Here is a 72,089-nt window from a genome sequence, read left to right on the forward strand (position 1 = left end):
CCCTCACAGCTCAATCGAAATTCTCCAAGCAGGAACTCCTCAACCTCATATTCGATCCAGATCGGGACCTCAAGATCCAAAAGAACCCAATCAAACGAGACTCAATTATCAAGGCCATAGACACCCTTTCTGCTTTGGGCAGCGATACAGTGAACACCGATACTTTACTCTTATCCACATGGAGATTACTCTGGACCACTGAGAAAGAGTAGCTCTTAATTTGAAGGAAAATGCCCACTTGTTTGGTACCTAAGCCGGTGACGTTTTGCAAGTCACCGATGTCATTGTTTTTTTATTTTCTTGGATTTTTTGTTCACACTTAAAGAAAAAAAAAAAAAAAACCAAAGGCTCACAAAAAAAAAAAAAAAATTCCAATGACTCAAAAATACTAACCTTTAACCCAAGCCCTAAATGGATTTGGGATTGTCAAAAAGAAGGCATGGGCAATTGAAGCAATAGAAGAATATCTAGGGTTGAACGGTACTACAAGCAAGAGATGGTAGATTTTATTTGCGAACTTCAAAACAGTGAGAGATGGTGGATGATGGATTTTATTTGAAAATTTTGAAACGGTGAGAGATGGTGGATATTATTTGGGAATTTTGAAACGGCAAGAGATGGTGGATTTTGTTTGGAAATTTTGAAATGATGAGGTCTATGTGAAACAATGGTGCACGCGGGACAGGAAATGATATTTTAAAGCGGGAAGGTTGAAGGAAATTTGTTTGAAGTTGCAATTTTCTCATGTGTGATATGGAAGTATCTAAGTCATTCATTGGATAAGTTGAAATCCAATGGCTGGGTATTTCCTCATATTTTTAGGCTACACCATTTTGGTCAAGACTGTCCTGACCATAAAATGATTCTATATATATATATATATATATACACATGTATATAATATGTTTTAAGTATAAAATATAATAATCCCACTTTCAATATCAAAAAAATAAGAAGTTAAAAACATGTTTATTTTCATCTAACTTTATTAAGGATGCACAATCGATTAGTTATGTTATTCTTAAGGAGACTACAGAAAGTCAATATTTTTGGCAAAAACAATTATTTCTCTTACTATTGAAGGTATATTACCAAGAAACCTATGTTAACATGTATAACCTGATAAACAAGTTTTGACAATTTTAAATTTATATAAACATTAATTCCAAAAATCAAACTATCTCTTCTTTTTTTAATTATTTATTTAAAATACTTTTATTTTAAATTTTAAAGTTCTAAATTTTAAAATTGTTTCGTAAAAATGGTTTGAAATAAAAATTTGAGATATTTGTACCTTATAAATAAGTTTTGACAATTTAAAACTCACATAAACATTAATTTCAAGAGTCTAATTACCTTGAAGTGACATGTCTTTACTTGAGCAATAATACTAGGCTTACCAAATGTTTATTAAATTTATTTATGAAATAATGTAGTAATATTTAATTAATTTTTTTCAATTCACTTATCTATTTTTTTATTTTTTATTTTTTATTTTTTTTGCTGTCCCTTAGGGCCCTCACCCAATGACTCGAACCCATGCTCTATTGGCAGGGGTAGTAGCTCTCTACCAACGGAATTCCCTTATCTATTTAAGAATTCATTTTTTTATATTTATATTATATGAATATGACAACAAATAATATTTTAACATATTTTATTTGATAAATAAATTTAGTGAATATTTTGATATCTATAGCGTTACTATTACTTGATTTAAAATACTTAATGTTGTAGGCACCAAATTGTTTACTAAAATATTTACGAAATGATATGTTATTAATATATTATCGATGAAATATTAATATAACATAAATATAGATAAGTAAATAATAAAAAAAATCCAATTAAATGTTATCACATGATTTACCACATTATTTAATAAAAAAATTTGGATTTAAAAAATAAAAATAAAATAAAAGAATCTTACATGCAATTGTTGGACCAAAAAACTAATCAAACGAAGCTCATGTAAATAATGTTGTAAGACACTATACTTCGTGTTTATTAGATACGAAATATTTGGCCTACTTGGTAAATTTACGGATAGTACACATATAACAAGCATACATACATATTTTTAAAAAAATTACGCATACATACATATTTTTGAAAAAAAATTTGTTGTTCATACGATTTCATATATACGGAAAATATATAATTTTTGGAAAGGAAAAGTTTAAAATTATATTAAACATATAGCCGTAGTATACAAGTTACACGTATTTTTGGAAAAATTATAATTTCGATTATTTTTTTTTCTCTTTTACAACATAAAAACATGTATGCAAAAATATTTTTTTTATTTTTTTTATTTTTTTCATTTAATCATTTTTTTACTTTTTAAATACATCAAATGATTATTATCTTACTAATATTTATATTTTTATCATATATATAAAAAAAAACTAATTTTAATATGTATTAAATATCCATATTTTTCATTTCGTATTTTATAAATTATAATTTATATAATGTATTATATAAATATTTATCAAATTAATGAACGTTCCATTTTTGTATTTTTTGGCCGAATTTTATTTTATTATTATTATTATTTATTTTTTTTTTTTTTTGCATTTTCAAATAAACAAAATAATTAATACGTGTACATAACGATACATATTTTTGTCATTTCCATATTTAACTATCTATGATATTTGGACATTGTCCCGGTGATTAGGTCCAGCTGCTGTACTTGATTATCTATTAAGACATGCAATTAGATTGAACAAACAACAGGGGTATAGAAAGTACATCATCTAACACATAAGCAAACAATCATGCCTTTCAATAATTATATATTAGTATTTGAGAAATCTCTGTAAACAAGCGTTTTGATGTTTGGTTTCGGGATTCATCAACTCCAAAGACTGAATCTACTCAGAATCTGAATCCGTAAATGGCATCTGATAAGCATCTTTTGGTTCGCTGTTGGTGATGGAAGAAGGACGAGGTTCATTATTTGACACGGTTCTTATTCGATCTCTCTTCCGCAGCCTATTTGCATCCTGTAATGATAATGTATATGCAACAGGTTACTAACTTTGAGTATACATCAGATAATATGCTATTTGGGAAGGTTTAGGTATGCAAGGATCACAAATAAGATTGTTGAATTCATGAATTCATTAAAATAATAATAATAATAAATAATAATAATAATAATAATAAGGGAAAGAGGATAAAAAATTTGACGACATTTAAGAATGTAGCCATACGATAACTTTCGGTGCCTGCGCTTAATCTTAAACATGAATATAACAACCATGTTTTCTGCTCTACCCCATAAAACACCCCAAAAAAAAAAAAAAAAATTTCTTACTACCCCCTCTAAACTATATTTTTCCATTAAATCGGTCCACTTATTTAATTTGTTAGCTATTATCACGTGAAATTAGTCATGCAAAAAACCTATAGGAGTTGCTTGAGTTGAGCATAGCTACTCTCTAAACAATCAAATGTTTCATATTTTAATTAATCATTTCATTTTCAGCAACATCAATTATCAACCTTCTCATAAAACATATCGTGTATCCGAAGAAGTGTTGCAAATTTGCAATTTGCAACACACCTAGGGTTTACTAGCTATTTTTTTTTTTTTTTTTTTTTTTTTTTTGGTTTGAAATGATATGTCATGTAATGAATAACACTGACACTAACAACCATATGCCAGAGGATGACCATATTTACCCCAGTATTGGGTTGACTCGGTGGATTAGATTGAAGAGTTGGTGTTATGATCTTTTGATCACGAAAAGCACACAAACCAACACAAAAACAAAAAGAAGGAAAAAGTATGAAAATTTAAATAAAAAAAAGATGTATTATTTACTATGAAATTTATACACAAACAAAGTTTTTTAAAATTCTCTTTCACAGTTTCAATAAACTTGTGTTGTTTCTAATATGTGTTATTTAATACAAGACTGAAATTAAGCATTTATAATGCTTTCTAATATTTAAAACCCTAATGGACATAGGCCTTTAGGAGAAAAGGCTGGACCCCCACGGTTGGTTGACTCCTATGGAGCCAGATGGTACCAAAAGACATCAATGCTTCCCCAGAAGCAAGATGGGGCCAATGCTTGGATCTCCAATGTGGTCAGAGATTCTTATCATAATGCCATTAAAACGCTGCTTCACTGCAGATGGTGTAGTAATGCTTTGCAAACTTTTGATCCAAATCGGGTCCGCATCCTCAGGAACTAAGTCGGGAGTTTTTGTTCTCTACATTAGAATGAGAAGGTGAGAAAGGTCATAATCATATCCCGACTGGTTCCTAAAACCATACAAATTTAAAGCCCAGACAAGTGACCGCACTAGACCGCTAAAGGGACTTAAGAAAGGAAGTACATACAAAAGCAAGCTCCAAAAAACTTGTCTACAAAATATGCCCAAGCATACAAGCAAGTAGTTTACATAATGGGGAAGATCTCTGGAGTCACCATCCTTGATTATTTGAGATATCCATTTAATAATCTGCAGGAAGCAAAAAATAACAATAATAATAATAATAATACTAATAAATTTATAAAAAAATAAAAATAAAAATAAAAAGGTGAGGCAGCCCGGCTGTACAAGGAAAAGGTGTGGAAAACAATGCACCAAGCTTCTTTATTTTTTAGGAAAAACTAATGACGCACTGCTATGGAAATTACATCCCAGTTCCAAATGTTGGAAATATTGAAATTTGGCTATAATCTTCTTCTCTATCTTTCCATCTTATATTTCTAAAATGAATTACTGATTATTTATTGTAATATCCGTTCTCAAAACTAATTATAAATTCAAGATTGCTACTTCCATTACCCAAGGATTAAAATTTTGTCAAAGTTAAAGAACTGTACGTGCAACATTCAAAAAATTTGAAATTAATGAGTAGAAGAAAGATATGTAATATTATAATTCTTGGAAAACAGAGGAAGATCTTTGTATTTCACTAATAAGGATTGTAATTTTAGTTGAGAAGAAATAATGTAAACACATTATTCAAGGCCGCTAACTAAAGCACTCTGGAAGATTAGGAAAAACTCAGAAGATAAGAGTTTGTACCTCTGGAGATTCAGCTGAACCATTGTACCTTGCCACAAGCTGTGCTGCAGAATCCAGTTCCTGTTCTTGTAAGCTTCGGATTCTCTTTGGTAGAATTCCTTTTGTAACGCACAATAAATAATCGAGCTCCATCAGTCATATCTCTCCTTGGTCCACAGATTACGTAGCTGGTCTGTATTTTCCTTTGTTTTTATTTTTATAAATTTCTTTTCGGATTTACAGGATTTGGGAATTTTTTTTTTGTTTTTTATTTTTTTGGAGTTTCTATTTTAGATGATTTTAAATTTGATTGTATCTGCGCGAATAGTCTGCTCTAGAGATTATGATCTTGTTTTATTGCTTTTACAAAAAAGTTATCAATTAAATTTGAGATTAGACAAACAGAAATTATCAATTAAGTTGAAGAAGAAACTTCTACAAGAGAAGCAACAAAGCTAAAAATGAATCCCCTTCACCAAACCAAAGTTTTAGTAATGCTTTCTGGGTTGAATTACCAGCAAGATGACTCCAGAAGAAGAGATATTTTCAAGCTGCAGCTCTAACTAACCATGGAGGAAAGCCAAAGACTGAAATAAGAAACGTTACGAATAAATATTTTTAATTAAAATTTTACTTTTTCAATAGAAAAATGGTGAGCTGGATAATGTATTTAATAAGGCAAATGTCTTCACGAGGTGGTAAGTGATTGAACAGATGGCAACAAATTAGTGGGAAAGATATGATCTGATGTGGTAGCACTGACTCATGCAAGATTTTCTCCACCCGTGGCAGTAGCACTGGCTTCCCACATAACTATGTTTTTTTTTTTTTTTTTTTTTTTTTTTGTTGTGGCTGAAACACATAACTATGTTTTGTATCCCCAAAAGTATAAATTCAAGGAAATATTACCAAAAAATAAAAATAAAAATAAAAGTACAAATTGAAGGAGTATTAAATAGATAAACCTCAAAAAGGAATAGGAGAAAGACATTTGAACTTTTATATATAGGCTAATAGATCTCTTATTAGAAATACCAAATAAAGAAGGTCGATGTAACGAATGCTTAATTATTACACACTGATAAAGGTTGGATTTGATGATGGTACTACTTGGCACATAAGCCGACATAGGCATCTTTTAAATGGCAATCCCGTAGACATATATAATAAATAAATATATAATTTTACAATAATAAATGTTTATATCCTTCATATCATCAAACAATATATTATAGGATATATCTCAAATAATATACTATTTAATATTAGGGCTTAAAACAAAAAACACGCACACAATTTGTTATATAAATATTATATAGCTAATATCTTGTTAAGCCATAAGGAGATAAATTGTAACACCCCGTCCCAAAGTACAACGGAAGTTTTTCAATTTTGATCGAGGTTGACCATTGACCGTTGACTTTGATCGTTGACCGAAGAGGTCAAAAGTTGACTTTTTGATTTGGATGGAATTGTAGGTTGACTGAGGTACCGTTACGAAGTACACGTTGGCACGCGTTCGTAGACTAGTAGCACGTTGAAAACGGAGATGCGGTTTGAAAGTTATGAGCAAAACAAGTTGAGGTCCAAACTGTCCAAGGGATGCCGGAGTTGATTTTTTATTCATGCAAAGTTGAGCTTTGACTCATGCATGGTTGTGAAGTACTCGTCGATATGAGTCCGTAGACTAGCGGCACGTCCGATTTGGACATGTGGGTTGAAAGTTATGGACCTGTAGAGTTTTTCAAATACTGTATTATTTTAATTATTTTTAAACGTGTAACGATGTGCCACGTGTGACTTAATAAATATGACCATGTGTCACCATGTTGAGATGTCACATGTCAATTGTGTTTAATATCATATTATTTTATTGTTATTTTATGTAATAATATTATTTTTAATATTATTTAATTATTTTTAATTTATTTCTTTTTATTTCTTTTTCTTTTTCTTTTCTTTTTTCTTTTTTTTCTTTTCCCCCACCCACGTGGGAAAACACCCGAGCCTCTTCTTCTTCTTCTTCTTTCTTCTTCTTTCTTCTTCTTTTCCTTTCCTTCCTCCCTCTCGGCCTCACCGTTTTTGTTCTCACCGGCCACCGGAAGGATCCACGCACCGGCCGACATGAAAGTCCGTGGCTGGGTGACACCGGCGGCCAAATCTTCTGCCGAATGGTCAGTGGACGCGCCGGGATCGGCCTCCAACGCAAGCGGCCGGTGTGTCGCTGGTTTGCCGGTTTTTCGGCAGCCACCGGTCGTGCAACCGGTCCTTTCCCACTAATTTGGACCCTCTGATTCCGATTCTGAGCTCCAATTAACTCAACTCCTGTTGATTTGCAAGATACGAAGGGATCAAAATCGGCCGAAGCTTTCCGGCCAAATTTCGGCCACCGCTGGTCGAATTGAACTCAATGGAGGTCGGTAATGTGATCCTCATCTCACAAGCTTTCCATAGACATATAATTTGTCAATTTTGGTTAACGTTTGTGTTAGACCCCCGGGGTACCGGGTATTATTTACCCGAATAAAATACTAATTTATTTGAGATGTGTAATGTTGTTGTTCTAGGAGCACGGGTGAGTCATGGAATTGATCCCATGGAGGATCTTAGGTTAATTGCGTGCTCCAGGTGAGTGACCCACCTTTAAAAATGTTTTGGGGTAATTAATTATATATATTTGGTGTTTAATTGATATCTGCAATTATGCTCATGTGGTGAAATTTAATTATAATTATGGAAAAATATTATTTTATAAGTATGTGTATGTTTATTGGTGCTAAATGGAATTTTTGGGTTATTAAGAAATCCCTGATTTTTATTATTGTGATTTAATTGTATTTATTACACATGAGCAAGCTATTTTCGTAAATTAATTGTGTCTGGATTTTTATATTATTTTTTGGGCATAATTGGTTTAAATATTTTAAGGAAATTATTTGTTTAATTGGTGGTTTAAATTTTATAATTATGTCGGTGGAATATTATTTGTTGGACCTCGTGTTACGAGAAAAATTATTTTTATATTGTTATCGATGGTTTCGTACCGTGTATGTTAAAGGAAAATATGGGGGATGGTAAATATGAAAACTGGTATATTTTCCACGGTAATTTTTCGAAAATCGGTACGGTAATAATTAAATTAATAATTATTTTAGACACACTCATATAGTATTGGTGTTCCGGTGTATATGTGGTTAGCGCACAAGTATTATGTCTCCCGTGAGTTGCCATTGGACCGAGGGCAGGCAAGTCTTATATATTGCGCATCAGCCACCCCCCTCCTTGGCCGGGATGACGGTTTCAGCAGCGGTACTGTCGGGACGCCGAAGTGCCGTATGCAAGTTTCTCTCTTTAATCTCCCGCCAGTCGGTGCTCGGGACGCTGGGTATCGAAGGGCATCACTGGTATATGGTATGATGCGTCAAGTATAAACTTTCGGATAGAAATTTCAAACCCCAAAGTGTTCAAAAAATTACTTATTATATTTTATTTATATTTGGGGTATTTATATCTTGTTTATTAAATTAATTGATCCCTTGGTTTTCGGGAAATACGAATATCGGGTTTTGTGAAAATGTTTTAAAAGGGGAACATTTCCAAAAGAGTGAATAGTGAGGGTTTTGAGAGAAAATATTACTTCAATTGTTATTATTATTTATTTATTTAATTGTTGATATTAATTAAATTTCTTTATTTGTTATGTTATTAATATAAAAGGTGTTCAGTAGATAGGGTCATTCACTGAGATGATTAGCATCTCATGTTTTTAAATTTCGTTCCCCTAGGTCCAGGTTGGGAGACGTTGATCGTCCGGGGCGAGCCCGACGTCCCAGTTCATTGCCGAGAGTCTTCTTCCCTCTTTCCTCTCCATCTTGTATTGCTTCCTTATCTGTCATTGTATTAATTCCACATTTATTGTATAATGCTCTGTATATTGTATTGGACGTGTAGTTATTATTTATGCATTGAGTTGCTGTTATTCTTTGAAGTGCTGTAAATTTGTGGAATCAATTTGTAGTATTGTGGGAGGAATAAGGGGATGAATTTTAGAAGTGTGTTTTCAGTGCAGGAAATTTTTGGTTAGTCCTACCCTTAGGGGAGGTGCTGTAGGATTTTCTGTTGGAAGGTTCGGTGGTATTTTCCTGGAATCAAGGCTTGTCTAGGGTTTCAAGGAGAAATCTTGGACGGGTCCTGACATAAATTGTATGCAAAAGGCTTATTATATATATATATATATATATATTTATATATATATCGTAAAATCCATGAGCTAGGCTTTTCTATTGAAAATCCAACTGAAAGAGACCGTGGGAGCTTCTTTGGTAGCCTTAGAGAGACCTATTTCTTCCAACCTTGTAATCCTCTGAACTAACCCACAAACATAATCATGAGCTTCTCGCCCTTCACTAGAAAGCCTAGTGGGCTTCTCAACTTTCCATTTACTCACCAAATGCTCCAACATGGCTTTATGTTCGGACAAATTAAACACCCCCGTGCGTGTGACAACTTGGGTCAAATGCTTGCAGAGATGATCATCACACCCATCATATATTAAATGAGAAGGCATCTCGATTCTCCTTCTCATCATATATGCTAAGGCAATGAGCATCCCATTCGGATCTAGCTCGAAAAGCTTCCCGGCCATTTTGGTATAAGCACTTTCATGGCGCTTCTCGTCGGCAGCAATAGTCCCACATATTTGGGCAAGAGTTGCATCTCCATGCTGCCTGGCCAGCCAGGCTGTGTTTCCATGAATTATAGCCGTTTGCCTTTCTTGGAAGGACATGTATATGGTCCATAGGTATGGATTATTTACCATGCCCACATCCTATATATAGGTAGACAATTTTAAAATTTAGCAATTATGTATAATATAATATAATTCCATTCTAACAGGGCAACAGAATCTCAGATATGTTGTCCGACCACATCCAAAATATGTTTTGGGATGCAGCGTTGGGTAAAGTGTATGTGTGTGTGTGTATGTGTGTGCGCGCGCGTGTGTGTGCGCTTGTGCTTGTGCGCCCATGTGTGTGTGTCTGTGTGTGCGTGTGTGTGTGTGTGTGTGTGTTGAGGGATCATAGTATCAGCTAATTAGTGCAAGACATCGAATTTTGATGAGATTTTTTGCAGGGATGCTTAGAAAAATGGGTACAACATTATGGAATTGGATTTATAATTTTTTGAGCAACATATATTTTTTAAAAAATTTTCTAGCGAAAAAAAAAAAGAAAAATTCGTGTGTGTGTGTGTGTGTGTTGAGGGATCATAGTATCAGCTAATTAGTGCATGAAATATGAAAATAATTTTATTGTTACGTTATAAGCAAGCTTACAAAGAGGTATATAAACTGTAATACTTACCAGTCCAGCAGCAATAAGATATTGAATGGTAGTCTCAACTTGCTTCATATCAACTCGACCAGAGAGATAGAGATACTTGTTAAGGAGATCACCATGCCTGTTTTCTTCAGCACTCAAGCCTCTTGCCCAAATAGCCCAAGGAGTTTCATCAACCCCGGTCTTGTCATGGAATATCTCCATTCCATTTATGCGTGAATGGTAGCTCGGTGGTGCTTCTTCAGTGATCATATTCCTAATAAGGACCACAAAGTATTCGTCAGGTATTTCCTTAGTTCTTTCTTGAAGTTGTCTTGAGTTGGTCATGGAAGCCATCTGATGAAGCGTCTGGAAGGAAATCTTGAGGTTGCCAACATTCCTTGGCTGGTTTCAACAATGGTAAAATATTTTCCCTAGCCTAACCTTCCATGGACTTGAAAATTTCATCGAAATTTTCCTTTGGTGGAGCTAGAGCTACAAGATCATTTCTCTTTGGACCTCGAGGACTTATGTTGGTTAAGGTCTTTCTCAATTTCTGCCTCCCTATAAAACATAATATATTCAACCAAATTAGCAACATACTTAATCAACTAATTATATATACCGCTAATTACATGCACAATGAAAAATATGCTTGTTTTTCTTGTGCACATTGCCACTATCATGAGCTAATGAAGAATGTACTCGTATGCCCCTACAAAACCCCCGAGGATAGATACACTTCGAGATTCTAGGTTTGGACATCTTCCTCCCCTCCACAGTAATTTTGACCCAAAAAAATAAAAATAAAAAAAGTAGAATATTTGCTTTGATGCACTGACAATTTTATTTTTTTTTCAAACTTAAATCTAAAATCTTGGAATTTGTGGAATCTTTAGCATTTGCTTATATAAAGATAGATAATAGATAAAATATTGTATTTATATATAGATGATTAAATTTCATTAGAGTATCCTAGTAGATTTTTTATCAATATTTTATTTATCAACTATTAGATTTTTTCGATAACTAAAATTTAAAGATATATTTAAAATTTATATAAGTTTATACATTATTTACTTTAAGATCTTAAAATTTTAATATTTTATTAAACTTATATAAAATTTTAAATATATTTTTAAAATCTCAATTTTTAAAAAAATTGAAAAAGATGTAAAAACTAATTAGTGAAATCATGATAGAAAATCCATTATGACAATTTAATGATAGACTGACTATATATATATATATATATATCTCGCATAGACACTATATATATATATATATGACATAGATTAGATATAAATGAATATGATTAAGACAGATACGAGATGAAAGAAAGTATACTTGGTGCTAAAGTGAAGAGCGGAGGACATGAAGAACTTTGGAGATGGGATTATTGATGTGACGATTGGTTGCGGAGAAAAAGTTGGCCATTTATTAAGAGATTGACTCATAGCTAGTTTGACACTCATTCCTTTGCCTTAATCAATGGAATAATCTTTCTCTTTTGGTTTTGGATGGAACCGACACGCCTTCACTCTACATATATATAGAAGTAATCGAGTACAAGTTTATTTTATTTTATATATTTATTTTTAAAGATATTAAAGATAGGGGTCTTTGTCACAGCGACTTAGCTAGATATACAACATGGACACCCATTTCTTAATTTTCACAGTATGTCCATTCATAATTGCTTGCTATTTGAAATAAATTTAAATAATAAATGGAAATAAATAAAAAGATTAAAAGTTTCATTTTGTTAAATCAAATATATAAAATGGTTTTTTTTTTCTTTTAAATAACTAATAGTTTGACATCTAAAAACACCTAAAACGACACATGTCAAAATTTTCCTAGACAGATTTGAGTGAAACAAAAATGAAGGATGATAAACAATATATATAGTGAAAATTTTCAACAAAATAAAAACGTACTTATGCCAAAAATAATAATAATAATAAATAAATAAAATAAAATAAAATTACAAAAAGGGGAGCTAAAATTATATTTGCCCACTTGTAAAAAAGATGAGCGTGGCATGTTATTTGAAATACCCACTAAGATGTTGGCGTGTATGAATAATTTGCTTTTCTGGAATTATTGTGTGAGTTCTAACCAACCGATCTGACAATAATTTATTTTCTAGAACTCGTTACTAATTACCCTGTCAAAATACCAACAAAGGTGCTTGATTTCTTTTATTTTTCTATTTTATTTATTTTTATTTCTTTCATATCTATTGAGAGTAGGGGATTATTCAAACTTAGACCTTAGTCCGAAAAAATGATGGCAGGACAACTTTTTTTTTTTTTTTTTATTCTCAATTTTTTCTTGTATACAACATTCCTTAAATGTAATATATGTAAGTAGACGTATAACTTATTATATCATATATATATATATATATATATAGGAAAATTCTATTATGCTAATCGGTCTACATGCGGATCACACCTAAGCCAACGTTTTTTGGTTTTTTAGAAAAAAATATTGGCTTTTCCAAAAAGCATCGGCTTAGATGTGGTCCACAGCATAGAACTACTATATATATAGATATATATATATATATATATCAATTAGTTTCTTATCATAATATTTTTATGAAAAAATCAAAATTTTTATTTTTAGTCATTGAGCTTGTTTTAAGGACTAAGATTTAAAATGTTTGGTTGTCTAAGATTTAAAAATGTCAGGTTGTTTAAGTGAGTTGGGATGATGTATTAAAATCAGGAGGACAAATTGAATCTTATTTGTGCTCATTTAAATCTAAAAAATAATTTACATATCAACTTTTCAAATAATCCAACAGCTAAATAGTGAAATTTTGATAAAAAAAATCATGAGGATGTGTTAATATAAGAATTCTCTTTTTACATATTGACGGTGTAATTAATGACATATTGCATAGATGCACATTGTGTAAAAGAAAAGTCAATCAAAATTAAGTTGTTGTTATTAACTTCAATAATTAGGTTATTACAACGTTAATTATATATGCCTTTTTAAATTTTAGCAGCAATACAAAGATTAATAAAAAAGATCCTGATGATTTTATATAAAAGTTTTATCAAGTTAGAATATCTTAATTTCTTATTAAATATAGACACAAAGTTGGAGGATAGGTGTGTATCCTTATATATATATATATATATAATGTTTTAAGTGAAAAAAATAAGAATCCCACCTCCAATATAAAAAATAATAATAAGAAGTTTAAAAAATGTACAATCGATTAGCTAGGTTATTGTTAAGGAGACTACAGAAAGTCAACTTTTTTGGTGAAAACATTAACTTCTCTTACTATTGAAGGTATATAACCAAGAAACCAACATTAACATGTATAACCTGATAAATAAGTTTTGACAATTTTAAATTTATATAAACATTAATTCCAAGAATCAAACTATATATCTCTTTTCTTTCTTTATTTTTTAAAATACTTTGAATTTTAAAGTTCTAAATTTTGAAATAGTTTTATAAAAATGGTTTGAAACAAAACTTGTGGAAATTATAAAAATTTGGGACATTTGTACCTTACAAACAAGTTTTTACTATTTAAAATTTGTATAAACATTAATTTCAAGAGTCTAATTACCTTTACTTGATTTAAAAATACTTAGTGCTATAGGCACCAAATTATTTACAAAACACATTACAAAATGACATACTTTTACTGATATGAATCTAGAACGATCTGCTCCTAAATCCGTATTATATTAGTCTGGATCTAATTATGTTCAAGTTTTAATGATGACTTCAACCCCTAACCAACCTGTGACTAGAAACCTTGGTATATCGAAAACTCCACAATAGGTGATGGAAGTCCTATTAATAAATCAAACTAAAACACTTACTTTCTAATGGTATTTTAAGTGTTCAAAGAGAACAAAGAGAATTCAATCTCACAAATTAATTTTTGTATAAAATTCAAACTTGATTCTTATTGAAAAATAAGCCTTTAAATAGGCTACAAAGTCACAAAATAAAACCCTAAAATCAAAAGGGAAAACTGGCCATACAAAGTGGTTTCCTATGGTGGCCGAAATTCTCACTCCTTTCCTAATTTAATTTGGATTAATTAATTTATTTATTTTGAATTAGGAATTAATTAATTTACAATAAAAATAATAAAATAATATTTTTCCAGCAAATGAATAAAGAAAAACCAAAAAGTAATGGTAATTTCCTAAAACAAAAAGTAGAATCAAATTAGGAAACTAAAATACTAGCTTTTTGACTAAGTTGACTTTGACCACTCTTTGACCAATTGAAGCTCCAAATCAGCTTCAATATGCTTTTTAAGATGCCAAATAAGCTGACCATGAAGTCCCACACGTTTCCCTTGCTTGGAAGAAAGAGAAAAAGCCAACTCAGCAAAATATAGTAAAGTCAGCAAGAAAACAGCAAAAAACCGGCCAAATTCCTGCTTATGTGCACACCCCTCTTTTGAATGGTTTTGAAGCTGCCTTTACTTGATTCCTTATCCTCTTAGACATATGTATTGAATCCATGAAGCATTGGAACCAATTCATGCTGCCTAGACTCCAAAAAAGTACCAAAACTGTTACCTGGGCCCGTATTGACTACCACCACTTGTATGCTCAAACAGGTCTTAGCTCTTTGAGAATAGACATGCCCTGTTGAGAATGGAATATGCCCTGGATAAAGGCAGCAAGGTGATCCCTAAACCTCTTAGCTTAAGCTCTAGTGATTGGCCCTATCTTCATCCGTATCGGGTCGATACCTAGCGGGTTGTCTGTTGTGGGGGCTAGGGTGGATTCGCATTCGCATCATTCCCCTCCTCTTGAAAAGGATTTGCCCTCAAATCAAAGTCATCACCTGCAATAAAAGGATACAAATTAGCAACATTGAATGTAGCACTAACATTATACTCACCCTGTAAATCAAATTTGTAGGCATTGTCATTTATCTGCTCCAAAACTTGAAAAGGTTCATCTCCTCTAGGCATCAATTTTGATTTCCATTGTTCGAGAAAACTCTCCTTCCTCAATCCCCACGTTCAAAGACAACCTGTTTTCAGCCTTGGTTAGCATTTCTTGCATATTGCTTAATCCTCCGTTCAATATTTGCCTTAGTCTTCTCATGAATCTGCTTTACAAAATCAAATTTTTGTTTGTTATCTAGATTAGCACGTTCACTTAAAGGTAAAGGTGTTAGATCTAATAGAGTCAAAGGATTAAAACCATAAACAATGTCAAAAGGAGTAAATTTAGTTGTTGAATGTAAAGACCTATTATAAGAAAATTCAACATATGACAAACAATCTTCCCAAGTTCTCAAATTTTTACTAATTAATGCTCTCAACAATGCATACAAAGTCCTATTTCTACTTAGGTTTGTCCATTAGTTTTTGGATGATAAGTAGTTGAAAACAACAGGTTAGTACCTAACTTGGCCCACAAAGTTTTCCAAAAATAACTTAAGAACTTAGCAACCCTGTCTGAAACAACAGTCCTAGCCATTCCATGTAACCTCACAATTTCTTTGAAAAATAAATTAGCAACATTAGATGCATCATCAGTTTTATTACATGCAATCAAATGTGCCATCTTAGAAAATCTATCCACAACAAAAAAAATTGAATCCTTACCTATCCTTGACCTAGGCAAATCAAGAATAAAATCCATAGACAAATCTACCCAAGGATGAGAAGGAATTGGCAAAGGATGGTATAGTCTATGCGGCTTCAACGTGGACTTGGTCTTTCAGCATTTCAAGCACCTTTCATATATTCTCTCAACATCTCTCTTCATGTTAAGCCAATAAAAATGTTCTTGCAGAAAGGATAAAATTTTAAAAACACCAAAGGGTCCCATTAAATCACCCCCATGACCTTTCCGAACTAATAACTCCCTAATGCTACAATTAGGCACACAAAGTTTGTTTTCCTTAAACAAATGCCCTCAAATATGTAAAATTTATTAAATCCATGTTTCAAACAGATTCTAAATATTTCTCCAAAGTCATTATCATCCTCATAAAGTTCCTTTAATTGTTCAAAACTAAGCAATCTAGAATCTAAGGTAGAAAAGAGAACATACCTTCGTGATAATGCATCGGCAACCACATTTTCCTTTCTTTCTCTCTCTCCCTCTCTCTCTCTCTCTCTCTCTCTTAGCCATAACATACTTTTCCTCACTCACAGGTTTCTTGCTATAGCTCTTGGGTTTCTCATTTTTTTTCATTCCAATTTCGGCCTTCTCTTGGTTTTTCCACTCAAGTTGGGTTTTAGAACACTTACCTGGTTGGTCTTACGCGGCTTGGACTCCTTGGATGGGTGTTGTTGCCAAGGGGGCCATACTATTCCTTGAGTTGTTCGCCTATCCTCCTTTGTTGTATTTGAATTTGATCTTTGTACACCTCTTTAGGAGTTAATGCCTGCATCTTGACCTTTTTACCTTTAAATCTAAAAACAATACTATTCTCTCTACCATAATGAATAGCATCTCTATCAAATTGCCAAGGCCTACCAAGTAAAATATGTCCCGCATGCATAGGCACAACATCACACAAAACCACATCCACATATTTATCAATGATGAATTTTACTTTTGCTTATTTATTTACTTTCATCTCACCACTATCATTTAGCCATTGTAATCTATATGGTTCTAGATGTTTAATAGTTTTTAAGCCTAATTTATCAACCACAATGTTACAACAACTTCCATTATCAATAATCATGCTACAAATCTTACCTTGGATCTCACAGTGGGTGTGGAAGATGTTCTCTCTTTGAAATTCATCTTCATCTTTGTATGCAGCCGGCACTATAACATCTCACATCGGTTGGAAAGGGGAACGAAGCATGGCTTATAAGCGTGTGGATACCTTTCCCTTCAAGAGGCCTTTTAAAACCATGAGGGGGCCTACGGCCTGGAATACCCCAAAGCGGACAATATCTTGATGCGGGTGGACTGGGCCGTTACAGTGGTATCAGAGCCAGTACCCTGATCGGTGTGCCAGCGAGGACACTGGGCCCCAAGGGGGGAGGATTGTAACATCCCACATCGGTTGGAAAGGGGAACGAAGCATGGCTTATAAGCGTGTGGATACCTTTCCCTTCAAGAGGCCTTTTAAAACCGTGAGGGGGGCTACGGCCTGAAATACCCCAAAACGGACAATATTTTGATGCGGGTGGACTGGGCCGTTACAGGCACTCTCCTAGAAACCAAGCTTAATTCAACATGGGAAGCATTCAAAGTTTTGGTTTCACCTTCAAGCTCTTCCTCCTCCTCCTCTTGCTCGGTTTCACACTTACTTTCTTTACTTTCTGACTTTAACTCACCATTGCCTTTTAACACCATGATCCTTCTTTTCGGGCATTGGCTAGTGATGTGTCCTCATCCTTAGCACTTAAAACAAATAATTTCTCTTGATCTTGAAGGTTTAGGATCATATTTTACCTCATTTTTATGTGCTTGGACAGATTCGGCCTTAAGTTCTTTTCTTGGCCGATTTGTGCTTTCTTCTCCCACCTTCAGCTTTGGCTTGCTTCCATAGGTTGGATTGTTTCGTCAGCCACTTGGAATTGATCTTCCGCTAATGGAAACTCCTCCAAACCGTGAGCCTACACCACTCCTCTTGAATTGATGCTTCAATTTAATAGCCACATGTAACATCTCCTCCAATTCCACATATTGTTGCAATTCTAGTTGGTTGGCTATCTCACGATTCAAGCCACCAAGGAATCTTGCCATGGTTGCTTCTCTATCCGCATTCATGTTTAACCTCATCATAAGCATCTCCATCTCCTTTAATAATCCTCTACGGACCTACTTCCTTGAGATAGGGATTGAAGCCTTTGATGCAGCAACCTATGATAATGTGATGGTACAAATCGCTTCCTCATGACTCCTTTCATTTGTCATCATGTAGTGATCAAGTCATCGCCAACTCTCCTTCAGGTGTTTTGCTCATTGGTCCACCATTGCAATGCATAATGATCAAACTCCATTACTGCCAACTTCACCTTCTTGGCCTCTGAATAATTATGACAATCAAAAATCATCTCTATTCTCTCCTCGCATTCCAAATATGCCTCCGGATCACTTTTTCCCATGAAAGGTGGAATGTTTACCTTGATATTCCCTATATCATCATCTTCATTCCTTGCTTGTCTCCCACAGATTGGCCTTTCTTAAGATTCAAAAATTTCATCAAACCCCTCATCCAAGTCATCTCCAAAGTTGCTTCCCCGAATTCCTCTCTTGGTCACCCTTGGCCTCCTCAACCTCGACCTCGACCTCGTCCTCCATGAGCATCTAACCTTATATTCGACAATCCTTGGGATGTTTCTAACCTGTCTATCATTTGATTTAAACGGTCAAATTGAGTATTCATCCACTGTAGTTGCTCCAAGACAACCCTCATGTCCGTTTGCTCACCATTCCCTGAAGCTCGGGAATCGCCATGGAATGCTACGGACTCTTCTTCATTAATTCGTAAAGGTGGATCTCCTCTTCTCACCCTTGAATCTGCCATGTTAGTATAAATAATACAAAAATAAAATAAGACCTCACCAAATTCACTCCCTCATGTGTTTCACTCAAACAAGGTCTCGATACTCATGTTTTCACACTAGTTTTTGGTTTTTACCCTTTTTTAAGCTCACACACTCTTGTCTTTTTCCACTCAATGAATTATCTCAAAGTTCTAATTAAAACACCCCCAAAACATCAATTAGATCACAAGTATGTTTTAATTAAACTTATCAACAAAACAGCAGCAAAAAGTAAGCAATACCGATGAATTTAACAAATCCTAGTTTTCGGCTTTTCTAGGCAAAATAAGGCAAATCAATGAGAAAATTTTGAATTTTTAAGGACTGGACCAGATGGTAAGAGATTAAGGATTCAAGAATAAAATTTAGGAAAGAAATTTCAAACTTAAACAAGAATCAAATCGAATAAAAATATAGAATAGTGTTGGTTGTTGTTCTTGTAATTCAAGTTTTGTATCAATTCCTTTATCTAATTTTATCCAAATAATTTAAGCACCCAAAATCCAAATATCCAGCAGCAAAAATAATTCTCCAACAACTCCAAATATGTAACAAAGAGTCAACAATGCAGCAGTTCAAAGAAATTTCCAGCAAACACCAAATTCAACAAACCGAAAGTTTTTTTTTTTATTCGACTTTTCCTTCTTTTATTTTTTTTTAACTCAAAGAACATAAAATAACTACATTAGATCAGCACCAAAATTTGCAATTCCACACCAAAAATCCACCAAACTCGTGGCCTCCAACAAAGACAAAGTGCAGTTTTTTTTTTTTTTTTTATATGTTGCCGCAAACCCTTCTTCTTCTTTTTTTTTTTTTTTTTGAATATATGAATGCAAATATTTAAGACTAAAACAGCAAATAAAATTTAACAAGAACCAAAATTAACAAGAATAATAATGAAAGATAACCAACAAACTAGGAAACAAAAATACGATAAAACTAGGAAATCCTAATTCAACTAGGAATGAATATTTTTTTTTTTTTTTTAAGATACAAAACATGTATGGGATGGATGCAACCTTAGCCTAATGCTAAAATTTCAGAATAAAACAACAACAAACAAATCAAATAAAAATAGATCAAACCTGAACAAAATTTGACTTTGATACCAAATGATACGAAACTAGGACGACATACTCCTAAAACTGTATTATATTAGCCTGGATCTAATTATGTTCAAGTTTTAGTGGTCACTTCAATCCCTAACTGTCAGGACCCATCCAAAATTCCTCACTGGAACCCTAGACAACCCCTGATCCCAGGGAAACCCTACCAGACCGTCCAATGGAAAATCCGACAGAACCTCCTCTAAGGGTTGGACTTACCACAATTTCCTGCACTGAAAAAACACTTCTATATTCCTCCCACAATACTACAAGTTGATTCCACAAATTTACAGCACTCCAAAAGAATAACAATAACTCAGTACATAAATAATACATAAATGTCCGAGACAGTATACAGAGCTTCATGAAGTACTACTAAGTATAGAATACAACATGGATGAAAGAAATATTACAATTTCAATAAATGAAGAAGAGGGTACTTCTCGAACTAAGACAGTGATCAAGATCAAGTCCGCTCCGGATGAATACCGACACAACCTGGTACCTAGAGGAACGGAATTTAAAAATATGAGATGCTAATCATCTCAGTGAGTGACCCTATGTACTATACAATTATAATACCACGATAATTAAGTAGATAAATAATAATTAATTGGAAATAATAATTTCTCTCAAAACCCTTACAATTCTCTCAGTTGGAAAAGTTTCCCTTTTAAAACATTTTCACAAAACCCTTTATTCGTAATCCCCGAAAACCAAGACATCAATTTATCCACTAAATATCAAATAAAATATAATAAGTCAAGCATCCAAAATTTATAATTAAAAGAATTTAATTTATTGAATAATTAAGTAAAGGGAAAATTAAACCAATTTAAAATCCCCATTCAAATAAATACCAAAAACAGTATTAATTATATTCTTAATTCCAATACAATTTCAAAATATTTATTTTAAAATCCCAGTTCTGAAACCCAGTGTTCCAAGGTACCACCAGACAGGAGGTTATAGAGAGAAACCGGCATACGGTCGCTTGGCATCCCACAGCGCCGCTGCAAACAGGTGTCCCGGCCATGGAGGGGCGGCCTACCCTCATCCGACGGCAAACACAGGACAACCCCACAAAATCACCTACGCGTTACTCACACCCACCTGCGCGCTAATCACATCCGTGTGCACACTAACCATATCACATATAAACAGAACAACAGTACGTGTATAGTGCATCTAAAAATCATAAAATCCACATATTTATTTTATATCTCAAAATCTCAAATTGTCCATAACATAATGGGTTTATTCCATCCAATTAAACCCGTAAATTTCCCACAATTCCTTTTATAATCATCGTCATAAATTCATCGCATAAATACCGAAATTTTCAAATCCACCAGCTCTCAAATCCACCAAATTAAATATTCAAATTTTTCCAATAGTATAAATATTTTTGAAATATAATAAATTAAATCACATAACATTCCATGGGCATACTTATAAAAAATTGAAGTCACCAACATAAACAAATATTTTCCTTGAAATATTTGAAAATCAAATCATGCCCAAAATAATGTTAAAACCACAAGAATTTCATATATAATTGAATTCCACAATTCTCAATACCATAAAATAATTTTCACAAGGCATAAATTTATATGATGCATATTTTCTTTAATCAAAATAAATCCACCAATAATTTCCACAATAAATCAATTAAACATTTGACACATAGAATATAAATTTCAAATATTCAATTCACACCAAATATTCACAAATTTAATTCCCGAAATTAATTTGAAGGTGGGTCACTCACCTTAAGCACGTATTTCAATCAAGATCCTCCGCAGGATCGATTCCACTACTCACACGTGTACCTAAAACATCCACAATATACCAAACCAAAAATATTAATATTTTAATTAGGTAACTCCCAAATGGGTACCAGGGGAGCGAACACAAACGACAACCAAAGTTGACGAGTAATATACCGAATCGAAGCTTGAGCGACGAGGATTACAAATCCGGTTTTACTTCCCGGATATCGGACCGGTGGTGGCCGGAATCTCGTCGGAAAGCTTTCAGGATTCAACTCTTCGATCCTCTCAATCCGTCGCGAATTGCCGAAAAAGGACCCCGGATTTGGATTCAGGGGGCCGGAATCAGTAGAGAGGGACCGGCGGTGCAATTGGGTACTCGCCGGAACAATGATTTTCGGTGAGCCGCCGCGGTCACCGGCAACCGTCGCCTGCGGCGGCGCGTGCGGTGGCCGATGGCTGAGATTTTTGGGGCTTTTGTAGATCAAGGGGAGAGGGTTCCAACGGGACCGGCGATGAGGCAAATGGAGGCCGGACGGCGAAGAAATCGGGGTTTGAAGGTTTTCGGCGCCTCGCCGGAAAAATGCTCCGATCCCGGTGCGTCGGAGGTCCGGTGGCCGTGAAATTTGGTGCGCTGGCCGGAAATGAGGAAGTGGTGAGGGGTGGCTGGCGCGTGTGGCCTGAAAATGGCCGAAAATGGGTCAAACGGCGGTGGCCGGCGGTGGAGGGGAAAATCGCCATCGAGCTTCGCCGGCTCGATCTGGGCACGTCCGGCGACCGACGGTCCTAAGATTTTAGGGTTTGGCCAGAAATGGGGAGGGGGTCCCATCTGGCCGGCGCGTGCAGCAAGGATCGGCCGGAAAATGTGACGATTCCGGCGGTCGGTAGTTTTTCTCTCTCCCTCTCTCTCTCCTCTCTCTCTTTCTCTCTCTTTCCTGTCATTTTTGCCAAATAAAAGCCACCATGGATGATACTGTTCACCCACGTGGACCAATCAGGTGTCGACACGTGGCATTACTGTGCACTTAAGCCAGATATAATAAAATATTACGGTACCGACAAACTTCATACGCCTATAACTTTTTAACCAGATGTCCGATTTAAGCGTGCTGCTAGTCTATGAACTTGTATCAACAAGTACTTTACAACCATACAAAAGTCAAAGAAAAATTATACAACGATAAAAAGTCAACTCCCAGCACCTTTTGGACAGTTTGCACCACGACTTGTTTTGCCCATAACTTTCAAACCGTAGCTCCGTTTTCGACGTGCTACTAGTCTACGAACTCGGGACATCATGCACTTCGCCATGAAACCCTGGTCAACTTAAAATTTCAACTGGAATAAAAAGTCAACTTTTGACCCACTCGGTCAATGATCAACCTCGGTCAACGTGCACGAATTCCGATGTGGTTTGGGACAAGGTGTTACACTAACCAACCTGTGATTAGAAACCTTGGGATATCAAAGATGCTACAATAGGTGATGGAATTCCTATTGAAAAGTCAAACTAAAACACTCACTCTCTAATGGTATTTTAGGTGTTCAAAGAGAATTTAATCTCACAAATTAATTTCTGTATAAAATTCAAGCTTGATTCTTATTGAAAAATAAGCGTTTAAATAGGCTATAAAGTCACAAAATAAAACCCTAAAATCAAAAGGGAAAACTGACCATACAAAGTGGTTTCCTATGGTGGCCGAAGTTCTCATTCCTTTCCTAATCTAATTTGGATTAATTAATTCCTTTATTTTGAATTAGAAATTAATTAATTTACAATGAAAATAATAAAATAATAACTTTCTTAAACTTATTTTTCCAGCAAATGAATAAATAAAAACTAAAAAGTAATGGTAATTTTCTAAAACAAAAAGTAGAATCAAATTAGGAAATTAAAATACTAGCTTTTGACTAAGTTGATTTTGACCACTCTTTGACCAATTGGAGCTCCAAATTAGTTTCAATATGCTTTTTAGGATGCCAAATAATCTGACCATGAAGCCTCACACATTTCCCTTGCTTGGAAGAAAGAGAAAAAGCCAACTTAGCAAAATATAGTAAAACCAGCAAGAAAACAGCAAAAATCCAGCCAAATTCCTCCTTATGCACACACCCCTCTTTTGAATGGTTTTGAAGCTGCCTTAACTTAATTCCATATCCTCCTAGAGATACGTATTGAATCCATGAAGCATTGGAACCAATTCATGTTGCCCGGACTCCTAAAAAGTATCGAAACCATTACCCGAGCCCGTATCGGCTTCCACCACTTGTATGCTCAAAACAGGTCTTGATTCTTCGGGAATAGACATGCCCTCTTGAGAATGGATTATGCCCTGGATAAAGGCAGCAAGGTGATCCCTAAACCTCTTAGCTTGAGCTCTAGTGATTGGTCTGGTCTTCATCTGTATCGGGTCCCCCAGCGGGTTCGGGTGGATTTGCATTCGCATCATTTACTTGATCAAAATGCTAGTTTACCAAATGTTCACTAAATTTATTTACAAAATGATGTGACAGCATTTAATTTTTTTTTAATTCACTTATCTATTTAAGGGTTTACCTTTTTATAATTAGGCTATATAAATATGATAACTAATAATATTTTAACATATTTTATTTGGTAAATAAATTTAGTGAACATTTTATTACCTATAGCATTATTATTACTTGATTTAAAATACAATGAGTTATAGGTATTAAATTTTTTATCAAACACCTTTACAAAATGACATGCTATTAATATATTATCAATAAAATATTAATATAATATAAATATGGATAAATAAATAGAAAACAAATCTGATTTAAATTTTAATACTTGATTTACCATATTATTTGATTAACAAATTTGATAGCATTATTAATTGTGAATTGAAAAAAGCATTTGGACTTAAAAAATAAAAAATCTTACATGCAATTGTTGGACAGAAAAATCTAATCAAACGAACCTCATGTAAATAATGTTGTAGGACCTATACTTCATGTGTTGATTAGATACGCGATATATGGCCTAATTAGTAAATTAGTAAATTTACCAATAGTGCGTGTATAATGTGCATACCTACATATTTTTTAAAAAACTTAATGTTTTTCATTTTGATTTCATTTGCATGGAAAAATATGCAATTGTGGAAGAGAAATGTTTAAAATATGTATTAAGTGTATAGCCATAATATACAAGAAAAAGAAAAAAAAAAGGGTATTTTTTTAAAAAATTAACAATTTAACTTATTTTTTTCTCTTTTACAACAACATAAAAAAATGTATAAAAAAAGATTTATTTTATTTTTTTAGTTTATTCTTTTAATTATTTACTATTTTTGATCTTTTAAAATACATCAAATGATTGATATTTTACCATATATATTAAAAAAAACTAATTTTAATATATATTAAATATCCATATTTTTCAGCCGATTTTTTTTTTTTTTTTTGCGTTTTTAATTAAATAAAATAATTAATACATGTATATAACATGTACATATTTATATCCAAAACCAAAATCTAAAATCTTGGAATTTGTGGAATCTTGAGCATTTGCTTATATAAAGATAGATAATAGATAAAATATTATATTTATATATAGATGATTAAATTTCATTAATACATGTACATAACATTTACATATTTACATCCAAAACCAAAATCTAAAATCTTGGAATTTGTGGAATCTTTAGCATTTGCTTATATAAAGATAGATAATAGATAAAATATTATATTTATATATAGATAATTAAATTTCATCATAACATACTAATAGATTTTTTATTAATATTTTATTTATCAGCTATTAGATCTTTTTAATGATTAAAATTTAAAGATATATTTGAAATTTATATGAATTTATACATTATTTACTTTAAAATTCTAAAATTTTAATATTTTACTAAACTTATATAAAATTTTAAATATATTTTTAAATTTCAACTTTTAAAAAAATTGAAAATGATGTAAAAACTAATTAGTGAAATCATGATAGAAAATCCATTATGAAAATCTAATGACAAACTGACTTTATACATATATATATATATATATATATATATGGCATAGAGACTATATATATATATATATATATAAATGGCATACATTAGAAATAAATGAATATGATTAAGAGAGATATGAGATGAAAGAAAGTATACTTGGTGCTAAAGTGAAGAGCAGAGGACATGAAGAACTTTGGAGATGGGATTATTGATTTGGCGATTGGTTGCGGAGAAAAAGTTGGCCATTTATTATGAGATTGACTCATAGCTAGGTTGACACTCATTCTTTTGCCTTAATCAATCGAACAATCTTTATTTTTTGGTTTTGGATTGAACGTCTACATATATATAGAAGTAATCAAGTAGAGGTTTATTTTATTTTATTTTATTTATTTGTTTTTAAAGATAGTAAAGATAGGGATCTTTGTCAGATGGAGCTAGCTAGATATAACATGGCTACCCATTTCTTAATTTTCACAGTATGTCCATTCATAATCGATTGCTATTTGAAATAAATTTAAATAATAAATGGATTATTACAAATAAATAAACAGATTAAAAGTTTCAATTTGTTAAATCAAATATATAAAATGTTTTTTTTTTTTTTTTGGTCTTTTAAATAACTAAGAGCTTGACTTCTAAAAACACCTAAAACGACACATGTCAAAGTTTTCCTAGACTGATTTATGTGAAACAAAAATGAATAATGATAAACTATACATGTATAGTGAAAATTTTCAACAAAATTAAAAAGTATTTATGCCAAAAAAAAAAAAAATCCAAAAAGGGGGGCTAAAATTATATTTGCCCAATTGTTAAAAAAGATAAGCGTAGCATGTTATTTGCAATGCCAACTAAGATGTTGGTGTATATTAATTGCTTTTATGGAATTAAATTGTATATTGTGTGAGTTCTAACTAACCGATCTGACAATAATTTATTTTCTAGAACTCATTACTAATTACCCTGTCAAAATACCAACTAAGGTGGTTGATTTCTTTTATTTTTCTATTTTTTTTTTTTAATTTCTTTCATATGCATTGAGAGTAGGGGATTATTCAAACTTAGACCTTAGTCCCAAAAAATGATGGCAGGACAACTTTTTTTTTCAATTTTTTATTCTCAATTTTTTCTTGCATACAACATTCCTTAAATGTAATATATGTAAGTAGGTATAGCTATTAATTAGAGTAACCAGCGTTGTAACAGCACTGGTAGACATATATCTTATTATATCATATATATATATATATATATATGTATCAATTAGTTTCCTCAGAATATTTTTATGAAAAAATCAATATTTTTATTTTTAGTCTTTGAGCTTGTTTTAAGGACTAAGATTTTAAAATGTTTGGTTGTCTAAAATCAAGAGGACAAATTGAATCTTATTTATGCTCGTTTAAATCTAAAAAATAATTTACATATCAACTTTTGAAATAATCCAAATGCTAAATAGTGAAATTTTGATAAGAAAATCATGAATACGTCTTAATATAAGAATTCTCCTTTTACATATTGACGGTGTAATTAATGACATATTGCATATATGGATGTTGTGTAAAAGAAAAGCCACTCAAAATTAAGTTGTTGTTATTAACTTTAATAATTAGGTTATTAAAATGTTAATTATATATGCCTTTTTAAATTTTAGCTGCAATACAAAGATTAATATAAAAAATCCTGATGATTTTATATAAAAGCTTTATCAAGTTAGAATGTCTTAATTTTTTATTAAAATACAGACAAAATTGGAGGATAAGTGTATATCCTTATTTTAAAAAATTAGAATATTTTGATGTGAAATATATATATATATATATATAATATGTTTTAAGTGAAAAAAAAAAATTAAGAATCCCACCTCCAATATAAAAAATAATAATAAGAAGAAGTTTAAAAAATGTTTATTTTCATCCAACTTTATTAATTATGTACAATCGATTAGCTAGGTTATTGTTAAGAAGACTACAGAAAGTCAACTTTATTGGTGAAAACATTAATTTCTCTTACTATTGAAGGTATATATAACCAAGAAACCTACATTAACATGTATAACCTTATAAACAAGTTTTGACAATTTTAAATTTATATAAACATTAATTCAAAAATCAAACTATCTCTTTTCTTTCTTTATCTTTTAAAATACTTTTACTTTGAATTTTAAAGTTCTAATTTTGAAATAGTTTTATAAAAATGGTTTGAAACAAAAATTTTGGAAATTATAAAAATTTGGGACATTTATACTTTACAAACATGTTTTGACTATTTAAAATTTGCATAAACATTAATTTCAAGAGTCTAATTACCTTTACTTGATTTAAAAATCCTTCATGCTATAGGCACCAAATTATTTACAAACACATTTACAAAATGACATACTTTTGCTTGATCAGTATGCTAGTTTATCAAATGTTCACTAAATTTATATACACAATGATGTGATAGCATTTAATTTTTTTTTTTTTAATTCACTTATCCATTTAAGGTTTACTTTTTTATATTTAGACTATATAAATATGATAATCAATAATATTTTAATATATTTTATCTGGTAAATAAATTTAATAAACATTTTGTTACCTATAGCATTATTATTACTCAATTTAAAACACTCTGTGCTATAGGTACTAAAGTTTTTACTAAACACATTTACAAAATGACATGCTATTATATATTATCAATAAAATATTAATATAACATAAATATAGATAAGTAAATAGAAAACAAATCCGATTAAATTTTAATACTTGATTGACTACATTATTTGATTAACAAATTTGATAAATATTGACATTATTGTGAATTGAAAAAAGCATTTGGACTTAAAAAATAAAATAAAAAATCTTACATGCAATTGTTGGACAGAAAAATCTAATCAAACGAACCTCATGTAAATAATGTTGTAGGACCTACACTTCATGTTTATATCATGAGTGTTGATTAGATACGCGATATTTGGCCTAATTAGTAAATTAGTAATACCAATAGTGCGTGTATAATGTGCATGCCTACATATTTTTTAAAAAAATTAATATTTTTCATTTTGATTTCATTTGCATGGAAAAATATGCAATTTGTGGAAGAGAAATGTTTAAAATATGTATTAAGTATATAGCCATAATATACAAGTACCAACAACAAAAAAGGAAAAAAAATAAAAAAAAAGGAAGGTATTTTGAAAAAATTAATAATTTCAATTATTTTTTTCTCTTTTGCAACAACATAAAAAAGTGTATAAAAATAGATTTATTTTTTTTTTATTATTCTTTCAATTATTTACTATTTTTGATCTCTTAAAATACATCAAATGATTAATATTTTATCATATTAAAATACATCAAACTAATTTTAATATATATTAAATATCCATATTTTTCGTTCCATTTACATATTTTTCAGCCGATTTTTCTTTTTTCTTTTTTTTCGCATTTTTAAATAAACAGAATAATTAATACATGCACATAACATTTACATATTTATATGATTCCATATTTAACTAACTATGATATTTGAACATTGTACTGGTGATTAGGTACCGCTGCTGTACTTGATTCTCTACAAAGACATGCAATTAGATTGAACAACCAACAGGGATATAGAAAGTACATTATCTAACACATTATAAGCAAACAATCATGCCTTTCAATAATATTACCCCAAAAAAAAAAAAAAAATCATGCCTTCCAATAATTATATATTAGTATTTGTGAAATCTCTATAAACAAGCGTTTTTGATGTTTGGTTTCTGGATTCATCAACTCCAAAAACTGAATCTGCTACTCAGAATCTGAATCCGTAAATGGCATCTGGTAAGCATCTTTTGGTTCGCGGTCTGTGATGGAAGAAGGACGAGGTTCTTTATTTGACCCGGTTCTTATTCGATCTCTCTTCTGTAGCCTACTTGCATCCTGTAATGATATGCATATGCAACAGGTTACTAACTTTTGAGTATACATCAGAACCATAAAGATAATAAATACTAAAAAAAGAGGTTACAAAAATGATGCTGCTATTTGGGAAGGTTTAGATTTGCAAGGATTACAAATAAGATTGCTGCATTCATGAATTTAGATTTGTGATACAGGATTATCATAGAAAATAGTAGTAATAATAATAATATAATAATAATAATAACAAGGGAAAGAGGATAGCAAATTTGATAAGACATTCAAGAATGTAGCCATACGATAACTTTTGGTTCCTGCGCTTAATCTTAAACATGAATATAACTACCATGTTTTCTGCTCTACCCCATAAATCACCCCAAAAAATTATCTTACTACCCCCTCTAAAATATATTTTTCTACTGAATCAGTCCACTTATTTAATGTTGTTAGCTATAATTCTCACGAAATTAGTCATGCAAAAAAACTGTAGGAGTTGCTTGAGTTGAGCATAGCTACTCCCTAAAACAATCAAATGTTTCATATTTTAATTAAAAATTTCATTTTCAGCAACATCAATTAACAACCTTCTCATAAAACACATCGTGTATCCAAACAAGTGTTGCAAACTTGCAACTTGCAACACAATGGTATGTCATGTATTGAATAACACTGACACTAACAACCATATGCCTGAGGATGACCATACTTACCCCAGTATTGGGTTGACTCTGTGGATTAGATTGAAGAGTTGGTTGACTCCTCCGCAGCCAGATGGCACCAAAAGACATCAATGCTCCCAGAAGCAAGATGGGGCCAATTCTTGGATCTCCAATGTGGTCAGAGATTCTTATCATAATACCATGAAAACGCTGCTTCACTGAAGACAGTGTAGTAATGCTTTGCAAACTTTTGATCCAAATAGGGTCCGCATCCTCAGGAACTAAATCGGGAGTTTTTGTTCTCTACATTAGAAATAGATTGAGAAGGTGAGAGAAGTTATAATCATATCCCGACTGGTTCCTAAAACCATACCAATTTAAAGCCCAGACTAGTGACCGCTAAAGGGACTGAAAAAAGGAAGTACATACAAAAGCAAGCTCCCAAAAACTTGTCTACAAAATATGCACAAGCATTCAAGCAAGTAGTTTACATAATGGGGAAGATCTCTGGAGTCACCATCCTTGATTATTTGAGATATCCATTTAATAATCTGCAGGAAGCAAATAATATAAATACTAATAATAATAATAATAATAAATTTATACAAAATAAAAATAAAAAAGGTGAGGCAGCCCAGCTACACAAGGAAAAGGTGTGGAAAACAATACACTAACCTTCTTGGTTTTTTAGGAAAAACTAATGACGCACTGCGATGAAATTACCTCCCAGTTCCAAAATGTTGGAAATTTTGAAATGTAGCTATAATCTTCTTCCCTATCTTTCCATCTTAAATTTCTAAAATGAATTACGGATTATTTATTGTAATATCCGTTCTCAAAACTAATTATAAATTCAAGATTGCTACTTCCATTACCCAAAGATTAAAATTTTGTTTAAGTTAAAGAACTGTACGTGCAACATTTAAAACATTTGAAATTAATGAGTAGCAGAAAGATATGTAATTATTATAATTCTTGGAAAACAGAGGAAGATCTTTGTATTTCCTAATAAGGATTGTAATTTTAGTTGAGAAGAAATTAGGTAAACACACTATTCAAGGCCGCTAACTAAAGCACTCTGGAATATTAGGAAAAACTCGAGTTTGTACCTCTGGAGATTCAGCTGAACCATTGTACCTTGCCACAAGCTGTGCTGCAGAATCCAGTTCCTGTTCTTGTAATGCATCCCATATGCTGTTTCTTTTTGTCTCAGGCTTCCGATTCTCTTCGGTAGAATTCCTTTTGTAACGCACAATAAATAGTTGAGCTACATCAGTAATATCTCTCCTTGGTCCACAGGTTTCGTAGCTGGTCTCAGAATTGAGATAGAAGAAACAATATCTCTGAAAAATAAAAATTTAACTGGCTCAGAACAAGATACAGTTCAAAGATGCAACAATTTGTTACATAAAGACATTGTTCAATAAGAACAACACGTCACTAACAAAAAAATATCACCTTTTGAGCTTCCCCATCAAGCCAAGCAAATGTCAGTCGTTTAGCTTTGAACACAACCAATGCTGTAGTTACAGATTCATCTCCATCCACTGTACTTGACTCAGTCTTATCTGATAATACTTGTTGGACCCTGCGCATGGTCTATGAACTTATGTAATTCACATCGCTTGCAAAATGAAATTATTATATGAGATGCCATGCGATATTTTTCATTTCACTTGATCTCCAAAGAAATCTTTAGTAAAATTATTCAAGCATAAAAATGCTAAAATTCACAGACTAAATAATAAAGGGTAAAGTCTAAAACATAAGCATAGGAAAGAAGCTTACTTCACGCATTTTATTGAGTTCTGGGCCATGCCTTCCTGCCAGAATAGCACAGTACCAAGTAGTGGTATCATATCCAGCACGAGAATAGCCACGGGCATCACAACCCAATTCCATTGATGTTGTACTCCTTAGTTGAGGAAGCTCTGTGAACATAAGCTTAAATATATGAAAAAGGGCCTCTCCCTCCTTGAACCTAAAAATTTATCTCATAGGACACTTTTCAATCCTTTTGAGCTTCATAATTTAGCAATACTTTATAAGCTAAAGTAAACATGAACAAAAGATCATTTTAAGTCATCAGATGGGAGAACAAACACATGTACCACCAACTGCCACCAGCTCAAATGATTGATTTTGTTGGGAACTACCCACCCATGGAGTTCAGCCATCCTAACAATAAACAAGTTCATTGCAAACGCCCTCTGCACTTTACCATTTGGTATTTTACAGTTTTTACCATTTTGTTTCTAATTAGTGGCACCTAGATACCAAGGAGTGGTAGATGATGCACGGTGGTAAATGATGCATATGAAGCTCTACATCAAATTATATACTAATGTGTATTGAAATGTCAATCTACATCATGTAGCTTAATTTGATAAAATATATATAACATTAGCTTTGTCACCTGGTGGCATCAGCTTGAGTAAAACAGGCCATCTAATTAACATACAATTGTCATCGTAAAAGAGAAATTTGAAAGTTTATATGTCACTTCAGATTTCACTACTAAATGGAAAATGAACAGTAAATTTGACACATGCCTGAAAATGTAAATAGAATAAAAAATAAAGTTCAATCATAGATATAAAAACACACCACTGCTGTAATTGTAATGGGATGTGTACATTAAAATGCATTATAATGTGGATTCTATTATCATGACTAGAAGATCATTTAGAAGTCCATGGATTATTTCTTAGGGCTATTTTTTTCCACAAGATGTATAAAAATGTATCAAAGAAAAAGACTATTCCATTTTTAGGAAGCAGCAAAGAAGGGAGGACTATCTTGATCCTTACTGCTCCTCGTCCTTTTCAATTATCAATGTTGCTAGGAAAAACTTCATCTACTTGGCATCAAAATCTACAATTTCTGGGAACTTTAATTTCTTTTGCAGTCACAATGATAGAAACTTTTATTTATTTAGTTATTTGTGCTCATTGTTAAGTCTTCTTGAAGTTGAGTATCAATTCAAACAGGTATCAAAGCAGAGTTTGGAGGCACAACATATCGATTGAAATAAGTAAAAAGCCAAAACATAGCAGTCAAATTGCTGCATCTATATCATTAAAAATTATTATGTGCCTACAGCATCTGAGAGGAAAGAAATAGCAATAGACAAAGTTACTACAGGTCAGACAATTTCTTAACAAATGCAATGTAATAAAGCAGAATTCAGAAATGATCCGAATACAATTAGATGGAAGCCAAACTATTAAAATGATGGTTAGACAACCGCCTACCTTGTAGCTTATTATGTTCCATAATATTTAGAAACTGTGAATTGTTAACTGCACCTGCAACATAAATCAACAACTTTGCTTATAACAGAGCTTGCACTTTCTTTCTTTTTTTTTCTTTTTTTTTTTTAAATAAGAAATTACTGAACTTTCACCAAATTATTAATTTATTACAGAGGAAATAGTTAACAGAGTTGAGTACCATGGTGAACAAGAGGTTTGACACCTGGATCTTTTAAAATTACTATAGCAGGTGCAGATTCCACCTCAAACCTGTTGTCATTGACAAATTTCCCAATGATCCAATATCAATAGATTTTTTATCCAATATAGAAGAATAGAAAGCTAAAGTAGCATCCTACGAAATGACTCACGCATTAAACCAAACAGAAGATTCCTCTTCTCGCCATAGCACAAATGCAAAAGAAGCATGATCCCAATAATTTTTTACTGATTGGCGTACAAATGGAGAAGCACGCTCCCCTGATTTTGAGAAGAAAATGACTTTAACCTATGACCAAGAAGCATGAAATAATTAAGAATTAAAACTCTACAAGTAACAAACTGAAGAGAAAGAGAGACAACTTTTATGACTACATGCATGTATTTATGTTTTTCTACTAAAATGCATGGTCCATGACTATTACAGTAGGAAAAACGAGAATTTTACAGCAGTGGCAAGTGGCAACTTGAAACAGTATATATATTGCATATGCATGTATATTTATATATGAACGCTTGCTCTGCTAAGCAACATCACTCTCCAACTGAAGAGCAACAGAGCATATGAATAAAATAGTTATGGAAATGTTTTAAGTTTTATCCTTGAATGGAACTTGCGATGCACATCCATCTCTTCTAATATCCGTCTTTTTTCCTCTCTTCCTCATCCCTTTATCTGTAATTTTTACTTCTCCATGTTTTTGCTACTTCAGGTGTAGGTACCCTATCTTTAGTTGAATAATTTACATTATACAAAATTAGTATTTATTTGAATGTCAAATAATTCTAAGACTGAATTTGGTGCTCAAATCAAAGTTGTGGAGAAAGTTGCTAATATTGTGACCATCACCTCCCTCAACAAATGGGGGTCTACTAAATCCTATTATTAATGCCTCTTAGTTTCTCTCAATCATAGCTATTTGAAAACTCTGTTCACACCTGTCCGTCCAACTAAATTCAACATTCTTTCGGGTCAATCTATGAAGCGGCCCGGCAGTCCTTGAAAACCCTTCAATAAAACGACGGTAGTAACCCGCTAATCCAAGAAAACTTCGTACCTCCCTCACAGTGGTAGGGCGCTCCCAACTCAACACTGCCTTTACCTTATCAGGGTCCACATAGATACCTTCTGCCGACACGATATGTCCGAGAAAACCCACTTGATTTAACCAGAATTCACACTTGTCTAATTTAGCATATAGCTGATGCTGCCTTAGAGTTTGGAGCACTCTCTTCAAATGCCTCACGTGCTCTTCTTGGCTCCTTGAATAGATCAGAATGTCATCGATAAATACAATGACAAAATGATCCAAGTACGGACGAAACACCCTATTCATCAAGTCCATGAAAGCTGCTGGGGCGTTGGTGAGTCCGAACGACATCACTAGGAATTCATAATGTCCGTACCTCGTCCTAAAGGCAGTCTTAGGAATGTCCGACTCTCGGATCCTTAACTGATGGTATCCCGACCTCAAGTCGATCTTGGAGAACACCTTGGCACCTTGGAGTTGGTCGAATAGATCATCTATCCTTGGCAACGGATAGCGATTAGGAATGGTGACCTTATTAAGTTGTCGGTAGTCTATACACAGCCTTAGACTACCATCCTTTTTCTTTACAAACAAAACTGGGGCTCCCCACGGCGATATACTTGGTCTAATAAACCCCTTATCTACCAAATCTTGCAACTGGACCTTTAGCTCCCTTAACTCCGCTGGAGCCATCCGATACGGTGGTAGAGAAATAGGCACGGTGCCTGGAATCAATTCAATGGGAAAGTCAACTTCCCTTTCCGGAGGCAATCCTGGTAACTCCTCAGGAAACACGTCCGGGAAATCCCTCACAACGGGCATGTCTTCCAACCTGACCCCACTTACTCGGGTATCTATCACATGAGCCAAATACCCCTGGCAACCTTTATTCAGTAGCTTCTTGGCGGTAAGGGTAGATATCAACCTCGGTAAGGGCCTTCCAACTCCTCCACGGAATACTACTTCTGGCAACCCTGGCCTCCTGAATGTAACTTCCTTGCTGAAACAGTCTACAGATGCATGGTTCCTTGCCAACCAATCCATGCCCAAAATTACATCAAGTCCGGACAGATCCAACAGGATCAAGTCCGCCTCCATCACTTGATCTTCGATGCAGAAGAAACATTCCTTGATTAACTGGCTAGGCCACAAGGATTCTCCTGCAGGAGTGGCTATCTCTACTAGACATTCTAAAGGAGTAGGGGTCATACCGACCCGAGTGACGAATTCCTTGGAGATGAATGAATGTGTTGCTCCCGGGTCTATAAGTACTAATGCATCATTACCAAATATATTCAACGTACCTGCCACGACGTCCGGTGTAGCTAGGGCCTCCTGCTGCGTCATCGCAAACACTCGACCCTGCCCTGTCTGCTGGGGCCTCCGTCCTCTACCCCTGCTCGGTCCAACAGGCTGTGGGACTGATCCCGATGAACCTCCTACTGCATAACTCCCTCGGGAACTCTGACCCCGCGATCCACTGGCCTGATGTGATGGTGGGCTCACCCCTAACACTCCCGCCTCTCCATAAGGGCAATTTCTCTTAATATGTCCCGCCTGTCCACACTGAAAGCACACACCCTCAAACTGGCAAATCCCATGGTGTGCTCTATTGCAACGTCTGCAGAATGGCTTGGGGCTAAACCCAGAGTGCTGATATGAGCTCGTGCCGCCGCTGATGGAATGGCGCGCTGGTTGGGGCATACGATAGCCGCCTCTCCTCTGAAATCTGCCTCGAGGGCTGAACCCACCACTGTCTGAGCCTGAACTATGACTCTTCTTAGATGCCCCCTGTCGAGGTACCCCGCTATACGAACCTTCGAACGGTCTGCGCCTCGAGGGTCTGTGTATCTCCGCCTGTCTCTCTAGCTCGAGCGCTGCATCCCTGGCGGACTGATAGGTGGGGTGTACTGACCCAGAAAGGGTGTAGCCGATGCTCTCGTTCAACCCGTCTATGAACCTCACCTTCTTCGCGTGATCGTCGGGAATCAAGTGCATGCAGAACTCTGACAGCTCCCGGAACCTCCTCTCGTACTCTGTCACCGTCATGTTTCCCTGGCGCAGTCCCTCGAACTCTCTCCTTCTCGCCTCACGGTAGGCAGGAGGACAGAACTCAGTAGAGAAGGCAATCTTGAACTGGTCCCACGTATGCCTTCTGCGGGTCTTCTCCATTTGCCACCACTTCCGGGCGTCTCCCTCTAACATGAACCCAGAAATCCTCACCATATCCTCATCGGGGCACTGCATCCCCTCTTCCAAGATTTTCTCCATGCTGGATAGCCACTTCAAGGCTGCAGCTGGACCTTGGCTTCCGTCGAACTCCACGGCTCCTAAACGTCGAGCCTGATCCACGGATCGGTTACTAGAGCTTGAACCTCCTAAGGCTCTAGTTAGCTGAGAGACCAGATCTCTAAGGCTTGATCGACTCCTGGAACTCTCAGCCGAGCGTTCCCGAGTTCTACGTGTGTCCCGCCGACTCATCGTAGTCGATTACTGAAGAAACAAACAAGAGTTTAGAAACAGGGACACTTAAGCACGATTACAAAAGGAAGGAATTTACGGATGGGCTGTACAGCAATGCACAGTCCCTAAGGATTACAAGAACCTATGCTCTGATACCAACTGTCAGGACCCGTCCAAAGTTCCCCACCGGAACCCTAGACAAGCCCTGATCCCAGGGAAACCCTACCGGACCCTTCTGTGGAAGATCCGGCAGAACCTCCCCTAAGGGATGGACTTACCACAAAATTTCCTGCACTGAAAACACACTTCTATAATTGTTCCCTTATTCCTCCCACAGTACGACGAACTGGTTCCACAAATTTCAGCACTCCAAAATAAAAATACAGTAATCCAGTGCAATACAAATACATAAGTGTCCCATACAGTATACAGAGCTTTATGAAGTACTACAAAATACAGAATACAGCAAAAGTGAACGAAATATTACAACTGCAGTAAAAGAAGAACAAGGTACTGCGCGAACAAATACAGCGAGGAAGATCAAGTCCGCTCCGAGTGAACACCGACAACCTGGTACCTAGAGGAACGGAATTTAAGAGTGTGAGATGCTAATCATCTCAGTGAGCGACCCTACTACTCTACACTATCATACCACGGTAATAGGTATATAAATAATAATTATTTGGAAATAATAATGTCTCTCAAACCCTTACAATTCTCTCAGTTGGAAAGGTTCCCCTTTTAAAACATTTTCACAAAACCCTTTATTCATATTTCCCGAAAACCAAGACATCAATTAAATACCAGAAGCGGTAACAATTATATTTTTAATTCCAATTCAGTTTCCAAACATTTTATTTTTAAAACACAGTTCTGAAAATCATTTGATGCACCCACTATATACCAGTGGCGCCAACAGTACCCAGCGTCCCAAGGTACCGCCAGACAGGAGGTTATAGAAAGAAACCGGCATACGGTCGCGTGGCGTCCCACTGCGCCGCTGCTAACCTGGTGTCCCGGCCAATGGGGGGTGGCCGCCCTCTCCGATGGCATCCACAGGACACCCTCATAATATCAACCGCGCGCTACTCACACCCACCTGCGCGCTAATCATATCCGTGTGCACAATATCCATATCACATATACCATATCACATAATCAGAACACCAGTACGTGCACGGTGCATCTAAAAATCATAAAATCCACAATTTAAATTATAAAACAAATTTCACATTTTTCATAAACATAGCGGGCATAATCCATCCGCTTGAACCGGGAAATTCTCCACAATTTCCTTATAATTAATACCATAAATCCCATGATTTTCAAATCCACCAACTCCCAAATCCATCAATTCAAATATCCACATTTTTTTTCCAAGCATAAATAATTTCTCGAAATATCATAATCAAATCCCATAATATTTTATGGGCATATTTCATAAAAATTGAAATCACCAACATAACCAAATATTTTCCTTGAAATATTTGAAAATCAAATCGTGCCCAATTTACCATTAAAACCACACCAATTTCAAAATCCTCAAAACCATAAAATAATTCCACACGGCATAAATTTGTAGAATTCGCATTTTCTTAAATCCAATAAATTCATAAATAATTCTACAATAAATCCAATAAATATTTGGCACATAGAAATTAAATTCCAAATATTTAATTCACACATAATATATTCATCAATTAAATTCCCCAAAATTAATTTGAAGGTGGGTCACTCACCTTGTGCACGTATCTCAATCAAGATCCTCCGTAGGATTGACTCCGCTACTTGCACGTGCACCTAAAACATCCACAGTACCAAAACCACAAATATTAATATTTTATTCGGGTAATCCCTAAATGGGTACCCGGGGAGCGAACACCAAACGATAACTAAAATTTACGAATTATATACCGAATCGAAGCTCGAGTGATGCTAATCACAGATCCGGTCTTAATTTCCGATGATCGTACCCGACGGGGTCGGAATTTTATCGGGAAGCTTTTCGGGTTTCGGCTTTGCAATTCTCCCAAACCGTCGCGAATTGGTGGAAACGGAAGTCGGATTTGGGTTCAGGAGGTCGAACACTGCGGACTGGAGCTGGCCGGAATTTTCGGGGTACTCGCCGGAACAGTGATTTCCGGCGGCCGCCACGTCACCGGCAACCGTCGCCGGAACAGTAATTTCCGACGGTGGCCGTTTGCTGTGAAATTTTGCAGATTTGTAGATCGTGAGGAGAGCAATCCAACGGGACCGACGGTGAGCAAAACGGAGGTCGGACGGCGGAGAAATCACCGTTTGAAGATTTTTGACCCCTCGCCGGAAAACGCTCCGATCCCGGCGCGTCGGTGGTCCGATGGTCGTGATTTTTGGTGGGTAGGCCGGACTTGAGGAGAGGATCAAGGCTGTCAGGCGCGTGTACTGTTTATAGGCCGGAATAGTGCCGATTCGCGGTGGCCGGCGGTGGAGGGGAAAAATCGCCGCCAAACTTCGGACGTCCGATCCGGGCGCGTCCGGCGGCCGTTCGCCGTGAAATTTGGAGGTTTTGCCGGAAATGAGGTGGGCAAGCTTTCTGTCCGGCGCGTGTACAGTAACTCGGCCGGAACAGTGACAAAATCCGGTGGCCGGCGGTGGCTCTTTCTCTCTCCTCTCTCTCTTTCTCTCTCTTCTCTCTCTTTCTCTCTCTTCCCCGAGTGTTTTAACAAATAAAACCCCTGCATGACACTGTTCATGCCACGTGGACCAATCAGAAACTGACACGTGGCATTTCACTGTTCACCGACCCAAAAAAAATATTAAAATAATACGGTATCCGGTAAACTTCAAACGTCCATAACTTTTTAACCGGATGTCCGATTTAAGCGTGCCGCTAGTCTATGAACTCGTATCGACGAGTACTTTACAACCATACAAGAGTCAACTCATAATTACATCACAAGAAAAAGTCAACTCCCGGCACCTTTTAGACAGTTTACACTTCAACTTGTTTTGCCCATAACTTTCAAACCGTAGCTCCGTTTTCGACGTGCTACTAGTCTACGAACTCAGGGCGTCATGCACTTCGCCACGGTACCCTGGTCAACTCGAAATTCCCACCGAGTCAAAAAGTCAACTTTGACCCCTTCGGTCAACGGTCAACGGTCAACCTCGGTCAACGTGCACGGATTCCGGTGCGATTCGGGACGGGGTGTTACAATTGAAGGTATATATAACCAAGAAACCTACATTAACATGTATAACCTTATAAACAAGTTTTGACAATTTTAAATTTATATAAACATTAATTCAAAAATCAAACTATCTCTTTTCTTTCTTTATCTTTTAAAATACTTTTACTTTGAATTTTAAAGTTCTAATTTTGAAATAGTTTTATAAAAATGGTTTGAAACAAAAATTTTGGAAATTATAAAAATTTGGGACATTTATACTTTACAAACATGTTTTGACTATTTAAAATTTGCATAAACATTAATTTCAAGAGTCTAATTACCTTTACTTGATTTAAAAATCCTTCATGCTATAGGCACCAAATTATTTACAAACACATTTACAAAATGACATACTTTTGCTTGATCAGTATGCTAGTTTATCAAATGTTCACTAAATTTATATACACAATGATGTGATAGCATTTAATTTTTTTTTTTTTAATTCACTTATCCATTTAAGGTTTACTTTTTTATATTTAGACTATATAAATATGATAATCAATAATATTTTAATATATTTTATCTGGTAAATAAATTTAATAAACATTTTGTTACCTATAGCATTATTATTACTCAATTTAAAACACTCTGTGCTATAGGTACTAAAGTTTTTACTAAACACATTTACAAAATGACATGCTATTATATATTATCAATAAAATATTAATATAACATAAATATAGATAAGTAAATAGAAAACAAATCCGATTAAATTTTAATACTTGATTGACTACATTATTTGATTAACAAATTTGATAAATATTGACATTATTGTGAATTGAAAAAAGCATTTGGACTTAAAAAATAAAATAAAAAATCTTACATGCAATTGTTGGACAGAAAAATCTAATCAAACGAACCTCATGTAAATAATGTTGTAGGACCTACACTTCATGTTTATATCATGAGTGTTGATTAGATACGCGATATTTGGCCTAATTAGTAAATTAGTAATACCAATAGTGCGTGTATAATGTGCATGCCTACATATTTTTTAAAAAAATTAATATTTTTCATTTTGATTTCATTTGCATGGAAAAATATGCAATTTGTGGAAGAGAAATGTTTAAAATATGTATTAAGTATATAGCCATAATATACAAGTACCAACAACAAAAAAGGAAAAAAAATAAAAAAAAAGGAAGGTATTTTGAAAAAATTAATAATTTCAATTATTTTTTTCTCTTTTGCAACAACATAAAAAAGTGTATAAAAATAGATTTATTTTTTTTTTATTATTCTTTCAATTATTTACTATTTTTGATCTCTTAAAATACATCAAATGATTAATATTTTATCATATTAAAATACATCAAACTAATTTTAATATATATTAAATATCCATATTTTTCGTTCCATTTACATATTTTTCAGCCGATTTTTCTTTTTTCTTTTTTTTCGCATTTTTAAATAAACAGAATAATTAATACATGCACATAACATTTACATATTTATATGATTCCATATTTAACTAACTATGATATTTGAACATTGTACTGGTGATTAGGTACCGCTGCTGTACTTGATTCTCTACAAAGACATGCAATTAGATTGAACAACCAACAGGGATATAGAAAGTACATTATCTAACACATTATAAGCAAACAATCATGCCTTTCAATAATATTACCCCAAAAAAAAAAAAAAAATCATGCCTTCCAATAATTATATATTAGTATTTGTGAAATCTCTATAAACAAGCGTTTTTGATGTTTGGTTTCTGGATTCATCAACTCCAAAAACTGAATCTGCTACTCAGAATCTGAATCCGTAAATGGCATCTGGTAAGCATCTTTTGGTTCGCGGTCTGTGATGGAAGAAGGACGAGGTTCTTTATTTGACCCGGTTCTTATTCGATCTCTCTTCTGTAGCCTACTTGCATCCTGTAATGATATGCATATGCAACAGGTTACTAACTTTTGAGTATACATCAGAACCATAAAGATAATAAATACTAAAAAAAGAGGTTACAAAAATGATGCTGCTATTTGGGAAGGTTTAGATTTGCAAGGATTACAAATAAGATTGCTGCATTCATGAATTTAGATTTGTGATACAGGATTATCATAGAAAATAGTAGTAATAATAATAATATAATAATAATAATAACAAGGGAAAGAGGATAGCAAATTTGATAAGACATTCAAGAATGTAGCCATACGATAACTTTTGGTTCCTGCGCTTAATCTTAAACATGAATATAACTACCATGTTTTCTGCTCTACCCCATAAATCACCCCAAAAAATTATCTTACTACCCCCTCTAAAATATATTTTTCTACTGAATCAGTCCACTTATTTAATGTTGTTAGCTATAATTCTCACGAAATTAGTCATGCAAAAAAACTGTAGGAGTTGCTTGAGTTGAGCATAGCTACTCCCTAAAACAATCAAATGTTTCATATTTTAATTAAAAATTTCATTTTCAGCAACATCAATTAACAACCTTCTCATAAAACACATCGTGTATCCAAACAAGTGTTGCAAACTTGCAACTTGCAACACAATGGTATGTCATGTATTGAATAACACTGACACTAACAACCATATGCCTGAGGATGACCATACTTACCCCAGTATTGGGTTGACTCTGTGGATTAGATTGAAGAGTTGGTTGACTCCTCCGCAGCCAGATGGCACCAAAAGACATCAATGCTCCCAGAAGCAAGATGGGGCCAATTCTTGGATCTCCAATGTGGTCAGAGATTCTTATCATAATACCATGAAAACGCTGCTTCACTGAAGACAGTGTAGTAATGCTTTGCAAACTTTTGATCCAAATAGGGTCCGCATCCTCAGGAACTAAATCGGGAGTTTTTGTTCTCTACATTAGAAATAGATTGAGAAGGTGAGAGAAGTTATAATCATATCCCGACTGGTTCCTAAAACCATACCAATTTAAAGCCCAGACTAGTGACCGCTAAAGGGACTGAAAAAAGGAAGTACATACAAAAGCAAGCTCCCAAAAACTTGTCTACAAAATATGCACAAGCATTCAAGCAAGTAGTTTACATAATGGGGAAGATCTCTGGAGTCACCATCCTTGATTATTTGAGATATCCATTTAATAATCTGCAGGAAGCAAATAATATAAATACTAATAATAATAATAATAATAAATTTATACAAAATAAAAATAAAAAAGGTGAGGCAGCCCAGCTACACAAGGAAAAGGTGTGGAAAACAATACACTAACCTTCTTGGTTTTTTAGGAAAAACTAATGACGCACTGCGATGAAATTACCTCCCAGTTCCAAAATGTTGGAAATTTTGAAATGTAGCTATAATCTTCTTCCCTATCTTTCCATCTTAAATTTCTAAAATGAATTACGGATTATTTATTGTAATATCCGTTCTCAAAACTAATTATAAATTCAAGATTGCTACTTCCATTACCCAAAGATTAAAATTTTGTTTAAGTTAAAGAACTGTACGTGCAACATTTAAAACATTTGAAATTAATGAGTAGCAGAAAGATATGTAATTATTATAATTCTTGGAAAACAGAGGAAGATCTTTGTATTTCCTAATAAGGATTGTAATTTTAGTTGAGAAGAAATTTGGTAAACACACTATTCAAGGCCGCTAACTAAAGCACTCTGGAATATTAGGAAAAACTCGAGTTTGTACCTCTGGAGATTCAGCTGAACCATTGTACCTTGCCACAAGCTGTGCTGCAGAATCCAGTTCCTGTTCTTGTAATGCATCCCATATGCTGTTTCTTTTTGTCTCAGGCTTCCGATTCTCTTCGGTAGAATTCCTTTTGTAACGCACAATAAATAGTTGAGCTACATCAGTAATATCTCTCCTTGGTCCACAGGTTTCGTAGCTGGTCTCAGAATTGAGATAGAAGAAACAATATCTCTGAAAAATAAAAATTTAACTGGCTCAGAACAAGATACAGTTCAAAGATGCAACAATTTGTTACATAAAGACATTGTTCAATAAGAACAACACGTCACTAACAAAAAAATATCACCTTTTGAGCTTCCCCATCAAGCCAAGCAAATGTCAGTCGTTTAGCTTTGAACACAACCAATGCTGTAGTTACAGATTCATCTCCATCCACTGTACTTGACTCAGTCTTATCTGATAATACTTGTTGGACCCTGCGCATGGTCTATGAACTTATGTAATTCACATCGCTTGCAAAATGAAATTATTATATGAGATGCCATGCGATATTTTTCATTTCACTTGATCTCCAAAGAAATCTTTAGTAAAATTATTCAAGCATAAAAATGCTAAAATTCACAGACTAAATAATAAAGGGTAAAGTCTAAAACATAAGCATAGGAAAGAAGCTTACTTCACGCATTTTATTGAGTTCTGGGCCATGCCTTCCTGCCAGAATAGCACAGTACCAAGTAGTGGTATCATATCCAGCACGAGAATAGCCACGGGCATCACAACCCAATTCCATTGATGTTGTACTCCTTAGTTGAGGAAGCTCTGTGAACATAAGCTTAAATATATGAAAAAGGGCCTCTCCCTCCTTGAACCTAAAAATTTATCTCATAGGACACTTTTCAATCCTTTTGAGCTTCATAATTTAGCAATACTTTATAAGCTAAAGTAAACATGAACAAAAGATCATTTTAAGTCATCAGATGGGAGAACAAACACATGTACCACCAACTGCCACCAGCTCAAATGATTGATTTTGTTGGGAACTACCCACCCATGGAGTTCAGCCATCCTAACAATAAACAAGTTCATTGCAAACGCCCTCTGCACTTTACCATTTGGTATTTTACAGTTTTTACCATTTTGTTTCTAATTAGTGGCACCTAGATACCAAGGAGTGGTAGATGATGCACGGTGGTAAATGATGCATATGAAGCTCTACATCAAATTATATACTAATGTGTATTGAAATGTCAATCTACATCATGTAGCTTAATTTGATAAAATATATATAACATTAGCTTTGTCACCTGGTGGCATCAGCTTGAGTAAAACAGGCCATCTAATTAACATACAATTGTCATCGTAAAAGAGAAATTTGAAAGTTTATATGTCACTTCAGATTTCACTACTAAATGGAAAATGAACAGTAAATTTGACACATGCCTGAAAATGTAAATAGAATAAAAAATAAAGTTCAATCATAGATATAAAAACACACCACTGCTGTAATTGTAATGGGATGTGTACATTAAAATGCATTATAATGTGGATTCTATTATCATGACTAGAAGATCATTTAGAAGTCCATGGATTATTTCTTAGGGCTATTTTTTTCCACAAGATGTATAAAAATGTATCAAAGAAAAAGACTATTCCATTTTTAGGAAGCAGCAAAGAAGGGAGGACTATCTTGATCCTTACTGCTCCTCGTCCTTTTCAATTATCAATGTTGCTAGGAAAAACTTCATCTACTTGGCATCAAAATCTACAATTTCTGGGAACTTTAATTTCTTTTGCAGTCACAATGATAGAAACTTTTATTTATTTAGTTATTTGTGCTCATTGTTAAGTCTTCTTGAAGTTGAGTATCAATTCAAACAGGTATCAAAGCAGAGTTTGGAGGCACAACATATCGATTGAAATAAGTAAAAAGCCAAAACATAGCAGTCAAATTGCTGCATCTATATCATTAAAAATTATTATGTGCCTACAGCATCTGAGAGGAAAGAAATAGCAATAGACAAAGTTACTACAGGTCAGACAATTTCTTAACAAATGCAATGTAATAAAGCAGAATTCAGAAATGATCCGAATACAATTAGATGGAAGCCAAACTATTAAAATGATGGTTAGACAACCGCCTACCTTGTAGCTTATTATGTTCCATAATATTTAGAAACTGTGAATTGTTAACTGCACCTGCAACATAAATCAACAACTTTGCTTATAACAGAGCTTGCACTTTCTTTCTTTTTTTTTCTTTTTTTTTTTTAAATAAGAAATTACTGAACTTTCACCAAATTATTAATTTATTACAGAGGAAATAGTTAACAGAGTTGAGTACCATGGTGAACAAGAGGTTTGACACCTGGATCTTTTAAAATTACTATAGCAGGTGCAGATTCCACCTCAAACCTGTTGTCATTGACAAATTTCCCAATGATCCAATATCAATAGATTTTTTATCCAATATAGAAGAATAGAAAGCTAAAGTAGCATCCTACGAAATGACTCACGCATTAAACCAAACAGAAGATTCCTCTTCTCGCCATAGCACAAATGCAAAAGAAGCATGATCCCAATAATTTTTTACTGATTGGCGTACAAATGGAGAAGCACGCTCCCCTGATTTTGAGAAGAAAATGACTTTAACCTATGACCAAGAAGCATGAAATAATTAAGAATTAAAACTCTACAAGTAACAAACTGAAGAGAAAGAGAGACAACTTTTATGACTACATGCATGTATTTATGTTTTTCTACTAAAATGCATGGTCCATGACTATTACAGTAGGAAAAACGAGAATTTTACAGCAGTGGCAAGTGGCAACTTGAAACAGTATATATATTGCATATGCATGTATATTTATATATGAACGCTTGCTCTGCTAAGCAACATCACTCTCCAACTGAAGAGCAACAGAGCATATGAATAAAATAGTTATGGAAATGTTTTAAGTTTTATCCTTGAATGGAACTTGCGATGCACATCCATCTCTTCTAATATCCGTCTTTTTTCCTCTCTTCCTCATCCCTTTATCTGTAATTTTTACTTCTCCATGTTTTTGCTACTTCAGGTGTAGGTACCCTATCTTTAGTTGAATAATTTACATTATACAAAATTAGTATTTATTTGAATGTCAAATAATTCTAAGACTGAATTTGGTGCTCAAATCAAAGTTGTGGAGAAAGTTGCTAATATTGTGACCATCACCTCCCTCAACAAATGGGGGTCTACTAAATCCTATTATTAATGCCTCTTAGTTTCTCTCAATCATAGCTATTAGTATTGTACAATACACGATACGTATCGTCTCAAATCAAAATAACATACCACATGCCATATCGGAAATTTCACTGTATCGAAATGATACAGGAACGTTATGCTTCCGACATCACCGATGCACGAAACAGATGATATATTTCTATGATATGTTAAGAACTTTTTAAATATTATATATATATATATATAAATATATTATGTTTTAATTTAACGATACACGATACGTTACAATACACGATACACTTTTTTATCAAAACGATACACATTTTGACAACCATACTCTCAATGTCAAATGCATATGTATTAGAAGATTCCAAGAACAAGAACTAAAATGCATCATATGAATCTATAGAAATATAAGTGATAAATTGAAACTCAGATTGTACCTTATGAGGGCTGGCTTTAGCCAGAAAGTTTGGTCCCTGAAGTGAAAGTATGAATCATATATATTTGAGGTAGGCTAAGATATAAATTAAAGAAAGAGAAAACAAAAGCAAAAGCGGTAAGATAATACTAATATATGAGTTTAACAAAGATCGAAAACACAATTACAAAATAAATGAAAAAACCTTCTGACGATGCACTAACAGAATCTCAATTAGAATAAGTATTATATTTTTCTGACAAATTGGGCCACTTGGGGTTTTCTGACCTTCCCCTTCATTTAGTTTTCCCAGAAGGATTTTTTATTTTTTTTAAGGAACAGGTGTGTTAAAGAAATGAAGTCTCAGACCTTCCCCTATAAGGAAATTTACACTTTTTTCTTTTCTTTTCTTTTTTTTTTTTTTTTTTTTTTTTTTTTTTTTTTTTGGTGGGGGGTGCAGGTATCTCAAAGAAGAATGAAGAGAAAATAAGATAAAATAAATTACCAATGATTCTTTTGTGTAGTAAAAAATTCGAGGTAAACTGAGTATAGTCGTTGCAAACCAATCTGTAATTGCATCAACTGAGAGCTCTCCATTATACCTAACACAAAGAACCAAATTAGAAGCTCCCTCTCCTTCACTAGGGAAACATGACTTCTTGAAGCTTACCAAGCAAGGTAAAGAAAAACGCAACTTGCGACTATATGAAGCCAATAATAAAAAATCTTTGAAATTCCATAGCATTACTCAAGTTCTATAAAATTAAATTTCCACCGCTTTGAATATGCAATATAAACCTGAGATACTCACCTAATAAGACAATCAGCGTTTTTACACCCTGGGGGAAAAGCAACAAGAGAGGGAATGCCTGTACACGCTTAAATGCAATTAGACACAATAAAAAAGAAGGGGTGCTTGTGTACAATAAGATTCAGTGTTTAAGACACAATAGTTAAAGGTATGTGAAGTAATGGATACACACACACTACAAAGAAAAGTAAATTTCTTTTTTAATTATTAAAAAAGGGAAAAAAAAAAAAAAAAAAGAAAAGAAAAAAAGGACATTTCATCCCTGAAAATCCACCATCATGCCTACAATAATCTACTAGTTTTGCAGCCCCTTAATCCTGGAACAATAGTTATAATGCTCATGGATAGGAAATGTGATAATTACAAATTAGAAAAGAACCAATTGAACAATAACATTAAAGTTTTTAACCAATATATGATAATTTGTTAGGTGTGAGAAGTTTCTAAAAAGTATCACAGGATCAAAAAAAGTGCAAGAACAGACAAGATTTAAAACCTGAAGAGATGTATAAAGTGTTCAAAACACACTCCAACTAAGATGCTTTTCAAAAGGTTAATTTCTAAGGAAGGGTATATGGCATGCGGATGAATAAAGTGGTGAAGGGCATTCTTGTTAAAAAACGAACAATTCATGATACGAAACGTCCGATTTGTATCGAGATGGATGTCAAGCGATACAAATCGTTTGTTTGAATCGATTTGCAGGTGAATCGTACGATTCAATTGAATAGCCGATTCACCGATTTCAAACCTTCTGATCTTGTTGCCTGCTCTTCAATTGATTTTAATCCTCTAATTGCAAAATGCTTTAGAAGTCTATTGGAGAAGTGGAGAAGAAGACGATGATGATCTACTAAATAAGTGGTGAAGATGGAGAAGATGATGATTTATTGAAAAAATGGAGAAGAAAACGATGCCCTCGAGTCTAGAGAAGTGGAGAAGAAGACGAAGATGATAATGGTAGAGATGAAAGAAATTTATTATTATTTTATTTATTTATTTATTTATTTAAATTTCATTGGTCAAAGAGAAAAAATAAAATAACATTGATTATTATTATTATACACTTCTCAAGTCGATAATGGTAGAGATGAAAGAAATTTTATTATTATTTTATTTCTTTTCTTTTTAATTTTAATTAGTTAAAGAGAACAAACAATAAATTTATAACATAGGATTTCTTTCAAGACCCACGTGCAAGTGGAATAAAAATCTTTATTTTATTATTTACTAAGATGTGATATATTCTTTCAAGACCCACGTGCAAATGCAATAAAAATCCTTTTTATTATTTTAAATAAATAATAAAATAAGATGTGATATGCAATGTAACTATATATATAATATAAGATGTGATATGCAACAGTAAAGTGACGATACATTGTGCCGATTCAAAATTCTTGAGTGTATCTTACGATACACGTTTCACAATTTTAACAAAACGATTCACGTTTCGATTCACGATTTGACAACATTAGTGAAGGGTAAGCAGCATGCTAGAAGTAAGCAAGAGATAAAGAGACGAGTTCTTAGTGCGGTACAGAAGTGTCTATATTAATCATGATAGAACTTGAAGCAATTTTATGACTACTATTATCATACAGTTTTCAAGTATGATGTTCTGCACCTACTACGCCCCATGACTTTCATTTTACAGGAGAAAGATTCCAAGACATTACAGCTGAGCGAGAAGACAAGCTTCCCTTAGTGGTAGTCTGTAAAGATACTAAGTTAGCGTTTAACTTACCATTTCTGAAGAAAGGATGCCCTGATGGTTTCTTCTCAGCAAGGTATGCCACAAGTTGAAGATCTCCAAGTTCCACTGAAGCAGTATTTGCAACTCCCTCCAACAAAGCAGCTTAAAAGAGTGAAAAAGAAAGCATAATTAATGAACATATTCCTCAAGCAACAATCGTGCTTCAGATCAGAATTAAAGACTATCATATAGATGACTATCATACTTAAGCAGAAATGCATTCCCATTTCAACTATTTCTAGATATGACTTTTTCATCCTCTCTTATAAACAAAAACTAAGAATGACAAACTTGGAATGTGAAGCAACTTTAATAGTAAAATCAATTTTTCATCAAAATCTACGTACCTCACTGATGATTTGACCCATGTCCTATATAGAATTCCCCATAAATTCTTTTACTATGTTCCAACTTTTGTTTAGATTACTATAATATCTCAATATATTTAAAAATTAGGAGTAATAAATAGTATATAATTATTGGAGGCATCACATAAAACAGCTTCATTGCAAGTATGAATAATTTGAGAATAGATGCAAATGAAAGCACCACATATACTATATATAAAACACTAACATTATAACACTAAAACTAGGGGAAAAAACATTTCACTACAAAACGATATATATAAGAATTAACAGATTAAAAATACTATATTAAAATTAAACTTTTGAAATTAGAACAGAAAGAGATAGAAAGCAGAGACTGGTCGATAATGAATGCAAATTATAATTTAGAACAGATGCCCATGATTAATTATAACATTCAATACTTGAAAGAAACTTTTTTTCTGCCAAAAAAGGATATGCCCCTGGAAGAAGTGGAAAGCAAAATGGTTGAGAAGGGTAGCTAATACCAAACTTTGTGAACAAAACTTGACCATGTCAAATATTAGATACTAAGAATTTAATCTTTCTAGATGTAAATAAGGAAAACAAACTGACACTAGCATATGAACATACCATTTCTTTTCCAGACATCAGAAAATTGAGCAGAGCGCTTGCTTCCAGATGAGTACAACTGATCCAAATTTCATTTAATACACAGTCAATGAGTAAAAAACAGGAAGAACTAAAATAAACTCGAATTACAGAATAACATAATATGAAAAACAACAAAAAACTCCTATTTGAAATAAGATCTGAACCATATACTTCAAAAGACAGCAGTATCATACAAATTCTAGCCAAAAGTAGGTGATGACACAATATTTTGTTTTACCTTCAGCAACTGAAAGATGAACATAGACAATAGAGTTAACCTTAAATAAAATAAAACATTAAAATAAAAATAAAAACCATATCATTTAGAAGTAAGTATCATTTCACAACATAAATACCAAAAATTATAAATCAAATTGACATAGTTTCCCACACTTTTAATACTAAGAACTGAAAATACCAACATATTGGATAGAACACAGGGATACTGGACATTTAATGTAAAGTCATATCTTTACAGAATCCAAGATTTTCAAATACAGATCAAAACTAGTTTCCAACTAAGGTCCATTTCTACAGAGAAAAATTATTATAAATTTTATGCATTTGAACCCAGCTGCTGAAAAATTAAACATAACATGCCATGCTTCATAAAGAACAGATATGAAAATCTGGCTTCACCGAATAAACCTTTGTTGGGGATTAGGATGAAAATGAGGAAAAGAAACTAAAAGCATTATATTCATGACATGGCAGCATGTTTCAGGAAGTTAATGGACCTGAATTAGCCATGGCTTAGTATCCTGAAACATGGCTTTAAAATCCTCAGAGGTAATGACATTAAGACTGTGATCTCCGGTATCTGAAAGCCAAGGATGCACACGCGTCAGACTTGAAAATTGTTGATGCAACAATATGATAATCAATCTTACCATAGAAAGCAATGCTAGTGTAAAGCAATTACAAGTGACAACCATATCAACTAACCAGGAATAGAAGAATCTAGTAATGGAAGGTCCATTTTTGAAAAACTTTGGCCCGTATACTGTTGGTTGGCCTTGTCAAGCACATGCTACAATGAAGAAATCAAACAATCAATAACAGTGTAGAGCTCGCACATATTAGAGAAAAAAAGAGGGTGGTGCTACATACTACAAAAAATAGAACTCCCATATTAAACATCTGGAAGTAAACAACTCACTGATTGCTCATCGAGACCAAATAAATCATAGTTCCTTTTCCATAATGGATTTGTCAGCAATTCATAAGCATACTGGATCTGCAAATCATCCCCATGCATTATGAAAATAACAGTATCAGAGAGAGAATTAAACACCAGGCTGGGAAATAGTACAACAATTTTGATATCGTTGCAACTTTGCTTCATTAAGTTCAAGTATCTATTACAAAAATCCTAATTAAAACCATTATTCTTCGTCTCTTTTCCTTTTAATAAAAGGAATTTTATATTATTTTCAAAAGAATTTTCCCCATTAACAATAAGTAGAAAACCCCTACGGCTTACTCCGCATCTAGACAAAATCATATTTTTGGGTTTATATGTTAGTCCTTGGAGATAAAGCTCATAGACACTTCAAAAACATATGGTTAACATGTAAACAGTTTGATAAACCAGCCTTCAAATGTGCCCTTTCTCACTGTATGATATGTGTCAAATTCAATAGAGTTAAAACGAATTACAGCTCAGAATCCATTGAGGACACTCTAATGAATCACCCCTTTATTTGACACTCTTATAGTGTTTTTACCTTCAGTTCAGCCCACATGCAAGATAATAACAATAAATAAACCCCAGAACACAAAGAAATCATTTACATACCTTTAATAAATCAATAGTAATAGGAACATCCACCTCTGAATTCCTGAAAGATCAAATTTCCTGGTTAAATTACAAAATTAAATGGCATGCTTATAAACACTCAAAAAGATGTCAACAAGAGTCATTAATTCCCTTCCAACCTTTTGAGAGAGACAACTTCCATATCAATTTGAAAAAAGTAAGTAAACATTATTCACAAAACTTCTAGTGACACAATCAAATGAAAATTTAGAATTCAAGGCAATATGCTACTGCCTAATAGCTTTACTCCCTTCTTCCTCTCATGATTAAATAGATGCCTTCCTGATAGCTTATAGGTTTGAAAATTTCTTTAATGTTTAAAACATTGTACACCTACATTCATCTTCAGGTTTGGAACTCTGTAAAAGTAAAACTTCCATAAACTCTATTCTGAGACAAAAAAAAATTCACAGAAGGGAAGGGAAGGAAAGGAACTTCACAAATTAATGGAGCAAAATTTAGCATAAAAGACTTTCCCCCCTTTGAATTCTATGATTAAGCAGAAAGTGCATTAAAGTTGCCGTAATTTATGCTTGATTTTGTATATGTCCCACTAAGTGAAATATATATAATTGCGCTGAATCCCATCATTAGTAAAACAAATATTTCAAAAAAAAAAAAAAAACATTTTAACATATCGGTGTTTGTTACAAAAATACCCAATTGGCAAAAAGTTCATACATGATGAAATATGCAATGAAGAATTAAAAAAAAATAAAAAAAATACCACTTCGACGAAAGTTCTTTGTACGCTTCATTCACTTCTTCTATAGAAGAATACCTCTTTATACCCAGAACTGCAAAGCACAAACCAAACAAAACATTATTAGAACATCACCCACACAGAAAGAAATTAGAGAGAGAGAGAGAGAGAGCTTTTGAGTGTAATGGAAAAACAAACCGTCGTAGTAAGAGGGAGGAAAAGATTTGGGAATAAGAACAAGCTGGAAGAAAAGGGCTCCGAAGAATAGAAGCAGAGGCAGTGAGTAAGCTTTGATGGTCGACACCATTGACGGCCTCGCCGCGGACCCAGAAGCAGTCCTGGCCATGCCGAGTAAAAGAGAGAGTGAGAGTGGCAAACAAACACGGCCTTTAAGAACAAACCTTTCTTTTTTGAGGTCTTTGGATTCGGTTTCGTAATACGGGATTTCCAGAAATCAGCGTACTACAAAAGGACATTCCAAAGGCCTATTTGGCAGTTCAATGAAATTTGAAAAACAATTTTTTTAATTTTTAATTTTTTATTGTTATTGAATTTGAAGAAATATGATAATATTCCGAAATAAAAGTGGCTTTGATTAATAATAAAGAAAGAAAAAGTGTAAAAAGTAAATATTTTGTCGATAAATTCGAGGTTTTGATTTCTTCAAAACTAAACAAGGAATATTGTTTTCACTTTTTTTCACTTTCTTTTTTATTATTGTGAGGAAGGGAAAAAAAGAAGGGCCTTATCAAAGAAATTGAGATATGTTGTGATGATTACCATGTTGAAGTTTCTCATGAGTAGGAGCCATCAAATAGTTTGACCCTTTTATTGGTTTTTGGGTTTATTGTGTTTAATTTTGGACTTTTCCTTTTTTAATGGAAATATATTGTATTGAAAATTTTAATTTAAAAATTTATAATTGTAAATATAAAATGATATGGTAAAATATTAATTGTTTATAATTTTTTTTTTCGAATTTTGAAGATTGATTTTTTCAAAAATTCTATTTATCAGCTTAGTTTTTATTTTTTAATTTTTAGCTAACATGTTTATTTAATTGACAATTATCATGAGCACATTAGATGATTACTCTTAATGATAAATAATAATATACTAATTTTAAATTCATCTCATTTGCAATCTTTTTTTTGTTTTTTACAAGAATTTTAATCTTCTAACTTTAATGTTCCAGTTAGATTTCCTTCATTGGTCATTACCATTCTTGTTTAAATTCCAATTTTATTTCAAGTTCATTGTGATTTTAAATATCGTTTCAGTTTTATTCAAAAAAAATAAAACAAAATTATAATTTTCCATTAAATTTAGAGTTTTTTTTTTTTTTTTGGTGAATAAATTTAGAGTTCTTTTACATTCTATATATAAGTGACATAAATAATTATAGCAATGGGATGCCATTGCTTGGAGACGCTCTTAATATAAATTATATAGGTTGGCATTCTCTTCTATTTAATGACTCGAATGGAAAATGTTCAATTTTTGCAATGCTAAAATAGTTACCCATAATTTTAATTGAATTAAATTTATTATTTCGTTTTTATATTAATAAAGGTGAATCCTATTTTGTTTTTTTTTTTTAATTAATAAAAATGGGATTTAGATCTTCAGTGTCCTTTTATATATCCTTATTTTTGTTCCCACTTGTTGGAATTTGACATATCATTTAAAATTTCATATTATTTTTATCCCCCATTTCTTTCTTTTACACTATATTTGGATTGATGGAATAAAAAAAAATATAAAAAAATAAAAGATTTAAAGACACATTTAAAAAGTGTCAAAATTTATAAAAAAATTGATTTTTGAAATTTAATTTTGAAAATGTCAAAGTTTATAAAAAATTAATTTTTAAAATTTAATTTTCAGAAAATTAATTTATTGGGAATTGAATTTTATTTTGTTATATTTGATGAATAATAAAAAAGTTGAAACTTATAAATAATTAAATCAATATTATATAATAATTAAAAACAAATTTGTATTTTAAAAAAATCTTAAAATTCTTTTTTTTAGGATTTTTAAAATGGCAACTTTATAGGTATAAATAATTTTCTTACTTATTTTCCCACATAGGTAAAAATTTAATTCTCTAGATATATACTTTTCTACTTTAAAATAAAAATCTAAACCAAAAAAATAGTTATTTTTTCAAAATAATTATATTTCTACTAATTTTATTATTATTAAAATGGAAACTAAATTCTTTATTTAGATAGTTAAAATGAGGTGGAAAATGAAGGAAAAAGAAGAAAATGAAAGGAACTGATTTTTTTATTTTTTTTATTTTAAGCATGCTTGCTTTTCTCCAAAAATTCACAACAAATGGACGGACAAAAAATTAATAACTTTTTTAATATTCTAAAATCACTCTTATTATTTTTGTATGAAAAATATTTATTATATTTATAGTTTTTTCCCTTCTATTCATTAATAATCTAAATAAAAACTATTAACAAATAATTTCCTTTCCTAAGTTTAATTTCTTTTCCTTTCTCCCAATCAATTCAAAAATAGTGTTTCTCCAATTTTTTCTGCATCTAATAACTTTCCCACAAACAACTTATCTTTTTCACCATGGCTCACTCCATTAAATGATAAAGCTTTTGTTTTTTCTTTTTTTTTTTAATTTATTTTTTCCAAAAAAGCGTGTTTCCCTTTTCTTTTCTTTTTTCCCCAATAAATCATTAACAATTTTTAGTGAAACCCTATACTTTTATATTTTTTTTTTGGCCCGAAACAATTCTCTACCCACTTTTCTTCCATATTGCTATAGTTGTATAAATATAATATATATATATATATATATATAGTAAATCAGCCTTTAACTCCATTGGTACATGACGGTTTGACGTGCTTAGGATTTTTTTTTTCTTCATCTATATTCTATTGTGTTGTGGTGTTAAGAGTACATTTTTGTTTGATTTTACATTTATTTATACATAATATACGATCATGATTTTAGTTTTATATTATGTGAATAAAAACTTTTATTATATAATATCTGCTTTTAAACCTTTGAAACTATGGTGCTTTTCGTTTTTCCTTTTTTTTTTTTTTTTTTTTTTTGGTTGGTTTTGTTTTTCTCCAAAACGATTTCCCTAACTCTTCTTCTCCCACATCACATACTTATTATTATTATTATTATGTTGCAAAAGAGCAGCCATCTAGACTTCACTGATGCTTCAATTCGAGCACTTATGATTTGTTTTTCTTCATCCTATTCTTCAATCATACTATAATATTAAGAAGAGAATGGCTTTTAAGACTACTTTAATATTACATCATAACATCATATTTGTGCTTTAATTTTTATTGAGAACTATGAGACATCAAGTACAATCATTACATGAGACTACTAAAGTGTTTTATTATATTATTTTATCCTTAATTTTTGAAGCATTTATTATTTTCTTTGGGAATAAGAAATTATTTATTTACACATAATGATTTTTCCAAAATTTTTTTGTATGATTTATACAATAATGATTTTTTGTACATGATGTTGTATGTGTTGTGTTCAAATTTTAAATTAATATTTTATCATATTCTAGACCATTCCTAATTATTGGTCAAGAAGCATATTAAAAACATAAAATAATCATTTTATATTTTATAGTACTGTATTGCATGCATTTTCGATACTAAATTTATTGTTGATGAAATTTATTAAGTCAAAAGAAATACTGTACCAATTATAAATTAAAATAATACATAAGCTAATAAAATTAATTTTAGTTTTTGTAAAACCATTTGTATACGTTCCAAAGAAAAAAAATTTTCTTTCTTTTATATAAGTAACCAAAAAAAAAAACAAAAAGGGTACGGGGATGTGGGAGAAAAACAGGGGTAGAGAATCGTTTAAAAAAAAAAAAATGTTTCAAAGAAGAAAAAAAGGAAAGTAAAAAAAAAAAAAAAAAAAGTTTAATGATAATGGTAACGTTACCAGAAAAGTTGGCCATGGTGACGAAAAGAAAAGTTGGCCTTTATCATTTAATGCAGTTGGCCATGGTGACGAAAAGAAAAGTTGTTTGTTGTTTGTGGAAAAGTTACCAGACAAAGAAAAGACGGAGTAGAAGAGAGAGGTGAAGGAGAAAATGATGTGGAATTTTAAATATGAAATGTCAAATTTAACAGGTGGGTCAGCAATGTGGACGCATTAAAATATCTCTATTTATTTAATAAGTTATTTTCTATACGTTTATATTCCTAGAAATTTTAAATTATCTCCTTCACATATCACTTTTTTTTTTTTTTAATTTAATCCCAATGACATAACAAAAAACAACAAAGTCAAATTTTTAACAAATTTACCTTATTCTAAACAATTTATTTAGTAAATGTTAAATAAAAACAAATTTGACAAACTTAATGAAATTTTCATTAAAAAAAAAGATTTAATGAAATTTAATCCTTAATAGTTAAATATCATATAAATATCACATAAAAGAAAAACAGAAAAAAGAAAAAAGAAAAAAAAGAAGAATAAGAAAATAACATAGACCCAAACATGTTAAAATAAAGAGCAGAAAAATAAAAGACAAGTCTATGTTATAAAGTACATCCATTTTTTTTATTCTTCTCATACGGAAGTTTAAACTTCATAACACAAGAGAACATACGTATTGCTTTATCTCTCTCTCTCTCTCTCTCTCTCTCTCTCTCTATATATATATATATATAGATATATATATATATATATATTTATGTAATTCAAGGATAGAAAGTGATAAAAAAAAATCAGGATTACGAAAGCAAGTAAATGTCTCAATTATCATCAAAAGGATAGTTATAAGCCAGTGGACACAAAATCTCAAAAAGTATAGAGTAATTCTTCTGCAAACATGTCTCCACCTTACCATAAGGACTGGTACACCAAAACTGTGGCAGGATGAACACCCAACAAGCATTCCTGCAACAGATCACACTCCCATTTGGTCCTCTCTCTCGTAGCAATGTTGGACAAGCAATGTTTATGTCAGTCGGCAAGTGGAGGTCTGACATGGACCATAACAACCTTAAGGGGATTACCAAAACGAGCAAGTTGAAGCCACCAGCAAGGCTAACAATGTACGAATCTATTGCTATTGCACTATTTGTATTGGCAATGGAAAATCCCACGGAACCTCCCAATAGGGCAAAATGGGCATGTTTGAGAATCGAGACTCCAAAGTGTTGGATTTTTGCTGAAAATATTGTTTCTTGCATTGCAAGCAACCCTACCTGAGTGGCACAGGTAAACGTGCTGGAAGCATCAATTGAGTAAAGCGTTCAAGCCTAGACTCATGCCATCGATGGTGCTAGGATGTCGATGGGTTGCACTTGATTTGGTTAATAATTGACGTGTGTTTGTGCCGTGGCTGAAGTTGGTGGCCATGATGGCATGGATTGTTGGCAATAGTTAATCACATTGATTGTTGCTACAGGAGTGCCTGCATGGGAATGAAACATAGCATTTGAAAAATTTGTATTACTATTGTATGGAACAACTGTATATTCAATCATGTTTATGGTGTTCATGGTTGGAAAATTATTATTAGATATTTCTCTCAAAACATGAAAACTAAATTGTTGAATAAGAAGAAAACCTCCACCTTGTCCATAAAAAAGCCTATAATATATATCCCATATCATAGTATGGTGAAATATTAAATGCTTTCTGCTTATATATATATATATATATATATAGATACACACTGGTACTTAAATGGGCAAACAAGGAAAAATTCAAGAAGACGAAGATAGTTTACAGGCAAAGAGGAAGGAAATGAAGGTGAAATGTGGAATGAGGCCGAAAAGCACTTGGGTATTCATTGTGGAATGTATAGCCAATATTGGATTTAATAAAAGTTAAGAGGGGAATTAGGGACCAAAGCAATGCTTTATCTATATATATATATATATATAGGTATATATAGAATGTGTTTGGAGAGAACTAGCTTAATTTAGAATGTGTATTGGAGTTTATTATTCTAGCTCAGCCTCCACATCAGCTAGTTTTTGTTTCAATTTCTATTTATACTTAGTTAGTTAGTTAGTAGTGTTTGTTAATTAGTTGGCCAGCTGTTTTATTTTGATTGCTTTGGTTTTCTTTGTGTCTGTATGAACAAGCCTCTATATGTAGAAGAGCTTAGCTATTTTCCTTTGGTCTTTTCGAAAGTCTTTGAGAATTTTCTCGGAAAATAAACAATGGCAGATCAAGTTCCGCATCCTCTGCTTGATTATGGCAGCCAAGATATCTTATCAATGGCAACCAAGATATCTTCAACAATGGTAGATTTCAACAATACTTCTCTTAGTACATCAGAGGTCGATCTTGTGCACACTCATTACTGCTTCACTGTTTCCCAATACAACACTTAAGCTTGATGCTGGTAATCTTCTAATCTGGAAGTTTCAAGTCTTGTTGATTCTTAGAGGCCATAAGCTGGACAAATTTGTACTCAAATATGAACCACTGTTTATGTAAGAAATTGGTGCCCTGAAGTGGGAAATTGAAGATAAGATTCCTAATTGTTACTCTTCGAAATAGCAGCTTTGGATTCTACAGGATCAACTACTTCAAAGTGGATTGTAGCAGCAATTTTGCCTTTTATTGCTAGATTGGTGATACATTTGAAAACTTCTCGTCGAATTTGGCGAGGTCTTGAACTGAGTTTTGATTCCAAATCAAAGAAGAACTTGCTACTGATGCGTATTCAGCTGCAGAATATGAAAAGGGATCGGACAATATAATTTCATATTTCTTGAGGATGAAGTCTATAGCTGATTAAATGGCAACTGAAGGAGGTTTGGTTCTAGAAGAAAATCTTGTTTCTTACAACTTAGGAGGTCTTGGACTAGAGTATGAAATGTTAATAGTCATTTTGCAAACACATTCAACACCCTTAAGTCTTGAGGAGGTAAAACAACATTTTCTTTGCAATGAAAATCATCTTGAAGTTCATAATTGTGCTGGTGTGATGGATTTTGAACTAAATCTTGTAAGCTCTGATGTGAATTTGGTTGGGCCAAATCTGTTACATAAAAAAATTCACGATTTACCCTTAGGTTCCGTGTCTAATTATACCTCTGTGTTTAATGCTACACAAGAGCACTTTTTGGTTAACAAAAACCCTCTGAATGATATACCATTTTGTTACCGATTAAATCTTCTTCCTCTGTAACTACAACAAATGCTTTTGTTGCTTCAAATGACTTTGTTGCCTCAAGTCTAAAAACAAAATAAGTACAAAAATGGAAGGCCTTAATGTCAAATTTGTAACCGAATGGGACACACTGTTGATGTTTGCTATTTTAGACGTAGCAAATCACCTCATTCTGTGCCAGGTTCCATAGTACCACCATTTGCTATGAGTAATTTGCTTCAGTTTTGAGGTTATGAGTTATCATCACCTTTTCAATATGGTACATCATTTAACAATCAATTTGGGCATCAAATAAGAAATTTGGCCTTTATGTTACCTGGTTTTGTACCATCAGTTGGTCAGATTTTGATTCCTAACATGCCACAGTGGAATCCTTACCCAGGATCAGTTTCACAGGCTGTTTCACCCTCACATATTGGACTGCCAAGAGATAATAAATCTTCTAAGAATCATTCAGCTCTTTTTACCACTCCTCTCTTGGTTCGAGACCCAAACTAGTATCTTGACAGTGGGCCTACAAATCATGTAGCAGCTACAAGCATCATTTGCTCCAGCACTTCGATTATAATGGTAAGAACAAACTATTGATAGGAAATGGTCAAGGTATTGATATTGTTGGCATTGATAATACTATAATTACTTGTCAATTTGGTTATTCAATACTTTTCAAATATAGTTTCATTGTTCCTACAATTGCTAAGAACTTAATTAGTATTTCAAGGTTGACTTGTGATAACAATATTGTGGTGGAATTTCATGCTAACTACTGCTTGCTTAATGCTAAGAAGTTTGGAGTGGTTGTTTTTAAAGGCATTTTTTATTTATGCTGGACTATACAAATTGGAGTTGCCATGATCAAATTCTATTGTGATTCAAGAAGTTGCTAATCAAAAGACGCTTTATCTCTGTCAACAAGTCAAAGCTACTGTGATTTCCAATAAGGAGCCTTTATATAATCAACAAATTGCAGATTTTGGATTTCAAGCTCTTTCTAAAATGAAGTCTTATATTGATCAATATGCTCCTCGTAGTTGTTTTCCTTTTAAGAATAACTTTATTATTGTTTCCTCCAGTTTAAAAGATATATTTGTCTGATGTTCCTTATAATGCTCTTGCTGTCAACAGTAATAAGAATGTTGATGACAATCTTGATGTTTTACAACAGAAATTAAGACATCCTTCAGTTGTAGTACTACAAGAAGTGTTGACCCTTTGTAATAAATCTTCTTTTAATAAAGAGATTCTTTGTTTCTGTGAAACCTGTCCTTTTGGTAAACAATGCTGGGAATCCTTTCCTTCATTTTCTAATATTAACCATAAAATACTTGATTTGGTGCATACTGATCTGCGGGGTCCAACACCTTGTTTGTCTAGAGATGGTTATAAATATTTAGCCATTTTGTTGATGATCATACTTTATACACTCGGGTTTATCCTTTAAAGTTGAAGTCTGATGCTTTGTCATGTTTTATTCACTTTCATTGGATGGTTGAGAGACAATTTAGTGTAAAGTTGAAATGCATACAGTCGAATTTGGGTGCAAATTTCATAGTTTTATTCCATCTCTTTAGTAATTTGGAATTCTTTTTAGGCATCCTTGTCTTCATACTCATGTTCAAAATGTTAAAGTAGAGAGGAAGCATCAACATAATACCGAGGTAGGTTTGAGTTTGTTGGCTCATGCTCATATGACCCTAAAGAACTGGTGTGAAGCATTTAGTTATGCTATTTATTTGATTAACAAAACTTCCATAGTGATTTTAGATTATAAAAGTCCTTTTCAGAAGCTATATAATCAAGTGTTGGACTGTGGTTTTCTTAAAGTTTTTGGTTACACTTGCTACCCGTATTGAGACCATATCAAAATTAAAAGCTTCAGTTTCGAACTTCAAAGTGTGTTTTGTTGATTAGTCAACTGAACAAAAGGGATACAAATGTCTACATCCATCTGGAAGACTTTATATTGCACAAAGTGTTTAGTTTGATAAGTTTAACTTCCCTTTTGCTGAAGATTCTATTTCAAAAAGTCAACATGTTGAAATTTCTTTCTCCTGTCCTTACGATTAATATTCAAATACACAATAGTTCAAAGTATATACTACACCCACAACTCCAACAAACTTTCAGATATCATCTTCAAGTAAGAATATTACTAGGACTTTCTAATCTCCATCTCAATCCTTTATTCCTACAAATTCTTTTGAGTCTAGTTCAACAGTTCCTCATAATCAGTTTATAACATCACAAAAGAGCTCTCATGAGCTAAGTAGATCTTCATTCTCAAAATCTAGTTCTGATCATGATCTTATTTCTGTATCTACCATTGCTTCTACTGAAGGTCAGCGATGTTTGCCATTCTCAAAAATCAGAATTCTCAACTTCTTCTGAAATTAAAATTATGTTGACTTACCTATTTTGCATAATACGCGCACTATGCAGACTCGTTCTAAAAGTGGTATTATAAAACCCAAGGTGTATGTATCAGTCAAGAAAAGTTCAAATACAACAATACTGTGAGGGAAACTTTTCAAAACCCATAATGAAAAGTGCTATGGATGCTGAGTATAATGCACTTGTTCATAATAATACATGGACTATATTTTCTTATTCTTCAAATATGAAATTTATTGGAAATAAATGGGTGTATTGAGTCAAATATAATGCAGATGGTTCTATTCAAAGTTATAATGCAAGACTTGTGGAAAAAGATTTTCATCAAAAACCAGATTTTGATTATTTTGAAATCTTCAGTTCAGCGGTCAAACCCACTACTATTCAAGTGCTTTATACTATAATTGGTCTATACGTCAATTGGACTTCAATAATGTGCTTTTAAATGGTGATCTACAAGAAACAATGTATATGACACAACCTGAAGGATATATAAGTGCCCAATTTCCTGATTATGTTTGCAAGTTAAATAAGCTTTGTATGGTCTCAAGCAAGCTCTTCGAGCGTGGTTTGATAAACTTAAGATAGCTTTATTTTAGCATGGTTGGCAGATAATTCTCTTTTCATTCTCAAACCTCAATAGTGCATGTGCTCATTCTTGTATATGTGGATGATCTTGTTATCATAGGTTTAAGTTTAGAATTCATTACTACTTTTATTACTCAACTTCATAGAGAGTTTTCACTCAAAGATAATGGAGATTTATCTTACTTCCTTGGTTTGGAATTAAAAAAGATAGATAGTGGCATGTTTTTGTCTAAGACAAAATACATTTAAGATTTACTTGTTAAAACCAAGATTGATACAGCTAAAGCTTACTCCACTCCTATGCTGTCTTACAAACATTTGTCTTTATATTATGGTGATATTCTTTTTGAACGTGAGCAATATCAGAGTACTGTTGGTGCTTTACAATATCACACTATTACTCAACCGGAGATAGCTTTCTCTATCAACAAGTTGTGTCAATTTGTACAGTCACCTCGTACTATACATTGGGAAGCTTGCAAACAGCTTCTTCGGTATCTCAGAGGGACTCTGCATCATGGTTTGTTCTTAGAGAAAAAAGCTCCTACTGATCGTTTGGTTTTTCGTGGTTTTGTTGATAGTGATCAGGCAAGCAACCCTAGTGATCAGCAACCATGTAATGGATACTGCGTTTTTCTTGGTCCTAACCTTGTTAGTTGGAGTTCCAAGAAGCAGTCTGTTGTTGCTTATTCTAGTACTGAAGCTGATTTCATGCCTTGGCTCATATCACTTGTGAACTTAGTTGGTTATCTCATCTAGCTTCTAAGTTACAATTTGAATTACCATCTCCTATTGTCTGGTCAGATAATCTTAGTGCTGCAGCACTCGCTTCAAATCTAGTTTTTCATGGTAGTAAAAAACACATTGAGATTGACATTTACTTTGTTTGTCATAAAGTTTTAAATCAAGAGTTGGAAATTCGTTATGTTCCAATGGCAGAACAAACTGTTGATATTTTCACAAAAGCTTTGGGAACTACTTGTTTTCTCTTCTTGCAAAATAAACTTAGTGTGGTATCTGTTGAGTTTCTTTCTCTAAGCTTCTTCCTGATTCTTGCTTGAAGGGAGGGTCTTTGAGTTTTTCTGTTTGTCAAGGTGTTCAAGCTATCACATTCATAGAATAATCTACTTGAGGGAGGGTATGGAGTTTATCATTCTAGCTCAGCCTCCACGTCAACTAGTTTCTGTTTCAATTTCTGTTTCCACTTCGTTGGTTAACAGTTTGTTAATTAGTTGCCAGCTGTCTTATTTTGATTGATCAGGTTTTCTTTCTGTCTGTATGAGCAAGCCTCTCTACGTTGAGGAGCTTAGCTGTTTTTCTATGGTTTTTTTGTAAGTCTTTGAGAATTTTCTCAGAAGACAAACAATAATAAGAAAATAGCATCGATTACTCTCAAACTTTTTTTTTCTTAATTATGTGCTTGGCAGGAGGGTGTAATTAATCCATGCAGTAAGGTGCATCATCATGACTTCAATTAATATGTTTTGAATTTTGAGTGCTAATTGAGAGAGAGCTTTTTGTCAGTTCATTAATTGGGGAAAATTATTAATTAAGGCCTATACAGTACTGACATCCCAAATTTAATTTCATGTGTACTAAAAAAAATTTGAACGCAATATTGTGAAAAATTCTGAAATAGTACGATTCGTCTAATTAATGAAAAACTAATTGATACGCAGGGGGGTAGGAAAGAATATATATATGATTATAACAACGAAATATAAAATCTAATAGATGAGAGAACATTTAGTTTATTTTTTATTTTATTTTATTCTTTGAAACAAGAGTGAACATATAATTTGAAGATGAGATTAATTAATCAAGTTGAAAGTTGATACATATAAATTAAAGAAATTCCACACACTAATATTAATGTTGTTTAACATTTTTTGTTTTTTGTTTAGCTGCCAATGGTCATTAATATATCTCTTGATTGTGTTAATTAAACATTAAAGAATTAACTAATAACATTTTTCCATCTAACATAATTGTTTTTTTTTTTTTTTGAGATTACTATTTACTACTAACCTATCTCACATAACTCATACAAAAAAAAGCATTATAAGACCCAAGAACACAGAATATGCCAACACACCGAATATGCCAAAAAAATTAAAACAAAAATAATAAAATAAAATAAAACCTAAATTTGTGCATTGATCCATAAAAATTTCATCCTTTCTTCTTTCATTAATCTATCCTAGTCTTAATTCTAAAGGATATCCTTATTACATAAGCAATCTATTTCTACGGACAAAAGTTACAATAGGCTGAAAATAGGCGCGCCATATTTTATGAATCAACCTTTGTTGGAGATTAGTATGAAAATGAAGAAAATAATCTGAAGGTACGTATTATATGCATGACGTGGAATCATATTTCAGAAAGTGAATGAACCTGATCAATTGGCCATAGCTTAGTATGTATCCCGCGACATGGCCTCGAACTACTCAGATTTAATGGCATTTTAATACCATGATCTCCTTTAATATCTAAAAAAGCCAAAGCTAGACACAAATCAACCTCGAAAGTTACGATACGATATCAAGTTTTGCACAAAAAGCAATGTTAGCGTAACACAATTACAAATGACAGACATCAGAACTAATCTGGAGGAGAAGAATCTCTAGTAATGGAAGGTCGATATGTCTAAAAGCTTTGGCCTGCACGCTGTTTTTATGTCCTTCTCAAGATCATGCTTCCAAGAAATCAAACAAATCAATAAACAATATAAGACCAAGGAGAGATCAGAAGAGAAAAGAGATCCACCAAATATTTCATAGTTCCTAGTTTTCTATAATGGATTTATATTAATAGGTATCAAATATTATAAGATCATTGTCACATAGATTCGATCATTGGTTGAGGAAAGAGTGGTCATTGGTTACTACTAACAGATTTAAATAAGTGAAGCAAACATAAACAAGGTGTAAAATACACAAGGATATAGAATAAGAAGGATCGCATTATTTAGTCTTCTCTCATACAAGTTCATAACATAGGAGAGAATATATAAAGCTTTCTCTCTATGTATATTATATATCTCAAGGACAGAAAGTGGTTACATAACTAAGATTCCCAGAGCAAGTAAACATGTCATTTTATCATAATAAGCATAGCTATAAGCCAATGGAAATTGGTTCTCAAAGAATATAGAGTTGTTCATCAGACCATATCTCTCTAGTAGCTGTTCCATATATAAGAACCTGTAGTGCAACGAAACTGTCTAACTGAACATCAAAGAAGCACTTCTACAACCAACCAAACTCCTGTCAGGCCCTTTCTGTTGGAGCTCTGACATAGAAACAACATTTACGTTGGCTGGGCAAGTTGAAGTCCAGCATGCATCGAAACAAGAAAGTTGAAGCCGTTAGCAAGATTAACAACGTATGAATCTACTGCACTACTGCTGCCTCTGGAAACCTTTACTATACTTCTAAATATTGGAACGGGTGGAGAAAGAACGATGATCTTGTTTTGGAAGGGAGACTCCAGCCATGGAATGTCGTTGAACATATTGTTTCTTGCGACACCCCAAAAATATCTTATCTATAGCTACAAATTTCTCAGTGACAAATCATAGTGTGTAATTAAATATGCCCATTAGTGAAAAAGAAATTAGATTGGCACGTTTGAATTATGAAGTTTTTATAGCATTTTTTTAAAAGAAAATTACAATTTACAAACATAATTTCATGGCATGAGATGAAGGCAAAAATCTTCCACAATCCACTTGTACCCTAGATGTGTTAGTCAAAATGTTTAAACATTCATCAAAACAGTAAGATGTTTATAACTTTTGAAACGAAAATCTCTAATAGACGGCAAAATTCTACATCATTACTCCTATACCTTTCTTGCCCTCATATGATTCGTAAGGGCCTTCGTTTGCTTCTAACTCACAAGCACTCTTTTAGTGCATGATAGTATATGGCCTCAAGCAAGTCTCTTTTCAGTTGATGGACCTGCAGTCGCAGCAAAATTAACTAAGAAACCCAAATTATCCACGTTTATCAAAACAAAGCATCACTGCTAACAACTAGACTTACCTTGGGTGAATCAAATGCCATGCGAAGCAAGATGAAGGTATCAGCTTGACTTTGAACTCCGATGCCAATTGGTGTGTGTCCAAAGTTGTGACCCTTTTGCAGTACACCAAGACAGTGACCTATCAGTAGAAGAAAAGCAAGTTAGAGTCAAATTTTATGGTAACATGATCCAGATTCAAGCTGAAAAATAATAACAACGAATAAGGACACTCCACAAATTATAGCACGCCCTAAATACTGCAAAATAATATGATCAGGGTTGTTGAAGAATTAAAGCCTCTGCTAATTTTTCAAAGTAAAAATATTGATTCTTGGAACCTCTGCTTCCCACATGCTTAGAAGGATGTGACTTTAATGAACTCCCTGTAAGAAGACATTTACAATCATGAACAAGACAGTCTAAAACTAACATAAACAAACTTAACGACGTGAACATTGCAAGTGCCTTGCCTTTCTTTCTATAGCATATATTGGTAAAGCAATTGATGCCAAATTGCATACAACAGTTTCCATTGGACTTGTTTACTAAATGGCACCTAGATTTTGCTGATTACTTTTCCTATTGTTAGTGTGAGATGTGAATCAAAATGTGGATAATGTTTAGCCAAAAGTTCGATTTAAATGAGTTTGGTATATAGCTTATCTATTATGTATTTCGTTTTTATCATATCTTCGTAACTGTAGTGTAAAAGAGGTGATAGGTTGTGAGAAATACATAACGTATGAGACAGATAGATAGGCTGGAGTTTAAAGACTCGATATGTGTAAGTATTTGGAACTCATTTGTATTGGGGTTTGACTAGATAGGAATTTTGCCTATCTGAGAAATTCTTGAGTGTGTAACTTGTTTCTATGGTGCACTAAATTCTCCCCTTCCTGTGGATGTAAAATCATCAGGTTGTCTTAATGTGAGTTCAATTCTAAATATATATATTTTTGGTAAATATCTAATACTGTATATATGTTATATATTGCATGCTTACATAATTATTTTGTTGCTAACATTCCACAAGCACCTCATACGCATCATTTTCAAAAATGACCATATTAATTTGGTTGATTCTCGTTTGCCTAATACAGAAAGTACTAATTTATCATTTTTACCACAAATGGAAAAATATATGTAAAAGCGCTATCTGTTGATGCAAAAAAATCAACAATCAAGTCTATGCACCCTCCTTCACCATTGAAAAGACTATGAGCCTGGAAAATAGAAAAAACACCGTTAGAAGGTCTTCGCGGCAGCAATATGGCACCGATCAAAGACCCTCCAATAGTTAAGCTAGTAGAGGGAATTTGGACTTCCTATGAACAGCAAGAAAATGGGCTTGTAGAAGGAAAATTAGCATTCCTTAAATGACGACTTCTGGCCTTTATATAGGCTCACAATTAACTTTCAAGTAAGAAAAAAGTATATAATAAAATAAATATAATTTATATATAAAAATAATATAATTAGGATCTCCAATTTATTTGGAATTAAACAATTTTGATGACAAAATCCTAATTGCTTTGTAATTTAAGAAGTTTAGATGTGTAACACCCCGTCCTGAACCATGTCGGAAATTTTTGCACGTTGACCGAGGGGGTCAAAAGTTGACTTTTTGACCCGGTTGGAATTCTGGGTTGACTGAGGTACCGTTACAAAGTACACGTTGGCACGAGTTCGTAGACTAGCGGCACGTCCGATTTGGACATCTGGTTTGAAAGTTATCGATCTGTAAAGTTTTTCAAATACTGTATTATTTTAATATTATTTTTTAAACGCGTAACGAGGTGCCACGTGTGACTTAATGAAGGTGACCATGTGTCACCATGGTGAAGTGCCACATGTCAACCATGTGTAAAATCAAATTATTTTTATTATTATTTTAAATAATAATATTATTATTTAATTATTTTAATATATTTTCTTTTCTTTTCTTTTCTTTTTCTTTTTCTTTTTCTCTTCTTTTCCCCACGTGGGAAAACTCTATCTTTTTTTCTTTTTTCTTTATTTTCCTTTCCTTTTCCTTCCCTTCTTCCCTGAGCCCGACAGATAAACAAAACGCAGCTTTTTCTCTCTCTTTCTCTGTCCTTTGACTCTCTCCTTCTCCCTGTTTGACCGGCGTTTCGCCGGATTGCAGTCGCCGGAGTGCCACACGCGCCGGCCACCATCCAAGCCCACCACCTCGCGACCTCAGCCACCAAATTTCCCGACCAGCCGCCGCCGGACGCGCCCAGATCGGGCCGGCGAAGTCACGGCGGCGAGGTGAAATTTTTCCGGCAATTCTCGCCGTTTCCGACCAACCCAGCCCGTCCCATACCTCTATCCCACTATTTTTGACCCCTCTGAGTCCATTTCCGGGGTTAGATTGCCCAAAATCCCCATCGTTTGAAAGATCCCTCAAGATCAAAACCGGCCGAAGCTTCCCGACCAAATTCCGGCCACCTCCGGCGGAATTGGGGTCGATGGAGACCGGATTGGTGATCCTCGTCCCACGAGCTTCGATTCGGTATATCATTCGCCTATTTTGGTTAACGTTTGTGTTTGACCCCCCGGGTACCGGGTATTATTTATCCGAATAAAATATTAATTTATTTGACTGTCTGTGAATTTTGTTCTAGGAGCACCTGTGAGTCGTAGAATTGATTCCGTGGTGGATCATGGGTTAATTGCGTGCTTCAGGTGAGTGACCCACCTTTAAAAATATTTTTGGGATAATTAATTGTATTTATGTGGTATTAAATTGATATCTGTAATTTGTGCTCATGTGGTGTATTTTAAATACAATTGGGAAAAATATTATTTTATATATATATTTACCCATTGGTGCTAAATGAAATTTTGGGGTCATTAGAAAATTCCCGATTATTATTTTATTGTGATTAAATGGTATTTATTACACATGAGCAAGTATTTTCAGTAATTGTTTGTGTCTGGATTTTACATCATTTTTGGGCAATTAATTATGTTTAATTGGTATTTAAATCATGCTCATGTGGTATAATTTGGTTATGGTTATATTGTGGTTTAATTTATTATGCATGAGCAAAGTATGTTTCGGTATTAATTGTACGTGGTTTCAGTATTAATTTTCCGGGCATAATTGGGTTAATATTTTATGAAAATATTTGTTTAAATTTTATAAATTATGCCCGCGGTATTTTTATGGTTGCATCTCGTATTTCGAGAAAATTGTGGTTTGTTGTTATCGCTGTTTCGTACCGGTTTATTTAATAAAAATATGTGGGATGGTAAGTGTGGTAATTTAATGTATTTCCCACGGTAATTTTGAAAAACGGTACGGTTGGTTGTTAGTGTTTATTTTTAGACGCACTCATACAATATTGGTGTTCTGGTGTATGGTGTATGGACACGTGGTAGCACGCGGTTATTATGTGGTTTAGCGTGCGGTTATTACTTCACCCGTGAGTTGCCATTGGACCGTGGGCAGGCAAGGTTATTGTTGTGCACAGCCGCCCCCCTCCTTGGCCCGGTTGATGGTTTTAGCAGCGGTAGTGTCGGGACGCCGAAGTGACCGTTGCAGGTTTCTCTCTTTAACCCCCCGCCAGTCGGTGCTCAGGACGCTGGGTATCGGAGGGCATCACCGGTATATGGTGTGGTGCGTCGGTGTAAATTGCAAATAATGTTTTAAACCCCAAAGGTGTTCTAAAATTATTTATTATAATTTATTGCAGTTATTTATATTTGGGGTATTTATTTGTTTATTTGTTGTTTATTAATTTATTTGGTTCCTTGGTTTTCGGGGAGTACGTACATCGGGTTTTGTGAAAGTATTTTTAAAAGGGGAACATTTCCAACGGAGTGAATAGTGAGGGTTTTGAGAGAAAGTATTACTTCAATTGTTTATTTATTTATTTATTTAATTGTTCGGTACTGGTTAGTTAAATTCTTTTATTTTTATATTATTAATATTAAAGGTGTATAGTAGATAGGGTCACTCACTGAGATGATTAGCATCTCACACTCTTAAATTCCGTTCCCCTAGGTCCAGGTTGGAGACGTTGATTGTCCGGGGCGAGCCCAACGTCTCAATTCGTTGCCGAAGGTTCAAGAAGTTTTTCTTCCCTT

At 33.2% G+C, this 72,089-nt stretch overlaps 4 protein-coding genes and 1 pseudogene across 6 annotated transcripts; all 5 read right to left on the bottom strand.

Annotated features, from left to right (window-relative positions):
- Nucleotides 1–4,042: 4,042 nt before the first annotated feature.
- Nucleotides 4,043–5,225, bottom strand: LOC107405922 (uncharacterized). The gene is made up of 3 exons (XM_048474759.2): nucleotides 5,056–5,225; nucleotides 4,423–4,482; nucleotides 4,043–4,230 (listed from the first exon to the last, which is right to left on the bottom strand). Exons 1-3 carry the CDS (start codon nucleotides 5,185–5,187, stop codon nucleotides 4,054–4,056), a joined length of 369 nt encoding a protein of 122 aa, XP_048330716.2. The 5' UTR covers nucleotides 5,188–5,225; the 3' UTR covers nucleotides 4,043–4,053.
- Nucleotides 5,226–9,304: 4,079 nt separating this feature from the next.
- Nucleotides 9,305–10,833, bottom strand: LOC107405920 (acyl-[acyl-carrier-protein] desaturase, chloroplastic-like; annotated as a pseudogene).
- Nucleotides 10,834–29,341: 18,508 nt separating this feature from the next.
- LOC132800619 (uncharacterized) lies at nucleotides 29,342–34,632 on the bottom strand. Of its 2 annotated transcripts, XM_060814755.1 has the most exons (9): nucleotides 33,921–34,632; nucleotides 33,749–33,819; nucleotides 33,550–33,603; nucleotides 32,084–32,226; nucleotides 31,754–31,894; nucleotides 31,405–31,638; nucleotides 30,787–30,846; nucleotides 30,347–30,598; nucleotides 29,342–29,657 (listed from the first exon to the last, which is right to left on the bottom strand). In XM_060814755.1, the coding sequence occupies exons 3-9, from the start codon at nucleotides 33,569–33,571 to the stop codon at nucleotides 29,526–29,528; spliced, it is 984 nt and encodes a 327-aa protein (XP_060670738.1). In that variant the 5' UTR covers nucleotides 33,572–33,603; nucleotides 33,749–33,819; nucleotides 33,921–34,632; the 3' UTR covers nucleotides 29,342–29,525. The 2 variants fall into 2 exon arrangements, with proteins under 2 accessions (XP_060670738.1, XP_060670739.1); XM_060814756.1 differs by lacking the exon at nucleotides 33,921–34,632 and having other exon boundaries at nucleotides 31,754–31,883.
- A 32-nt stretch (nucleotides 34,633–34,664) lies between these two features.
- On the bottom strand, nucleotides 34,665–37,865 carry LOC132800764 (uncharacterized). The gene has a single exon (XM_060815030.1). The coding sequence runs from the start codon at nucleotides 37,278–37,280 to the stop codon at nucleotides 34,665–34,667; it is 2,616 nt and encodes an 871-aa protein (XP_060671013.1). The 5' UTR covers nucleotides 37,281–37,865.
- Nucleotides 37,866–42,038: 4,173 nt separating this feature from the next.
- LOC107419220 (uncharacterized) lies at nucleotides 42,039–54,345 on the bottom strand. Of its 2 annotated transcripts, XM_048473721.2 has the most exons (20): nucleotides 54,019–54,341; nucleotides 53,845–53,914; nucleotides 53,097–53,139; nucleotides 52,458–52,535; nucleotides 52,244–52,328; nucleotides 52,036–52,118; nucleotides 51,278–51,335; nucleotides 50,307–50,417; nucleotides 48,560–48,617; nucleotides 48,254–48,350; nucleotides 47,771–47,806; nucleotides 46,618–46,754; nucleotides 46,446–46,516; nucleotides 46,247–46,300; nucleotides 44,781–44,923; nucleotides 44,451–44,591; nucleotides 44,102–44,335; nucleotides 43,484–43,543; nucleotides 43,044–43,295; nucleotides 42,039–42,354 (listed from the first exon to the last, which is right to left on the bottom strand). In XM_048473721.2, the coding sequence occupies exons 1-20, from the start codon at nucleotides 54,164–54,166 to the stop codon at nucleotides 42,223–42,225; spliced, it is 2,091 nt and encodes a 696-aa protein (XP_048329678.2). In that variant the 5' UTR covers nucleotides 54,167–54,341; the 3' UTR covers nucleotides 42,039–42,222. The 2 variants fall into 2 exon arrangements, with proteins under 2 accessions (XP_048329678.2, XP_048329679.2); XM_048473722.2 differs by lacking the exon at nucleotides 42,039–42,354 and having other exon boundaries at nucleotides 43,133–43,295; nucleotides 43,422–43,543; nucleotides 54,019–54,345.
- Nucleotides 54,346–72,089: the final 17,744 nt, after the last annotated feature.

This window comes from Ziziphus jujuba, chromosome 2 (genome assembly GCF_031755915.1).
Source record: "Ziziphus jujuba cultivar Dongzao chromosome 2, ASM3175591v1".
Taxonomy (NCBI): Eukaryota; Viridiplantae; Streptophyta; class Magnoliopsida; order Rosales; family Rhamnaceae; genus Ziziphus; species Ziziphus jujuba.

What these genes read in the sequence shown, in the direction of transcription:
- LOC107405922 (XM_048474759.2), bottom strand. Translation starts at nt 5,187, where the DNA reads ATGGAGCTCGATTATTTATTGTGCGTTACAAAAGGAATTCTACCAAAG. An exon ending in GTTCAGCTGAATCTCCAGAG is followed by an intron (nt 4,483 to 5,055) that starts GTACAAACTCTT and finishes TGCTTCCTGCAG; the next exon opens with ATTATTAAATGGATATCTCA. An exon ending in CCAGAGATCTTCCCCATTAT is followed by an intron (nt 4,231 to 4,422) that starts GTAAACTACTTG and finishes ATTCTAATGTAG; the next exon opens with AGAACAAAAACTCCCGACTT.
- LOC132800619 (XM_060814755.1), bottom strand. Translation starts at nt 33,571, where the DNA reads ATGGAACATAATAAGCTACAAG. An exon ending in TTGATGGGGAAGCTCAAAAG is followed by an intron (nt 31,639 to 31,753) that starts GTGATATTTTTT and finishes TTTATTTTTCAG; the next exon opens with AGATATTGTTTCTTCTATCT. An exon ending in AGAGTCAACCCAATACTGGG is followed by an intron (nt 29,658 to 30,346) that starts GTAAGTATGGTC and finishes ATATCATTACAG; the next exon opens with GATGCAAGTAGGCTACAGAA.
- LOC132800764 (XM_060815030.1), bottom strand. Translation starts at nt 37,280, where the DNA reads ATGAGTCGGCGGGACACACGTAGAACTCGGGAACGCTCGGCTGAGAGT.
- LOC107419220 (XM_048473721.2), bottom strand. Translation starts at nt 54,166, where the DNA reads ATGGCCAGGACTGCTTCTGGGTCCGCGGCGAGGCCGTCAATGGTGTCG. An exon ending in CTAAAGCCAGCCCTCATAAG is followed by an intron (nt 46,755 to 47,770) that starts GTACAATCTGAG and finishes TCTTGGTCATAG; the next exon opens with GTTAAAGTCATTTTCTTCTC. An exon ending in AACTCAATAAAATGCGTGAA is followed by an intron (nt 44,592 to 44,780) that starts GTAAGCTTCTTT and finishes ATAAGTTCATAG; the next exon opens with ACCATGCGCAGGGTCCAACA.